Source organism: Diadema antillarum, unplaced genomic scaffold (assembly GCF_040938485.1).
Source record: "Diadema antillarum isolate AM-2024a unplaced genomic scaffold, OU_Dant_1.0 seq00000015_RagTag, whole genome shotgun sequence".
Classification (NCBI taxonomy): Eukaryota; Metazoa; Echinodermata; class Echinoidea; order Diadematoida; family Diadematidae; genus Diadema; species Diadema antillarum.
The window spans coordinates 2255709-2327797 of NW_027271135.1; the positions used below are offsets into that span (position 1 = coordinate 2255709).

The 72089-nt window shown below is 37.7% G+C and overlaps 1 protein-coding gene across 1 annotated transcript; it reads left to right on the plus strand.

Moving 5' to 3' along the window:
- Positions 1 to 19373: 19373 nt before the first annotated feature.
- On the plus strand, positions 19374 to 39494 carry LOC139725126 (scavenger receptor cysteine-rich domain-containing protein DMBT1-like). The gene is made up of 8 exons (XM_071636211.1): positions 19374 to 19539; positions 21336 to 21644; positions 22832 to 23143; positions 27026 to 27349; positions 28477 to 28791; positions 30000 to 30311; positions 35051 to 35222; positions 39413 to 39494. The coding sequence occupies exons 1-8, from the start codon at positions 19374 to 19376 to the stop codon at positions 39492 to 39494; spliced, it is 1992 nt and encodes a 663-aa protein (XP_071492312.1).
- Positions 39495 to 72089: the final 32595 nt, after the last annotated feature.

Genomic DNA, 72089 nt, shown 5'->3' on the forward strand with positions numbered 1-72089 from the left:
GGAATGACCATAATTGTATGCATGAAGAAGATGCTGGTGTCCGATGTGGTAAGACGACAATGTTTAGCACTGCATTTCAGCATGCCATAAAAAAAAAACAACAACAAACACAGGCACCACAGGCAATAAAAAAAAAAACTGCTATCACGAAAGTAAAAACAACAAAATAATCTAAAACTGCCACATTAAAGCTCCATGGTTTGAGTAGTCTTGATTTTCTTTAAGCTTTTTTCTCTTTAAGACTACAATGACATTATTTGTGAAATCATCTGGAGCGTGGACAATATGGACAAAGAGTAAAACCGTAAACGTTATTCAGTATTATGTTTTCTCGGAAAAAAAGAAAAAAAAAACATTATATATATCAGATATATATATATATATATATATATATATATATATATAACATTGAGACGGCTGCATTCCGGGGACAGGGAAGTGCAGGTTAAACGGAAAAAAAAAAACATGTATAGGATTATACTTCTACTCCTTCTCCACCACATATGAATTATCAATGATTTCTTACGTATGATATACAAGTGCACAAACATAGCACACATAGGCCTACATGCGCGTAATATGCACGGATGAAGTTAACACTTATATCTATAAAAAAAAGGTACCATTTCCACTGGGTGTTGTTTAATTATCTTTTTTTTGTTTAATTTACTTTATCGTAAATCTAACTACTTCTGTTTTGATTTTTTTTCTCTACGCAACTCTTTCAGGAGACAACATTGACATCACATGCGAAAGTGAGATACAATCAGTTGGCATGTGTTGGGGAAGCGGGAAAAGTTTGCCACTCCCTGTCACCCAGTCTTACGTCCTCGACGCCGTGAATGCAGTGAAAGACCAGTGCGGTGATCATGAACTCATCTGGTTGGACTGCTCATGTTGCTGGCCGTCGGCTCAGACAACATGGACCGATTCTGACTTCGGCATACAAGGTGACTGGCGATGCGGGAATCCTCTTGACGGCGACAGTGTTCTGTTGAGCAGTCTCAGCCTCTTTGCAGGCCAGAATCTGAGTAAGTGAAGTTGCAATGTAGGACCCTTTTTTCTGGGCAGAATTGAGTTGATCTGGGAGGTAGTTTTGAAACTGATTACTTAATGATATCGTTAAAAAGTTCACCCTCAAATTGTCGTACATTTTACAGATATTTTGCCCCTCACTCCCCTTCCCCGCCAGCGTAAGAGGCAAATTATAAAACTTGCAGTTGATCTACCACCCCCTTTTTAAAGTGTTTAATAAAAGAACAAAATTGTGATGAATGCCCTTTTTAGTAAAGTGGAGTCGTCAGTTTTTATCTTATTTTTGGTTTTTTTGTGTTTTTTTTTTTTGGGGGGGGGGGCGAAAGAGGAATATGGCATTAACATATTTTCAAAGTTAATACAAAGCTCTATTTGCAGACTCCTAGATTTTCTTGAAGACTGTTTTCTTTTTATTATCTAACTTTATTTCGAGTACATAACCAATTCTTTACTTTTTCCGCAATTTCATCCAAAATTCGCTGAAGAGCATAAAATATTAGCAAAGTGTTTGATTGGCAGATTTACTGTGCCAGCTAACAGTGAATCCAGGCATAGAGCGGTAGTGAAGGTGTCATTTTTTACTGAGATCTGCAAAGCTGAACCCTGAAAGTGCATACTGAAAGAGCAGCAGCAGTGGCTATTTAGTGCCCTGAGGTTTCATGGCAAAAAAAAAAATAAAACATCTAAATACTCATATTTATCATGTTAATGCCCCTGATAATCGCTGCTGCTGTTTTAAGTGGATTTACTCGTATGTGTTTGCTTGACTGTTAATGTGGTTGTTGTTTGAATTGTATTACTTTCATAGCAAACACTCATTTTCTAGCACTGCTGTCTTTTTCCCCCATCGTTTAGTAAATTAATATCATAATTCTGTTATTGAAGTTTGCCAGGATAAAGTCTGTTATGATAATTATTTCTCTATTTTGTACCCACTGTGAAGAAATTGTGTGTTCTCATATACCTGATTTTGATGTGACCGGAAGTTCGTCATTGTATTGTCCTCCTGCTGCAACCCACAGACCTGTATTACGACAGTCAAAGTAGCCGAAGATGTCTGGCCGTAAAGAAGGTTGGTGGCGCCCTACAATTTTCTGCTCTCACCTGTAACGACCCAGACTATACTTCCCAATCAGCTCGCAAGGTCTGCATGTGATCTTGGTGCATGTGATCTGCAATGCTCTACATATTGCCTGGAGAAGAGATTTTGCTTGCAATATACAGTATACTGTGCTGTATGTATCCAACAACATCATAATCAAAACGATAAAACAGTATAAGTTTCGTTTTAAATGGTCTAAATCCACTCAAGGAGATAATATAGTTCTGCTTGAGATGATGTTTCAGGTTTCCATTTTTTGTGATAAAATGGGAAACCTCTCATGAAATATGAAAAAAATGCAATACTAAAAGAAATTAAAAGTTCATTTGATTACAATTGGTGTTAAATTGTCTGAGATATTGAAAAAAATGATCCAAATAGGTCGAACCAAATTTTTATTAGGACCGATTTGATTTACTTTTTTTTTTGATATCTCAGTCATTTGAAAATCAATTATCAAATAAGCTTTAAATTCGAAACATCGCGAGCAATAAAGAAAATGCAGTTCAAAAGTTGGATACAACAACGTTATTGACGAAGAAGCTCCGGCTGGAAAGAAGATTCTGCGCAGATTTAGACTGTTTACTTTTCATTTTGCTGGTAAAGAAATGGTAAAGTTTCTCTTATGTCAATTCTTTGATGCCTTTCAAGAAAACTCGGCCCTGCGTTTTTTTTTTTTTTAAAGAATTAATGTAAAGACACGCTATGTTTGTTTTAATTGTACTCGAAGAAATTCGTAGAAAATCGGAATCAGAGAGAATTCTCTCTTAAATGTCTGCTATAGAGCTCAGTCGTTTTGTATGAAAGTATATTTCCTTTCAAAGTAGGCATTTTGCATGGATTCGTAGTGCACAGTATAATTTCTTGTGAAATACTTATAAATCTCGAACATTATAGATATCACATCCTTTCTCAATAACCCTGCACTTGCTACGTTATTTTGACATATTTTTTAATACATTATACAGAATGAAAAATGATAGACTCTGAGAGAGTAATGTAATTGCTCTATTATGTGTTTTGAGTATAAAGAACAGCACATCATAGCGGAAAGAAATATGCCTATCTATATTAAGAAAAATAGTTCTAACTGTTGTTACCGCTTGTATCGTCAGATTTATATGAGCACATATTATGTGACCGTGGATCACATAACCAACAACAACAACAACAAAAAAGTCGCTCGGTATGGGTAAGTTGGGTGCTGAGTTTGAAAGAGCAGACGTGAAGGTTTAGAATGATGTTTACTCTATTAAGATTTTAAAAATCAAAAATTTAGAAAGAAAGCACAGGTTCTGGAAAAGTGTGTGTTGAGAAAACAGACTCTGAAGTCTTTAATCGCTTAATAGTTTAAACCAGTGCTAGCTGTGCAATAAATGGGACAAAGAAAAAAGTGTTAAACAATTTGACAAGAAGACATCTTGAAATTAAGATAAAATTAGGCATGCTTTATTAACACATTTTTATGTATTACTAAAGCCAACTTTTAAATCAGTAGAATCATCTATTCCAACGTTATTAGAGTTAACCTGTTCCGTACGGAAACTTGGTGACCTGCGTATTACGTCTATGGTATTTCAGAATTCAGTATGGAATGGGTTAATATCGAAGGGTGTGTAATGGATTACTAGTAACCAGAAATGCGACGGGGCACCGGATGCATAACTTATCACCCTGTCTTAAACATTAACCCTATAAAGCCCAAGCTATTTTGACCCCTTCCTGGCCCAAGGGGGGGGGGGGGGGGGGGGGGGGGCACAATATTGTGGCCCCTATATAACTTTTTTATATGATGTATCACCGTCATATTTGGCCCATGGATAGAGCAACTCATACTCAACATGACCCAACATTTGAAATTTCTCAAGGTTACCTATTGAGGGCGCTTTATACCAAAATATAAAGAAATACATAGGATATATGCTAAAATCTTATTTTTCCTTTATAGTTCTTTATCCCCAGTATATATGCTTTTATTTTGTATCAATCATTTTCATATTTTGCCACAAAGGAAAAGCAAGTCATCCTTCACTATTTGTTATGGCTGGAATTTCCCAAGGTCAGTATGTGGGGCGCTATTCATAACAATATATAGAAATATATTAAACCTATGATGTATTGCTTGGGATATGTACATATTGTTATTACATTTAATATTTCCATAATATTGGAATTTTGAGTTTGCAGATTGATGATATGATCAACAAATGACATTACAGGCAAAGCTTGTGTGAAAATGACACACAATAATTAGGTAGTCTTTGGAAATGCTGCATTGACGATTATTTCTATTATATCTATTGTTTGATGCCTACGTCAAATAAAAATAAAGAAAATAATAAGAAAACCTTTTCAGTGTAATTCACAACCATTATTACTTCACACTTTGGTTCTTCAGCAAATCACAGCCAAGAAAACCAACATTTCATCCATTATTATATTGTTGATTGAAATTGGAACAGAAAAACATGAAAAATCTGACGAACATGTTTGTCAGTTTACGGTTGCCATGGCAACCAGCAATATCAAACATAGCTAAATTATATACCGAAATCTTTCCATAACGATTTTAGGAAAAGTCACCAAATTTGGTTGAAATCGGGTAAAGGTGTAGGAGTGGCAAAAGCCCCCCCCCCCCCCCTTGGGCTTTATAGGGTTAAACACAAGCAATCAAAATAAATAGCTAGATAAATAGCCAAACCAAACCAACAAACAAGTTTAAAAAAAAAACAACTTTTAAATACTTTTCGCCCTAATTGTTTTATGATCCTACACTTTAGAATAATGTAGCAAAATTGTTCACTCAGAAAGTATGAAAATTCAACATAGACTACAGCTTGACCCGTTCACCTATAAGATACTGAATCCTCGCATAAGATGTGGCCGTGCGACTTTTTGTTGGTTTTATGATGCACTGTGACATATTATGTAAAATTGATTCATCTTCAAGTAGATGTGACTCTCACGAGTTCTTTAAAACATATGAATACGACATAAACTTTGTTGGTATGCTTCATCTTCATTGCTAGATGAGATAAATCTTGAATTGGATGGATGAATTTAGCCTATACAAATTAAACTAAGTGGAAGAGAAAGACAGTTTATTGAAGCAAATTTTGTTTATGTGTATTTGTGTGTGCTACAAAGATTGATAGATAGAATGGAAAATATTCCAATAAATCAGTGGGAACTATCATGTATCATGGATGTCGTTTCCTATGTTGTTAACAAAATATGCGTTTCTACATAATGACAATATCAATATGAGGAGAATTTTGATCCACTGAGCGATGTTCGGTTTTAAAGGGGATGGCTAGTAACTGATCAGTGGGAATCAGTGGGAATGCTGAGGGATGATTGTTCCAATCCTTATGGGATTCATTTAAGAGTACATTATATATCTATTCTTGTGTGAAAATTATTTGCTTCAGAATAGTCTCATATTCAAGTAATGTGCAGTTTAATGTTTCCAAGTAAGCATCCCTGGTCAGTGACGGGGCATTAATCTGCACATTACTTGAATATGAGACCGTTCTGAAGCAAATAATTGTCACACAACAGTAGATATATAATGTACTCTTAAATGAATCCCACAAGGATTGGAACAATCATCCCTCAGCATTCCCACTGATTCCCACTGATCGGTTACTAGCCATCCCCTTTAACAAGTTCTCAGAATGTTATCATCAGAGTCTGCTCATCATCGTATTCATAGGCAATAGTAGTTAAAAGAGCAGTGAAACCAACATAATATTGTCGTTCCAATTTCTGAGAATTCGTAATTCTTGCATCAAGAGCATTTAAAAAGCATTTATTTATCAATTGACTGTGTGGAACAGAACATTAATATGTTTATTGTGGGGGGGGGGGGGGGGAAAGCACCACATTGTACAATGAATTTCGCACTATTGAATTCGAGCTTTTTCACCGAGCCAACTACAGCTGAACTATGTGAAAACATTGTGAACACATTGTATGACACTGTTTTTTTCTTTCTGGATTTTTTTTTTCAGCACGGATTGACACAACCATATTTTCGCAATATCTCTCTCATTATAAAAAACACACCATCCTTCTGATTGGTGAATTAACGACTACAATCTGATCTTTATTAAAAACAAAAATCATCGACGCTAACTTTCTGAAAAAACTGGGAATTTCCACTCGCAAGGACCAGGAGTGAATTACGCGAGTGGCCAAGATGCAAGAAAGGGAAATGCAACAAAATAGGACAAAGCAACAGAATACAGAACAAATCCAAATACAGTGACACAATACATGCATTGCCAGTGACGATTCGGGAAAAGGTTATGCAGAAAACAGGATTAAAAGCAAAAACACATACGTCGCGTCTGATTTGTGGCAGTTTCATGAAATGGCATGAAGAAGACAAAGAAAAAAGCAAGAAACATGCAACAGTGAGCTCAGTAAAACCATATTATGCTGGCGATCTACTGTTGCCGCTGCTTCCTCGTTGAATCAAATACATTGTCCCTTTTTTCCCCTATTTTCAATATCACCACCACCATTACCACCACCACCACCACCATCACCATAGTCATCAGCATCACCACCACCACCTTCACATCCACTACATGAACTGTAGGAACATTAATATTCTTAATAATGGTGAAAGCTTATGCTGAAATGTGAAACTTTGTATTGACAGGCCTGTGTCCATGCCACAGTGAGTTACTGGATAAGTCTACATAATTTGAGGCCACCAAGAGGCAAGAATTTGCCTCCAAACCCGTTTACAGTGGCAGTTTCAAATTATTACAAATTCTTTTGATATAGGTACATTTCTTGTGCTCGTTGAAGCATAACACAGCAAAATATTATCAAAATGAAATTAGACTAATTCCCCATGAATAATTTTGAAGTCTACACAACGCGTGAACTGAATTTAGTCCACTTATAGAGTAAAGGGGTTTGCCTGTCCCACCTGCTCATTGACGCGTGACACCTTGAATGAAAATGCCATTCTACATACACATCAGGCTTAAGCACAATGAACAGAAATGTCATTCAGTTGGTTCAAGTGCACAAAATTAAAGCACTATCTACTGCATACTTTCAATATGATATTTTGTTTGTTTTATAATGTGCTCATTCAACGGTGAATTGACCACATTGTGTGCAGAAATCGTTGTTAGCTTTCCAAAACATAAGTTCCATCTGTTGAAACAAATATACCCATGGGAAACATGTCCAAACTGCAATTTTGGTAATTTCTACCTCGTGATCCCTCAAACGTGAAGTTTTGCCCACGAGTCATATGGTATGATAGGAAGCACATAAATTGTGCGTTACATGCCTAATTCTTATGCTGGAAATTGAAATTTGTTCCAATATCATTGAATCAAAATTACAAAATACGGCTTGTGAACTTCAAAAAGTGACCATTTTGCCTTCAAGTCATGGTCACTGAAGCATGACCCGACGATGTACACTGAATTCCACATGATAGGTAGTTTGGAAGTACAGTTACACTAACTTGTCCCTCTGCTTAGATTTCCTCAGAGGTTCCTAATTCTGAAATTATAGCGATTTTTTTTTTTTTTTGGGGGGGGGATTACGTTTTGTTTAGTGTTTATTTTGGACGAGAATGAGAGTTAAAAAAAAGGATAAAACATTCGAAAAATATAATTCTTAATGATTTACTATTTCACTATTTTAAAGGCAGTTTGAACATGGATGTGGATGTACTCTTTCAGAGTAGCAGAAAATTATAACCTACGTGGGTCAAATATTTGGAAAACATTTTCGTGGAGTGGAGGAGGCTTTTTCAATGTATTTGAATAAAGTGCTCTATTGGGCTGGTGACGAACTTATCAAGGAGTCTTATTTGAAATTTCTTAAATAACTAAGATAACTGCTAGAGATATGACCTAGTGCACAGATTAAGCAATGTTTCCTTTGCAGGAACGGTTGGGATTATTTTGTCGTTTACGAAGGAATGGACAAAATGATTGACACGCCGAGAAGGGAACAAGGGAAATTAATTTGCAGTCAGATGTATCATGTGAAATGTGTTGGGGACGCCGTGGCATTTCGTGGTGGATGCGACACCTGACTCCAAATGGGAGGACCCGGGCTCGAATCCGCTGAGTGCTTACGTCCTTTGGCAGGATGTTTTTACCCACCATGTCCCTCTCGACCCAAGTGTATGAGTAGTTACCTGGCAACGCTATAGGGTAATAATGTTATTGGTGACGGCTCTCTTGCTGAACAGCGGCGACACTGAAGAAAATATCCTGTATAAATTAGACCATACTGTTTTATTGTTATAGTTATTCATTTATTTTGACCTTCAGACCAATATAAATTATTTAGAAGGTAAATTTCATTCATATTACTTTTTTTTTTGCTTCCCCATTTTGTAAATTGGACAAGGGCTTGTGCGCAGGGACAAATTAGAAATCAATTAATAGGATGAGTTTCTGTTTATCCCTCTATCATTTCAACAAGCGCATAAAAAGTGTATGAGCATGGTATGCTGTTTTTTTCGATTTTCATCGCAGGGGAAAATTAAAGGGGAAAATACATGTTTAAAAGCGAGATCAGTTTAAAAAAGGCTGGTAATTTAAAAACAGTGTATGCAATGAACGGGAATCAAGACGAAAGGAAGACAGGATAATTACATGCCAGGATCATGGTAACACGGACCTGGTGTATGGCCGGAGGAGATGGTAATGCAGAGATTGTTGGTACAAACCTTCGCATTAAAACCAAAACATACTTGTGTAAAGCAAGAGCAACAATATGCCAGGCTTTTCGGTTTCTAACCAGAGTCACTAACCATAAGACTTCTATCAAAAAATATGTTTAAAGAAAAAGATGCTTCTCAACGGCCTATAAACCACGTACTATGGTATTCTTGATCTCACGTGTGCTTCGTAAAAATAAATAAATAAATAAATAAGTATATATGCATTCCTTGTGATACTCTTAATACTATTAAATATTGGTATTGGTATTAGTATTAGTATTAGAGGGCAGGCAAATTTGAAGAAAGGTCATGCCTCGTGTCTTCACACCTTTGCTTAATTATTTCCTGCTTTCAAAGGTGTTCTACTGCACAGACTATAACAATGTTTATCGTTTGACGTAAATGTGACCATGCACCTCAAAACAAACAAAAAGTCGCCAAACATGACTTTTTAGTTAAGACCATATTCTGAAAGAGCAGACTTTAAGCTTTAAAATGATGTATAACTCAAATCAAATGGACTCTCATAACTTATCTAAATATTGGAAAGAAAGCACAAACTCAGGAAAAGTGTGAAACTGAGAAAAGAGGCTCTGAAGTACAGTGTCTATTCAAGTGCTTAATCTTTACCAAACCCTACTGGCTGTGTGATGAATGGGACAAAAAACAGGAAGTAAACCACCAGAGTAACAACAATGAAGGGATTATCAGATAAATCTGAAATTAAGCATGCCTCATTAACACATTCTGTCCATAATTAATGCCAACTTTCAAAGCAGTAGCACTATCCTTTCAAAAGTTATTAGAGTTGAAAGTGAGAGTGTGGACAAGGTTTTTCAGAAATGAAAAAGGATTCTAAAGAGTCACTTAGTCACACTATTCTACCAAAAATGTTTGAGATAAAGTGCTAAGAAAACACACTTTCCTGCCCGTTTTATGATACCAAATTTAAGCATAATGTAAAAGAAGACCCGCTCTTTCAGAAAATATGGAAAAGTCAAGTTCGGCTAGGTTAACCCATTTCACTTATTTTTCAGTCCTCACGCAAAATCAGTGTGTGCGACTTTATGTTCGTTTTGAGGTGCACGGTCACAAATGTTGATTTTCATCAACATTTGAATAAATAATGTAGGCTTGTCACAACGGTTTTCCTGCTTTGCATATTTTGAAGAACGTACAGAGCAAATCTTCACTTCATAGAATGAATAACGTCAATATGTCACTTTTTCAAATCTTCTTTCGACAATTCCCCATGTCATTGATTAACGTTCTTTCATTTGCTCACGAACTTGGTACATGTATCTTTTTAAGTTATTACATCACCCAGATCAGTGCAATGAACTAGATACAATTCGGTATAGAAATCAATCATAATAGGGTACTCAAATAGAATGAATCTGCTGGAAGGAAAGTCTGAATCGGGGAATTAACACAAAGTAGAACCTAATTATCTAACTTATAACAAGTTATATAAAAAACATACACACACACACACAATTCAATTTCATGATCCCAAACTTGAAAATTATGAAAAGAAGAATTGTTCTTTCAAAAAATATTAACAACTTATGGATTGATTAGTCTGAATCAATGGTAAGAAAAGCCGTATAAGATTGATAAGAATTGATACATAACACTGTTAGTTCATTTTTCTAAAAGCTGACATTGTGAATAGATCTGAAACACAAAATTGATCAAATAAATCCGACGTTAAAACGGAATCTGATCTTGAAGAACGAAAAAAAAATGTATTACTCAAATTATATTATACCAATTTCCTCCCAGTTCGGGTGGAGCAGTTGTCATTTGTCAATTCAACAAGGACCAACAAAATAAAAAATTCACATAAAATAATTATATGACATATACATAATAATACGCAGATATAGTTATTTACCAATTACATACATTTCCAGAGTTTTCGCAAATGGGCATGTGTAATCGTTGTGTATATGCATGGCTCGACACTAACTTTTTTGTTTGATGGCCCGATGGGGCCACCAAAATCATAAATTTCAAATTGTTGGTGACCCGAGAGAAAAAATTGGTGTCCCTAAAAAGAAAAAAAGCACTATAAAACACATTAAAAGTTCTTCTTTTTAATGAGTCAAATATTTAAGTTTTATGATAGTAAGAATTAGAAGTTGGACATAATTATCTACTCATAAATAAACTTCAACAAACTTGCAACTCTCACTCTCAGGCACTCATTCAGTCCTTTTCATCTATCCTTCAAACAAATCTAACTGTTAATTTCTTCGCAAAAAGTTACGAATTTATTGACATACTTTTCAAAAAATTTTGGTGGCCCGAGGCGGGCCACTAAATTTGTCCTTTTTTTAAATTTGGTGGCCTGACTTTCAGTTTTGGTGGCCCCGGGCCACCGGGCCACCGTTAGTGTCGAGCCCTGACACGGATATGTTATTGTAGATGATTTTAAATGGGCTGTACAGTACTGGTTGAGGTAGGGATTCATGTTTTGAACATTCCTAAGTGAGATAATGAAAAACCTCTTTAGAAATATGAAAGAGCATGTAATTTCAAGAAGGATTCAACGTTTATTTGATGAAAATTGGTTTTCAAATGGCTGAGATATCAAAAAAGTGCTAATAATAAAAGGTGACATGCCACAACTTTATTAGAATCTCTTTGTTTCACCTTGTTTTTAGATATCTCAGCCATTTTAAAACCGATTTTCATCTAATAAACTTTTGATTCCCCTTAGAACTGCATGCTCTTGGACATCTCATAGAGTGGTTTCTGAATATCTCGCAAAACGTTAAAAGCTAAATCTACACCTCAACCAGAACTGTGCACACCCTTTAAACTCCGCGATACACAAATACACTATATTTCGAAAAGACGATTTTGCTACTCTTTGAGCTGACTGTCTATTTTGTCTTATTAAGTGTGAGGCTTGGGTGACATATTCCTCCTTTAGTCCCTTTAATGAACGAATATGTCATAGGGCACTATGGCAAGTTTCATTGTATCACTGTACATGGACGTACCAGGTTGGCTGCCGCAATTCCGGAAGTGGATTAGTGCACTAATGTCAATGTATTGTTGTTCTAATGACAGATTAAGTCTGGGTTTTTAAACTCTGTATACATTACACAGTGACTATTCTCTCTCTCTCTCTCTCTCTTTCTCTCTCTCTCTCTCTCCTTCAACACCCCCCCCCCCCCCACACACACACATGTACACGCCCCATCATTCTCTCTCTTCGTATTATATGTCTATGTATTATAATATCCACAATGATAGTCTAAGGAGTGTGGACTTCGTCCTATTAGTGCCGTTGTAATACAGTTTTAGGGGTGTTATTTTGTGAATGTGTCATCATCATAACCTCTATTGCATTTATCGATAATGTACATTGAGGCACCATTCAGAAAGGAGGAGGTGATTGGCCATAGGAGCACCGCTTCATCAAGCCCTAGAGTTAGATTTATGGTGTGTTTCCAGCTCATTAAAATACTGACTAATGAAATTAAAATGTATGAAATGTTCCTCGTTGCCAGGCCAACTGATAAAATTATCTATTTCAAAACTTCGGTTCCACCATGTTTCATACACCACCCGAGCGTTTGTCAGTCGCACTTTTGCGGAACACGGCAGTTCTGCAGCATTGAAGCGAGTCATCGAAAACGTCTAGCTGAAAGTTTGCTTTAAGAAAATAGTAATAATGGTAAGTCACCACCTTCAATTTCAATAGCTCCTTCACATATCAAGTCAAACCAACATCAGAGTCAAACCGTAAGATTTAAAGATCTAATTTTAGTAATCTTATTTCCTCAATATCCTGCTTTTGAAACTGGCCTGGTCATAAACGTCTTTTACCTAAAGATTGGACGTGTTCAAATAATGCTTTCCAGTACCTACATTTTACTACAATGTCTAGTGTGGATTTTATGTGAAACACCACCATTTTGTTAAATTTTATGTGATTACATTGCACTTTGTATATTATAATCTTTCAGTCATACCATCTCTTCATAAATATTATAGTTTTGATCCCTTTTGAATACGTTGAAAACTCTTTAAGTTTCTGTTTATACAATACTATTGTAATAATTATTATGATTTCAATATTATGATATTGCAATTATAATATCATTACATAATGTACCGACTTTGTTTGTTTTCCCTTCAAGGGGACAATCGTGACATTTCTTCTTCTTTTTGTCCACGGAGTGACATGTAAGTATGGCTAGATGTGCTGTCGATTTTTCCCCGTACTTCCAAAACTATATGACTGATGAGAACCGAGTGTACAAGAGAATTCATAGGTAATCAAATCCATTCGCTGAATACCGAGGTACATACGAAAAACCAAGACTAGCACCAGCTATTGTGCATCGCAGCATACGCTCATTGGAATCGGCTGACTGCCGCTGGAATCCACTTTTGATTCTTAACTTGTTTGCGAGTACTTACATAGAGATCAGCGATAAAGTTGTGTACAATTCTCTACAGGGATTCTCTAGTATGTCCGAAGTGGGTCAGCCTTCCTATACTCCATGAACCCAACAGGGCCTTTAAAGACCCTGCATATACAATTTCATGATATAGATTATGCAAATTAGATTCATTGAAAGTACACCTCATGTCTGGACCACATTTATTTTCATATAAGAGGAATATGTTCTTATGTTTTGTAAATAGAAATATGTGTTTATTGACTACAAGGTACAAATGCTAAATACTCGCATTTTCAAGCGTATGTTTAATAGAAATAAAAATCAAGACAAGAAAAATGAGCGAACATTTTGATACATAAACATAGACATTTTTAGACGTGTAAACAATAAGGAACTATAAAGTGAAAGGACAGGAACTCCTAAATTAGATGAAAGTGTGCATCGAATCCGCACAGTCAATTACCTGTGCCTGTAGGAAAACGTCAGCCTTTATAGCACGTTGAAGACGAGTTTGTTGCTGTAAAGAAATTTAGTGTTGATGGTACGTTAAAAACAATGTGGTTTTTTTTTCGTATGCTTCTGCTACTCTGATTATGTTGTTTATATAAATAATAATAAGTTCCCATTCATGTCTTCTTCCATTGTTTGTACAGGTCAAAAAATCCAAGGTATTAATACCTTCTGCGTCACATCTTTCATATCAATACACGAAGATGCGTTATCTTTCCTTACTTCAACTTTTTAGACCTTCGTTTATTTTTCTTCAAATGGTATTAAAAGAAACATTATCTGTTGCCGGTTGTCTCATGACCAGAAACAACAACAGAAAATTGAACATGGTTTCTCTAAACAAGAGCTTAATATGATAGCTTTTTCTTACACATTGTAGGTATTTTTTTCAATGATTCACTTCCTGCCTACAATGCATCAAAACTGTACTATGTCTTAAGATATAGTTGTGAGACTTCTATTGTATGAAAAGTTAAAACAAACAAATAAAACGTCAAGGGAGTATGAGACCCCGTTTACAGTTCAGGACCGGGCCGAGCCGCGGCCGAGCCCGGCCTCAATTGCGGTACTCGCCCCCCCCCCCCCCCCATTTTTTTTTTTCCTTTTACAGTGCCGGGATCGGCCCGGGCTTTTGATTCAAACCTCTCAATGCTTTGTCGGAGTGGCGCTCTGCTTGCAAACAAATGACTAATACAATGCAATGGGAGCGCGCAGCCGGTCCCAATTTGGTACCGCACTTGGCCCAGTTTACGTTTACAGTGAGAAAAGGCCGGGCTCGGCCGCGGCGCGAGACTCCCTCCAGGGGCCCGCTGCATAAAAGTTACAATTATGGTAACTTTGCCATTCAATGGTAACTTCCATGGAATTCTTGATTTTGATTGGCTGTTGAGTATTGTTGCCATGGTAGTTACCATTGGATGGCAAAGTTACCATAATAGTAACTTTTATGCAACGGGCCCCAGAGCTTGGCCAAATGCGCGGCCGATTTTGGTACCGCATTTGGCCTTTTGCGCGTTTACAGTGCGTTTACAAGCTTTGCTTTTGCGGTTCCATCATATTCAACAAGTTGTAAAGAATTGTCTTATGTACATTATGTATGCTGACACACTTTCTGTTCATGACCCGACTTATACCATATTTTGTATCTTGCTTGGTTTCTATTCTTCTTTTGGATGTATTTTTATGTCAAGTGAAATATGAAAATAAACGTGCTGGAACTGTTCACTGTGTCTCAAGTGCAAGACCAGTGCAGTTTCAGTTATTTAATTCAATTCAAATGAAGGCCGGGCTCGGCCGCGGCAGAGCCCGGTCTTTTCCCTCACTGTAAACGGGGTGTAAGATCCTCGGCATGATTATGAAGGCGCAATCCTTCTGCAAACAAAACATGTCTTTTGAGGGTATTTTAGTATCAGGGATTGTATAGTAACATAAAGCTCTTTATCAAATTTTTGGACTCGTCTAAATCAATGCCTTCCTGTTTCAAATGTCATCTGATCACTATTAATGACATGCAAATTGAAATGAAAATGCATATTCTACGAGGCAGCTCAATATAAATCATTTTCTAATGCGAAAACATCAACCCCGTCTTTGTATTTGCAGCCCACGGTCTGTGCAGGAACAAGTACAACGTCAGTTACATTTACCCGGTTCGTGCAAAATGTGAGATTACAACAATTCAAGGCGCTCGGGTTCAACTCATCCCGAAGTTCACGCCAAGTGCTTTCACCCCAAAGAGTTGCTATGCGACTCGCTCTCAGCCTGGGAAGTGGGATTGTCGCATTCCAGGTAAGGTGTCCGTCATTAGATATGCCTCACTCGTTCTATCTCTTTCTCTCCTCTTTGGAAATTAGGATCATTCCCTATCTACATAATCACTATTTTAAGGATAATTTCATTTTCTGTTTCGCTCGGCCCTGCTTTTGGTGTGGTGAACACGAATCTGCTTGCTACCAAATTTTACGCGTGCACACTCTGCTCTTGCCATGGTAACGACCACCCCCCCCCCCCCCGTTAAAATTTTCCATCCAATTACATGCAGTGATGTGATAAAAAAGTGACTCTACAGTACGCGAAATTAAATCGATTCGCAGCCAATTAAAAGATGGGAACCCAGTACCATGGTTAAACTTTTTTTGGGGGGGGGATAGATGTGCTTGACTTACAAAATCAAAAAATTTGTATTTACTCAACAAAAATGTAGTTAAAGGACAAGTCCGCCTTCATATAAATTTAGATTGAGTGAATGCACTAATGATAGTAGAACTTATCAATGAAAGTTTGGGGGAAAACGGAAAATCCATTCAAAAGTTATGAATTTTTAAAGCATCTGCGCAGTCACTGCTGGATGGGAAGACTACTACAGTGTAAGATGTCATATGCGTACAACAATGTAAAGAAGACAAAAAGAGAATTTCACAAAACTTCACATTTTGAATGAAATGCACATTTCTTCGACTTGTTACTGACATAATGTTATGAGTAATATTTCCCCCTGCCTTCTTGAAGACACTGAGAAGTCAAGTGTTCTTTTGTTATGCGAGAAAAGTGAAGATATGTTGATTTTTTTTTTATTCTTTCTTTTTATCGTTGTTCACATGTGACATCACAAGCAGTAGTAATCTTGTCATCCAGCCTCGAGTAAGCAGAAACGTCAAAAATTCGAAGCTTTTGAACTGATTGTCCAAAAGTTCCTTCTGATGTTTTGTATTCATTTAAGAGTTATGTATATTACTTTGCATTACTTTATATGGAAATAAAATCATTTTGAACTGAATTTGAACTGAATTTTCATCAAAATCTCACTGATGTGCTCTACTTATATTGCTGCATGCACTCAAAACAAACGTTTATGAAGGTGAATTTGTCCTATAAGTGTATCCCATACTATCCGACAAATTATCATCCAGTATTTTTCATCAAAACAATATTACATCGGCTTGCTGTTAAACTGGTGGAAGATGGTTTCTGTTTATGCTAGGTTGCATACACCCTGGATTTATTAGTTAAATTAACCCTGATATGAAGTTTGATTATACACAAAACTCAAAAACAATGGTTTTCTATTATCACAAGTAGCTTCTATACTGATATTTGGTAAATCTGCTTGTAATCTTCCTTTTTTTTCGTGTGAACGTTCAGCAAATATTTAGTTTGAAATGTTATGCAGGGTTTGGTTACTTTGTTTGTTTGTTTGCTTGCTTGCTTGCTTGTTTCCTTTTGACATGACATTTGGAGGTCTACTAGAAATTATGTTCGCTGCATAAAAGCTGAATATCTATGTCATATTTAGAAAATTGGTTGAAACCCATCAAATTGTCAAAGTCACATTCAATTCTTATAGTTAATGTTCTTAATCTAACAAAAAAGTTTCTTCTGCATCTGTATATCAAAAGAAAGCATAATATTACTGAAATTTACATAAGTCATGATTAAGAAAGTTTCTTTGTCATTAATTGTATGAAGGAATACATTTACTCTGTGTTGATATGTGGCAAACTAAGCTATTTCATCTAAAAGATTGTTTTGAAGAGCCTTGCAGAAATGGAATATGTGAGGAAACCAAGACTGGTTTCAAGTGCCATTGTACTGAGGGGTTTACAGGGGACGTCTGTGAATTGGGTAAGAATAAACGAAACTCCCGCTTTCCTTCTTGAACTAGTGGTCGCCTTTGTATTGTATTTTGTCTATCTTTTCATCTCATTTTACTTCTCGATAGGAAACGTATCCCAAGTTCAATTCAGTTTGAATAGATTCAGTTTGAATAGATTGAAGACAGTCTCCTCAGAAGTTCAAAAGACCGCGGATGGGGAGGGGATTTACCCTCACTGTATTGTATAACTACACGTTAAAAATAGTAATATATAGGTCGACTTGTTTCACGTATTTTAAATTCTTACGTACGTTTTCAGGTCATATCTGAGCATTTGAATAGACCCCATACTTTAAGGTCTCTTTACTCAGTACACCATTTTCAACAATTTGTGCTTCTTTCCATTATTTAGGTAGGTTCGATAATACTCTGATTGGTGATAATGTGCACTGTTTAATACACATGTTTGCATTTTTTTTTTCTGCTGCGGGTCACGTATTCACACGACTCCTTGTATTTTCAATGGGCTGGAAAATGACCTACACAGAAGTTAAGTCCGAAAGATAACAGTATTTACAGGATAAGAGTAAAATAATGTGATGGGCTAAGTGCCATAGATGTGTTTCGATGACTCCCTTATCTTATTATTATTTTGTCTTCTTTCTGCGTTTCCTTTTTTTTTTGGGGGGGGGGGGGAGGTCTAACACTCAATTAAATGGTCTACAGTAACGTCAGTATTGCGTGTGAATTTATCTCTTCTTGCCGTTGTTTCTTTTTAATTTTGGCAAATATGCAAGAACGAAATTAGAGAAAAACTGCAGTTCAATTGTTATGACGGAAATTTGAATATTTTCTATATTTAGATATCATTTTAATTTCTAGGATTGAGCCCAATCCCCGATTCTTTTTTTCTGTAATTAAGGCAAGAATGGGAATCCCTACTTTAATAATAATCCTATAACAAATTCACAAGAGAAAATAAAGCAGTATTTGAATAGTTTACAGCGACAGATAATGACGAATTGGAACTTGAAGTGTTATATATATATATATATATTTACATATTATGTCCCCCCCCCCAAAAAAAAAAAAATTACAACGGGGCCCTACGCAATTATATCTTTGTACATATTGCATCAATCTTGATACAAATTCAGGGTATGAAACTTTAACTCATTGCCCACATCTTACAGAAAACCCAAATCCATTTGCTTCAGTTATCAAAGAGTAATGGGGAATTTTGTAGAGGATGTCGGGAATCTCTTTTGTCCAAGTTCTGTATATTGTTCACACACAAAATCATCGAAGTGCTAAACTTGGAAGAATCAGACTCATGACATGCTTTACTGCAATCCCCATTTCTCTGTGACCGCTCAACCAAATCGAATTGGGATTTCTGCAAAATAGAGCTAAGATGTTAAAGTTTAACACCCTGAAGTAGCATTGAAAAAAAATAATCATATTGAATGTTATCAATGCAAAAATCTGATTAAATTTTCGAATTGATAACATCCAAAATGATAAACCTGTCTAAGTGCTACTTCGGGGCCTTAAAATCTAACACCTTAGCTCTATTTTGGAGAAAACCTCATTCAATTTGGTTAAGGGGTAAGAGAAATGTAGATTGTTGTAAAGCACGTCATGAGTCTAATTTTTCAAATTTTAGCAATTCAATGCTCTAGTGCGTGAATAATAGACAGAACTTGGACAAAAGAGATTCCCGACATCCTCTGCAAAATTCCTCATTTTTCTTTGACCACTGAAGCAAATCGAATGGGGTTTTCTGTGAGATGTGGGCAATGAGTTATAGTTTCATTCCCTCAATTTGTATTCAGATTGATTCACTATGTTTAAAGATATCATTGCGGGGGGTCCGGTTGTAATTTTTTAGGGGACATACTGTATAGTTATGTTAATAATGTCTGTGCGTGTGTAGGTAAACCGTCAAACAAATTGAAAGACTCTACGAGCGTTGGATCACTTAGAGTCATAGATAGGATGAGAAACTCATCTTCAACACAAAATCCTGCAACAGAGCAACTTAATGGCTTGTCAACTACGAGAGCGGTGCCTGACAGCACCCTCGAAGAGAGCCAGTCACATACTCACTCCGGATCGACGACGAATGGGATGCCAACGGTTCAAAAACCGATTACCGAGTCGGGTACGTGAGAAAATAGAAAGCGAAGCTGGCGTCAAAATGGCTTGTTTGTCTCAGCAGACTTAAATATAGTTCTCTGAGAAAATTCATTTCCTATTTATCATTCTGAATTCATATACTAGTATTCGTATATAAATATCCAAATTACATCAAAAAGAAATAATCAATTCCATACATCACAAAAAAAAAGATTGTATTCAATCAATCATTTCCTCCACCTTTGTAAACAGAATCACAATTTAAAGGGACACTCTGCCCCCCATTAGCTTTCGTTGAGACCTAATTTCAGGTTTGTAACATTTTCCGGTGACATAATGAGAAACCTCTTATGAAATATGAAAAAGCATGTAATTCTATGAGGAATTCAACATTTGTATGATAAATATATATATATATAGATATATCCAAAAAAGAGTGATTCACACTATATTGCGATCGCTTTGTCTTACTTTGTTTTTAGATGTTTTAATCATTTCAAACCTGATTTTCATAAAATAAACTTTGTATTCCCTTTTGAAATGGTATGTATTATCGTAAAGTGTTTCCTTGGTATCTCGCAAAAAAGTTGAAAGCCTAATTCTCATCTCCTCCAACACTGTACTACCCCTTTAAGCCCAACATAAATTGAGAGAACCCCATCAAAATACATCTACTTTAGCATTCCCTCCATGCTCTCCTCCTTTTTTTCCGGGGGGGGGGGGGGGAGAGACAGGGTTCGAGTTTATCTTTGCTTGTCTGCAGCCGATGATGTTATAAAAATGAGATCAAACTAGGTAATTTTGAAAATCGTATCAGAAAATAGCAGACATTCTTTGTTTGTTTGTCTTTTTAGCCTTCTCCCCCTTTTTTGTGTTGACATGGTGTTTCGCAGTATCTGTTTCTCTTTCAAGTCCCCTCATAAAAGTGGGTGGTAGAAGGCCGATGCACAACGTATTAGTATGGACTCTACTCGCAGGCAGACCCCTTTCGAGGGACACATATGAATTCCCAAGAATGAACAAGTAGTGCACCGTTCAAACCTTCTACCACGTACCACCCAACAATCATTCTTCATTAAGAAACCGGAAAAATCTCACCGCAGTGTTTATCTCTTATAATTATAAACATTGCACGTGTATGTATGAACAATCGCGAAAGTTACATATTCGACTTATTTTCCTCCCCTTATAAAAAAAAAAAATGATGTGTCACGTTCGCACGCCGAATGGCGTGTCAATTCGAATATTCAGCCCAAACCGCACAAACCCACTCAAAATCAAATCACCAAACAATGCAAGTGCGCAATGACAGCACTTCTCGCGATTCCATTCGTATCTCATGCAGCTTGCTTTTTATATGGTAATTGACTATCAAGTTGTGTGTTCTACTGAATTTGGGGGTTTAAAAACTCATACATTCCTGACGCTGTTTTGTTTGCAAAAGTCGTGCCTCTAAAATAATTAACCTACTATGGTCATTTGTTTAAAAAATCAAAGATTTGAAACATATTTATACTTTCATGACAGGAGAGCTTAGCATATACATATCAAGTGTAACAAAAAAAAATCTATAAAAGTGCATAGATTAAAAAAGTAGACTGTTTTTTCAAACCAGGACTACATTGCTGTTTCAGAATAATGTTGGGTGCAGTTGGTTTGCACCGTGCATATAATTAGTTACCTGCAACACAACATTTTTCTTTGAACGTAATGTCATTAGCTCTGTTTGATATTTACAGATAATGTACTCTGTCTCAGATGATTATTTTCTTTGTTTTTCTTCCGTGTACACTCTTTCAAACGCTATTCCCTTTCTAATAGTTCACATTCGCCTTGTTGGAGGAAGCTCATTGAATGAGGGTCGGGTTGAGGTTTATTACGGTGGAATCTGGGGCACGGTGTGCGATAATGGCTGGGATGACTTAGATGCACAGATCGTCTGCAGGCAACTCGGATATTCGTACACCAATGCGGAGGCCCTGACTGGAGGAAATTATGGAGGACAATCGGGACCGATTCTCCTTGACAACGTTAAGTGCAAAGGCTCGGAGTTGAATATAGCTTTCTGCTCTCACAGAGGGTGGTATAACCATAACTGTTCGCACTTCAAAGATGCAGGCGTCCGATGTGGTATGTGGAGATGGGATTTTACTTCATGATGATTTATGTATTATTTAATTTCAATTTCAAACGTCAAACATGTTGTTATGATGTTTCGATCAGTTTGCAGTCATTGTGTTTGCACGGAGTTCTCCGTGTAGATTCAAATCTGTTTCACCGGTTGACTCGATGGTTAAGAAAATAGGGGAAGCTTAATTTGAATAATAACATTTCAAGCAAATGTTGGTGTCACTTAAAACCTTCATAATTATACATGTAATAACTGGGAGGGAAAACAGTGAGTTCGCAAAGTATGCTCTTAAAGTCAAAATGTTCAACATTATCGAAGAATAAAGTATGCGATTTTCAATGACACCATATATATAATATATATATATATATATAAATATGCAATATAACCTTAATAACCTCTGGGGACCGTTTCATGAAACTTTTTGTCAGTGATTTACACTGACAATTGATAAAAGCTACTGAAATCCTTGCGTCTGATTGGTTAATAGCAAAATTGTCGGTGAAAACCTCCGACAAACTCGTTGATGAAACACCCCCCAGCATGCCACTTACATTTCCTGCCCATACATTTTTGTACGACAATAATTTCTGCATATTTGACAAATTTGCATATAAAAGTTTAAGTAAGGAAGATAAAAGTTGTTGAAGGATAAAGAAAAACAGGGTCTGACTGAATTTGGTCTTGCAAACCCCGGTCACGGTAATTACAATATTGCACGCATACATGAGCACTGAGCCTCAAATTGTGTTACTTTTCCTACTTTCTAAATTGGAAAAGACACAGGCACAATGTAAACACTCGCAATTTTGGATGTTTCTTTTCTTTGGAAAAAAAAAACAACAACAACTGCAACGGTGTGTCCAACATTTCTTTCAATTGGTCTCGGGTCATAATACCGCTTCATGTCAAGCCATGTATAAATAATCTTAGAGTGTATTGTTGGATACATTTGTATGTTATATGGTGGTACATATTTGACAAGTGAACGAAGCATTATTTACTGATTAATTCAGGTTATCTTGGAAAATTACATTTTGTGTTTGGTTTTAAAAACACCTCTTCTTCTGATTGAAATCATTTCCTACGAGTCAGATTCACTTTTATCCTTTTCATTTCCGGAGTGTTTCTGTCCATTTATTCTATATCGTGTGAATTGTCACTGTCACTGACACTGCCTTGCCAGAAATCAACATTCGGCTTGTCGGAGGAAGCTCGTTGTACGAGGGTCGGGTTAAGGTTTATTACGGTGGAGTCTGGGGCACGGTGTGCAACGATGGCTGGGATGCCAAAGATGCACAGGTTGTTTGCAGACAACTCGGATATCCTACTACCAATGCGGAGGCTATGTCTACAGGGAATTATGGGCAGGGATCGGTACACATTCTTCTTAACAACGTTGGCTGCAATGGCTGGGAACCGAGTCTTACTAACTGTTCTTTCAACGGTTGGAACAGCCATCCCTGTTGGTATTACGAAGTTGCTGGAGTGCGATGTGGTAAGATTTGGCTGCTAGGATATATTATTATATTAATTTAAGAATTGCTTGTTGAAACAGCAGTGATTAAAAAAAAATCACAACATATGCTGGTTCGGATTTACAAAATCGTCATAATGAAATTATGAAAGTAAAGCCCTTTGTATTTATAAAAGTCCTAGTATGTTTGTTTGTTTGCTTGCTTGTTTGCTTGTTTATTTCTTTCAAAACATGACTTGAACGACAGTGTTTAACAATCCGTCTATAAAGTCGTCACACACCTACTTTACCACTAGTCGACATCCGTTTCCTTTTTCAAATGTATTGCATGTACCCCCTCCGACTGATCAGCTACATTCCCTATACTTGGCTCGCCATATCGAAGTCGTTCGTAAATTCCGAAGACCAGGCTACCACTAGGGCGCGAGCAAGACGCAGACAAGCCCCCGGAAAGCAAATCTGGAATTCCGCACTGGTAACCTGTCCGCACGTTCCTGAAAGTGTCTGCTCACTGTCTTAAGCATGTCCGGGCGTTTCCGCGCCTTTGGGAGAGAGAACAATTTCCGCGTCCAAATTTTGATCGAGGCCAAAATTTTGACGGGGAAATGAACTTCCGGGGAAAATGACACCTTCGGCAACTTGTCCTGACGATGTCCTCAGGAGATCTCGCCTGTCCGGAACCCTTCCGCAACTTCCGCAAACGTTCCTGAAAGAATCCCGCGGTGTGGGGAAGCTGACTGAAAGCGGAAGACACCAGGGATGTTTTACGACAGCGCGGAGCCGATGCGAATCTATATAATGCAAGTGTCCGGTTGAAATATAGGAAAAGGTAAATATCAGTATTTTTCAGTCCCGAATGAAGGAAGCAAAGCAGAAGGCAGTGGATATTTTGCCAACTGTAACTAGGAAAAAGAGGATGCAGCACTCTGCACTACAATTGTACCTTTTTTTTTGCGTTCTTTTAAGAAGTCATTTTCATTTGAGGGATTTTTAATAGTTGTCATTACATCTATACATATATAGTGCATCGTTTAGGTCGCATTAAATGTGACCGCCAAACTCAAACACCACAAAAGTGAACCTGGGTCATTAAATATATATATATATATATATATATATATATATATATATATATATATATGTGTGTGTGTGTGTGTGTGTGTGTGACCGTGCACCTCAAAACGAACATGAAGTCGTACACACTGATTTTGCGTGAGGACTGAAAAGAAGTGAAATGGGTCAACCTAGCCGAACTTGACTTTTTCATATTTTCTGAAAGAGTGGGTCTTCTTTTACACTATGTTAAAATTTGGTAGAATAAAACGGGCAGGAACGTGTGTTTTTTAGCAGTTTATCTCGAACATTTTTGGTAGAATAGTGTGATTAGGTGTGTCTTTAGAGTCCCTTTTTCATTTATGAAAAACCTTGTCCACACTTTTCACTTTCAACTCTAATAACTTTTGAAAGGATAGGGCTACTGCTTTGAAAGTTGGCATTAATTATGGACAGAATGGGTTAATGAGGCATGCCTAATTTCAGTTTAATCTCATAATCTCTTCGTTGTTGTTACTCTGGTGGTTTACTTCCTGTTTTTTGTCCCATTCATCGCACAGCCAGCACGGTTTGGTAAAGATTAAGCGCTTGAATAGACACTGTACTTTAGAGCCTCTTTTCTCAGTTCACACTTTTCCTGAGTTTGTGCTTTCTTTCCAATATTTAGATATGTTAGGAGAGTCCATTTGATTTGAGTTATGCATCATTTTAAAGCTTAAAGTCTGCTCTCTCAGAATATGGTCTTAACTAAAAATTCATGTCTGGCGACTTTTTGTTTATTTTGAGGTGCAGGGTTATGAATTACATCAATGTGACAAATCTATGCCCACATATAACCAAATGAATATATGAATATAAGAACGACCCAAATCCAATTTTTGGCCAAATTCAGTTTGACATGGGAAATATTGTAGCTTATGCATGGACTCATCTTGTGTGTAAATGATAAATCCTATTTACCCCCGGAAGTGCCTGAAATTAATGAGTTAAATCTTATATTAATGTAAGAATGAAGGACTTGGGTCATTCTTACATTCATATAATAGCGCCCTCTCTCATCCTTCCCCCATCTCTATAGCAGAATATCATGTATATGAATCAAAGAACGACCCAAGTCCATATGAATCAAAGAACGACCCAAGTCCACCACACAACATGGCCTCTCCACAATTAAAGGTGCATGGTCCCCGTGTTTTAGTCAAATGCGTACGCGGGCGCACGGCGCAAGTTTCCTATAGAGACCTACGCTATCGACTTCTTTTGGCGCTTACGCTTTGGCCCACTTTCCCGAGTCCGAAGAAGTCCGATTCACTGTAGTCAGTGGTCCGATCACAGTTCGGCTCATGATTCGGCTGAGGGGGATGACAGCTTTAGCAAACTTCTTCTGTGATGTCATAATAACAAGCACATATGCACGCACCCTGGCATTACTACAGACTGCGCGATGCGCAGAGAAGACAACAAAGGCAACGTTACTTAGCAACACCTACGCACTTTACTCTTGATGACAGCTCTACTTCGGTAATCTTCGGCAGTATCATCAACAGCGCCATCTACACTACTGGGACTATGCCCCTTTAATGTAAATGTTAATTGTCATAATAATATATGTTCTAATTTGTATATACAGTGTTGCCTTCCCATCACAGTTAAATAGAATATTATTGGACAAATAAAAAAGATATGAAGTTTTTTTTAAGTTTACTCGAAATGATCTTCCATGGACTTGGGTCGTTCTTATATTCATATACTCAAATGATAAAGGAGCAACACAAACGTTTCTACATTACAATAGTTTGCTTTAGAGGGAAAAGGAGATGTGAGTGAGTGCTGTGCGAGTGCAATAGGTGAGTTGAATGTTTTTGTGTGGGCCATTTTATGATATGATTATTCTTCAGCATAATAATCGGTATAACAATACTAATAAATTCAGAACAAAATCATACCAATTATTATTGAGTTAAAATATACTTCTTTAAACGAGGTTTGAAAGAAAACAAAGTTGTTCGTATTTGTAAGGAGTCGTGGAAAGCATCAGGTCCGTGATGCCTCACTGACCTGTGAGCTGTAAATGCTATCTCAGCGGCATCCCTCACAGCTGGTATTTAAAGCAATAGGACAAAGCGAATTTCGGCTGTGTGACCTCCATGACGGTTAGCACTCAAAATAATGAGGACATTTAAAAGTCAGCGTCAAATACCTTTCCATTTCCGTGGTATTGTCCGCATGTCTAACTTATGTAGTCCGGAAGACATCGTGATTGTCCGCGTTCATTCCTCGTGTAATCCTAGATGTTTCCGCACTGCCCGGCTACGATTACCATATTCCAAGACATTTCGCGCTCTTCCGAAGTGATTCCTAGGACACTCCTAGGAATGACCGCAGTCAGTCCGCGGATAGTCCGCTGACAGTCCTAGGAATTTCCTAGGACAAGCCGATTCGCACATTTCTTTCCCCGTCTGACGCGGACAGGATGTCGAAATGTCAGAATTTGCTTCCGCAACCCTTCCTGGGCTTGTCCGCGCCCTAGTGGAAGTCCGCCCTAAGTAACTTTACGAACAGCTTTATGAAACCGAGCAATGGACTCTTCACAGAATCGGCAGGTGAACTGCTCGGCGCTGTGGTTACCTTGTTCAGACGGCAAATTTAGTCGAAAATTTTGGGAAAAAGGCTACACAACAATGGGATAATCTCTTCTCGACCTTCATAGGTGGAGCTTTCCACTTTAAAGACTGATGCTATGCTTTTTGTTTTGTTTTGTTTTGTTTTTTCAAGCGAATTAATTCACCTAAACCTGATTCGAACCTTACATATTATTTTTTCGGAATCATGATTCTGCTCTCTAACCAGGAGTCAACATTCGTCTTGTTGGGGGAAGCTTATTGCACGAGGGCCGGGTTGAGGTTTACTACGATGGAGCCTGGGGCTCGGTGTGCGATGATGGCTGGAATGACTTAGCTGCACAGGTCGTCTGCAGGCAACTTGGATATCCCACTGGCAATGCGAAGGCCCTTACTGGAGGAACTTTTGGAGAAGGATCTGGACCGATTCTCCTTGACAACGTTTCTTGCCAAGGCTTGGAGTCGAATATTGTTTCCTGTTCTTTCAGCGGCTGGTACAACCATAGCTGTTGGCATTCTAAAGATGCAGGTGTTCAATGTGGTAAGCCTACGAGTTGTCAACGTGCCAACTGTTACGCCGGACAGTAATCCTTAAAAAAGATAGATTAAAAAAAATAGAAGAAGTGGCACTTTAATTGAGTATAGTTTGTATAAAATAATGTGCTGTTTTCTTTTGGTGTGACACTCAAAGACGACAGGATACTTCGCAATATGAATTTCGTTTTAATTTCAAACGGGAGACATGCTATTTTGATGATTTGAGGAGATTCGCTGTTTGTACGATTTTCTTCATTTGATTTCAAAATTTTCTCACAGGTTGTGTTGGTCGCCTTATTTTTTTTTTCAAATACAGATTATAATCATTCATTATTTAAATTGTACATATAACAAATAACAGACATTTTATTTATTACAGTGAGTAAGTTCACTAAAGATGAGAAGTCAATTTTTTGACATAATACTTCAAGCGTGATGTTCAACGGCACCAAAGTATTCATGAAATTATTCAAATCATTTTTTTTTGTTACGAACATTTTGTTTTTTAATACTTTCTTTAGAAAATGTACATAAAATTTGGAGGAAACATGGGTAAAAACAGTTTGACTGAATTTGGTAATAAAAACATTGATCAATGGTAGTTACATATGCATTTTGAAGCACTCAGTAAATCGGAAAAGCAAACAGAAACAATGTAGACTCTCACACATTTTGAGTATGGCTTTTCCTGAACTATGCTGAAAGTCCGACATCTATTTTAGGTGGTCTCAGGCCTTCGGGCTACCGTTTTTTTTTTTTTTTTATTCTTATATACTGATAATAAGGACTGACGAAAGCGGTAGCTCGAAGGCCCGAGGCAACCTGAGGTAGATGTCGGACATACACTTTCAGGACATATCTGACTAGTGCGCAAAGGATTATGGACGACACAATGATAAGAAAATAACAATTCAGATTACCTTTAAAAAAGACCAAATTTTGAGCTCAGCTGCAAAGCCAAACCTTAACGTTTAAGACAGTGTAAGAAGTTTCATTCTTTAAAACACATTTTCCTTTGATTGATGATATTTCTTGGTTATGACTTAAATGTAAAATGCATTAACTTAATCATTCTCATTGACGACATGTTTCTGTCCATTAATTTTATTCCATATCGTGTGAATTATCACACTACCTTGCTAGAAACCAACATTCGGCTTGTCGGAGGAAGCTCGTTGCATGAGGGTCGGGTGGAGGTTTATTACGGTGGAGCCTGGGCCACTGTGTGCGACGATGGCTGGGATTACAACGAAGCCCAGGTTGTTTGCAGACAACTCGGATATCCCACCGTCAATGCGGAGGCTATATCTAGAGGGTATTATGGACGGGGGCGGGGACCCATTCTTCTCGGCAACGTTGACTGCAATGGCTGGGAACCGAGTCTTACTAACTGTTCTTTCGACGGGTGGAACAACCACCATACCTATGGGTATCATGAAGACGCTGGTGTGCGATGTGGTAAGACTTGGCAGGGTATTATATTATTGCAGTATTTCTTGATGAAGCCGCAGATTTTTTTGTTTTTCTTTTTGTTTTTTGCTCAAAACATCAACGCATGCTGGTTCGGATTGAAAATAAATGGCTTCTTCATAATATGAAAATAAATGTTTTTGTATTTCCTCATGCCTTTAATAGTTTTTGCAATATTTGACTTGAAGGAACGACATTGTTTGACAACGTGCAGGTTTCTTTTATTATCATTTTTTCTCGAAAGTAGATTTTGTTCCCGCAAAGACTTTGATTTAACCTTCCCTAATCATGCTCACATAAGGATCTATCTTTGTTAAAGCTTATATAAATTCCATTTCATCCCGTGTGAATCGCCGAACACCTGTTTTACCAATAGTCCATATCCGTTTCCTTTTTTCATATTTATTAACCCCTCCGATAGATCAGCCACAACCCTCTGCCCTCCCATCAAGACGGAATGAAAAGCCCATCTTATAACTTTCGTGATTTAAAAGAGAAGGAACGAGTTCTATGAATACTTTTCGTTAACATCCTGATAGGTACTTATCATCATCGATTTGTATTAATGTATATCCCAGTTAAGGGCCCTGTTTTATAAAGCTGTTCGTTAAGTTATGCCTGACCTTTACAATCGACTGTAGTTACGAAGCGGCAATATTTGTGCCCATTTTTTCCCTTATGTTTTAACAAAGTATAGTGTTTTTCAATATCCCACTTATATCGGGGCAATATTTTCTCTCAAGTAAAATCACGTGTTATTATGTAAGCATATAATCATTATCATCTGCAACTGTTAATTTAAGCTATTGAAATACACAATGATATGAAACCATGAATATTTGGCTTCCCATTTCGAAGTCCTCCGCAAATTCCCAAGTATCGTAACGAACAGCTTTATGAAACAGGGCCCAGGACTTATCACAAAGTTTGCATGTGCATGCACTAGTCGGGGCTGTGATTACCTCGTTCAGACGGCGAGGTAATAGTCGAACTTTTTTGCAAAGTATAGACTACGAAACAATAATATTTAAAAAAATCTCTTCTACAAGTTTATAGATGGAGCTTTCCACTTTAAAGGCTGATTCTCTGTTGTTGTTGTTTTTTTTTTCTCCTTGTAATCACATTGATTCACCAAAACCTTATTCGTACCACATATCATTTCTTGGGAATCATTCACGACAATGCTCTCTTACCAGAGATCAACATTCGCCTTGTCGGAGGAAGCTCGTTGTACGAGGGTCGGGTTGAGGTCTATTATGCTGGAGCCTGGGGCACGGTGTGCGATAATGACTGGGATGACTTAGATGCTCGGGTTGTCTGCAGGCAACTCGGATATTCGGTGATGAATGCGAAAGCCCTGGCTGGAGGAAGTTATGGAGGAGGATCGGGATCGATTCTTCTTGACAACGTTTACTGCAAAGGCTGGGAGTCGAATGTAGCTTCCTGTTCTCACAGAGGGTTGTATAACCATAACTGTTCGCACTCCAAAGATGCAGGCGTCCGATGTGGTATGTGTGGATACATTTTACTTCAAAATATAATATGTACTATTTTTTTTTTTTACTTTCAAACGTCAGACATGTTATTATGAGTAATTATGAGTAATTTGTAATTTTCTCAATGTAAATTAAGAATTTTCTCATCGGTTTTCTCGGTGGATAAAATATAGGGCAAACATTAATTTCAATAATAATTACTATATCAAGCAAAGGTTACTATCGTTTAAACGCTTTATAATTGTACATGCAAAAACTGGCAAGCATTTTATCTTGTACATTGAGTGGATTCAATAGGGATGCTATAAAATCATAATGTCCGACATTGACTTGAGGCATAGATACCATTTTCCATGATGCCATATATTGATGAAATTATTTTAGTCTTGATGTATAATATAATTGTTATTATTATGTATTCGACCCGGTAAAGTCATACGATACAATCATAAACATTAAAAACATGAAACAAAAACAACAACAACATAATGAACATTATACTAAGGAATACACTGTGCCGTAAACGTTACATAACATGAAAATGAAAAAAAAAAATTGAGGCAACATGAGGATCAGGGCACACAAAAGTAAAGACATTACTGCCCGTAGGCATGTCAATTTATCCCAGCCTGATCCCTGAAATTCCTTAACGCCATGGCCCATATCAAACTTCAAAACGTGATGTCAGAAGTTTATGAGAGTGTATATATTGAGGTCAAAACCTTAAATAAAGGTAATATTATAATTGGGGAGATTTATCGACCACCCAGCTCAAACCCTGCTGAATTTTTAGACTTATTCTGCGGCCTTATTTCAAGCAGTTATTTTGATAGTAAGACATGTTTTGTCATGGGTGACTTTAACCTCAATCTTCTTAATTACAACGATAATCTTATGTGCGCAGATTTTCTAAACCTTATGTTGTCGAAATCATTTATTCCCCTTACAAGAAAACCGACTCGAATAACCGATGATGTATCTACTCTTATTGATAACATTTTTGTAAATGACTTATTTTCTGACATCACATCTGGCATAATAGTTTCTGACGTCACTGATCATTTTCCAATCTATGCCCTTGGGTCAAATTTTATGACTGCTAATGTTTCTCACCCGGGTATTCGTGTAATGTCTGAATCTAACCTTAATAAACTTAGGGAGAAATTAAGTTCAGAAGATTGATCCACTGTATACTCTCAAAGCGATACTGATTTAGCATTTGAAAATTTTATGAATATTTTGACCACTAACTATGAATCTAGTGTTCCTCTTCAAAGACCTCACCATTCAAATTACAAAAAAAATGGAAGAGTACGTGGAAGGTGATTAACGAGACACTCAAATACAAAACCAATACTGATCTTCCCAAATATATTTCGGCGGACGGCCGGCAGATTAACGATCCGGTTAGCATGGCGGAATCTTTTAATAATTATTTCGCAAGTCTTGGTCCACATCTTGCCAGTAAAATCCCGAAATCCCCAACTGAATATCATAGATATTTAGGTAATAGGAATCCTCAATCAATATTTTTTGAACCTATTGTTGAAGAAGAAATTGTTGATATCGTCAAGAATCTAAACGATAAAAAAAGTTCAGGATATGATGGAATTACAAATTTTCTTTTAAAAAATGTTTTGAATCAAATCATTTCTCCTTTAACATACATTTTTAGTCAATCTCTAGTTAATGGTAAAGTCCCCAATAAAATGAAAGTTGCAAAAGTTGTCCCTATCTTTAAGAAGGGACAGAAAGATTTGGTGAATAATTACCGACCAATTTCTCTATTGACTTCGATCTCTAAAATCCTTGAAAGGATAATTTACACGCGATTATTGAAATTTCTCACAAATCATAATATTTTATCAGATTCTCAGTTTGGTTTCAGAAAACATTATAATACAACCCATGCTTTACTCACTTTTATAGACAAGGTAGCTCATGCTATAGATAATTTTGAGCGTACAATTGGAGTTTTTCTTGATTTCTCTAAAGCTTTTGATACGATAGATCACGAAATTTTATTTTCTAAACTGTATCATTATGGAATTCGCGGGCCACCTCTCGAATGGTTTAAGAGTTACTTAACTGATAGAAAGCAATTTGTTAACATTAACGGCTATGATTCGCAGTTAAAACTTATTTCATGTGGAGTCCCACAGGGCTCCCTCTTGGGCCCACTTTTATTTATTTTATACATAAATGACCTTCAAAAATCATCGCCAATGTTATCATTTATTTGTTTTGCTGATGACACAAGTTTGTTTTGTTCTCATCGAGACCCTAATACATTAATTGATATGATGAATACTGAGCTTAGGTCTGTGCAATCCTGGATTTATGCCAACAAATTATCCCTGAATATAGAAAAAAACTTATTATATTATGGTATTCAGTAATTCTTTGAATGTTGTCCCACATGAGATCAAAATAAATGATATATGTTTAACGCAGGTCAATAACGCAAAGTTTTTAGGGCTTTGGATTGACCGAGAATTATTCTGGAAAACTCATATTAATTTTGTAAGTAAAATTTTGTCCAGAAATATTGGAATTTTAAACAAGCTTAAACATTTGTTCCCTGTTTATAATTTGCAGAGTATATATTCTTCTTTAATATCTCCACACTTTAATTATGGAATTTTGGCGTGGGGAAATGCAATCAATTTACTATTAGATTCCCTTCTTCGTATTCAAAAGCGTGCAATAAGAATTATAAACCACGCCGGATATTTTGCTCATACCAACTGTTTTTTTCATCAGAACAGAATTCTGAAAATTCCAGACCTATTTCATTATAATCTTGGAATTTTCATGTATAAACTAACAACTAATGAGTTACCATCCGTTTTTATTCACATGATCAAAAGAAATCGCTCTATTCATTGCTACCCCACTCGTCAGAGTGACGCTTATCACCTTCCCCGTACTCGCACTATTTTTGCAAAGAAAACAATTATGTTTACTGGACCCAGATACTGGAATGACCTCCCTCAAGATATTACTTCTTCCTTATCCTTATTCACCTTCAAACGCAAACTAAAACGGCTATTACTTAGTGGATACACACTACCCGGCTCTTAGCAACATTTTTTTTAATACCCCCAGTCTTTTGTCTTTGTCTGCAGCTCCAAGTTATTTGACGATACCGTTATAGCACTTTTGTGTGTGTGTGTGTGTGTAAACACGGCGAAATATGTACAGTCTCGTTTAAGCAATACTAAAGTATTCATGTGATTCGATAGTTCGTTTTTAATACTGATTTTGCACTGGTAAAATTTAAGTTGGTCGAGATAAACATGTCCGTTCTCCGTATAATTTCACGCCTATAAATTCGTGAACCTACAGTTTTTACAAGCATCATTGCTTTTATGTAGGCCCCATCATATTTCTGACATTTATTTGTGATATCCTCAGATGAAAATGACCATTTATATTTGTGTGTAATGTTTGTTTGTCTTTTTTTCTTCAAACATAAGATATGGTTGTATATGTTTTGTACTTTTGTTTTATTGTCAATCATTTTGTAATCCCATCACTGAGAAATGGAAATATGAAATAAAAACTTGAAACTTGAAACTTGAAAACATGACACACAAGACAAAATTCCAAAATAACCATATGACCATTGACGTCTTGTAAAATAAATGTACAATAATACACTAATATTTATATGCATACATTAACTAATTTCAAAAACCTAAATTAAAGAAAAATACAATTTCAACATAAATATATTCAGATTCCTCGAATACCATTCAACCCCCAATCCTAAACTTTTTACCTCGTAAACAACAATCATCACACGCAGCATAGATATCGAAAATGTTACATATGCGTACAAAACAGAACTAAAACTATCACTCAATGCGATTAACACACCAATCCAACACTGAGGGAGCCAACTCAACCAAACAGTTAGTTTGTGTGCTGTGACCATAGGAACACAACTCAAAATATGCTTTAACCATGGCAACACATTGTTCAACATAACGGAAGAATATATTGAATTTACGCACGTTTGTATATACTACAGCGGTCACATAAGACAAATTCGAAGCCAAATGCTCAAAAACTCAGAGAGTTAGCTAGATTCACAATATTTCATACCAATTGTTATTCAAAATATGTTGTTACCATGGAGACACATATTTCAACAATAATGAAGGATTAAGTTAGCATATCTTTGAACTATAACGGTCACATATGCAAAATTTCAAGCTGAATGCTCAAACCTGAGAGAGTAAACTGAATCCACGTAATTTGTGTATTATGCATGGAGAAAAAGAAATCACTAAATTCTGTCGTGAAAACCCTTGTCACGGTAATAATAGTAGGGCATGCATTTATGAAACACTGGGCCCCTAGTGGTTTTTCTTTTCCCACACTCTAGATTGGAATAGCAAACAAAAAGAATGTACGTAATTCTACATTTTTGATGGTTTCTTTTCTTTGAAAAAAAAAAAAAACGGTGTGTGCAACATCCATCTCAGGGTCCCTAGTAATTATATTGCTTTATGTCAAGCCTTGTACATAATCTATTATTTGACCGTGCATCACAAAACAAACAAGAAGTCGCACTTCTTGAATACTGATTTACGTGAGGACTAAAAAAAAAAGTGAAGTGGGTAAACCGAAGTAATTTCTTGTACATGAGTAAAATGTTAATGAATACACTTAATCCTTGTTGTTTCCGCCACGTTTCTGTCCATTTATCTTATATCATGTGAATTGTCACACTGCCTTGCCAGAAATCAAAATTCGGCTTGTCGGAGGAAGCTCGTTGTACGAGGGTCGGGTGGAGGTTTATTACGATGGAGTCTGGGGCACGGTGTGCGACGATGGCTGGGATGACAAAGATGCACAGGTTGTTTGCAGACAACTCGGATATCCCACCACCAATGCAGAGACTATGTCTAGAGGGTATTATGGACAGGGATCGGGACACATTCTTCTTTCCAACGTTGACTGCAATGGCTGGGAACCGAGTCTTAATAACTGTTCTTTCAACGGACGGAACAACCATAGCTGCGGGCATTATAAAGACGTTGGTGTAAAATGTGGTAAGACTTCGCTGGGTATACCATAATACTTAAAAACAGTTAAAGCCGCAGAGATTTTAGGCCCAAACAATCAATTATTTGCTGATTCGGATGAAATAAAAAGACTTCGTCGTAACAACAATAATCCCTCTGTACGTCCATAGGTCTTAGGTTTTCACACACCTCCTTTACTAGTAGTCACCTTTGTTTCATCTTGATTTAATTACAATCCTCTCCTATGGATCAGCCACAACCTATTCCCCTCCCATGATGAGGGATAACAAATCCTATCATAACTTTCGGGTTTCGAGACAGAATGAAAAATATTTCTGTGAATACTTTCAAATAGCACACACGTACTGAGATGAGTGTAATTACCAATTTTGTTTTGTAATAATGAGTAGCCCAGTGCAGGGCCAAGTTTTGTAAAACTGTTAGTGAAGTTAGGAATGACTGACGAAAAAAAAAATGATTTTGAGCTGGGCAAAAGTGTTCATTTCTTTATCAATTCGTTTTAACAAAGTACGACTGTATGTCAATATTCCGCGTACTTTGTTGAAAAAATAAGTAACTGAAATCATACGTGCTAAAAGGTAAATACGACCATTATAATCTGCACATTTATTTTATTTTCTTTTTATTTTATTCAACATATTTTGACAGGATAACAAGATCAGCAAGTGAATGCTGTTTTACATCAAGGTCCTGTCGATCCAACTATATCGATATAAAAATCATGTTACATAAATATAAGCATAAAAACCACTACAAACAAGCAATCAGAGCTGAAAGGAGCAACACGTATAGTTGTAATCAGTAGTAACTAGATCTATGTATGATAAGACGAAACAATATTATAGAAAAGGATATGTTAAAACAGCGAATAAAATGATGCAAGATTATATGTGACCTCAAAACGAACATAAAGTCTGAACTGACTGAAAATAAGTGAAATGGGTCAACCTAGCCGAACTTGACTTTTTCATATTTTTGAAAGAGCGGGTCTTCTTTTTTACATTATGCTAAAATTTGGTATCATAAAACGGGCAGGAAAGTGTGTTTTTTTGAGCAGTTTATCTCGAACATTTTTGGTAGAATAGTGTGATTAGGTGTGTCTTTAGAATCCCTTTTTCATTTCTGAAAAACCTTGTTCACACTCTTCACTTTCAAGTCTAATAACTTTTGAAGGAATAGTGCTACTGCTTTGAAAGTTGGCATTAATTATGAACAGAATGTGTTAATGAGGCATGTTTAATTTCAGTTTAATTTGATAATCCCTTCATTGTTGTTACTCTGGTGGTTTACTTCCTATTTTTTTCTTTTTGTCCCGTTCATCGCACAGCCAGCACGGTTTGGTAAAGATTAAGCGCTTGAATAAATCAAACTATTTGGTGGACAAAAGGAATTTAAAAACTGTGCCAGTAAGGACTTGAATCAACAAGCCCACGATCATAAAAAGTAGATAGAAATTCCCTGTGAAAATCTACACTGAAAAATAGATTACATGCAATCTGGCAGTCCTTCCCATTAAACCTAAACAGTTGAATGCTTGTATACCCATAACACACATTCAAGGACTCACGCACACATACTTTGCACCAGGCAAGACCTTCCCCCCCCCCCTCCCTCCCCCCCCCCCCCCCCCCCCCCAAGGAAAAGCGCAGTATCTGACATTTTTGTCGATTTTCACTTTTTTGCATAAATATTATTATAGTCAGTGGGCAATCCTTGTTCATATGACATATCCAGTTTTTTTGGAAAAAAAAAATGTTTGGAAAGCTCCTTTTCCGTAACTGCCAAACGCAGTATTTACACTTAACTTGCTCTTTTCCCAAGGAAAAACGCAGTATCTACACGATGGATAGTTCCCCAAGGAAAAACGCAGTACCGGTATCTACAAAGCTAGTCTTAATTACCAGACACTGTTATTCATATATGTGAATACTTTGCTGGTTGTTCTGTAATTTGAACGTAAATTTCTTTCTTCAAATATACTTGCTCAATGATAAAACATAATATTAAAAATATCTGTTAAAACGAAACAATAATGATTAGTAAATATCTTGATGAGATCGTTATCCTTATAATTATAAAACACAGTGTGTGATTAAGACTAACCTAGTGTACAGTAAAATAACACAGCACAGCACTGTTAATGACAGCTTGCAGCTGCACTGCACTGAGCATGCAGTCAGCTGCACAGGGCCCAGCTAGTCATCATGTACGGTACAGTGTGTACTTGGATTAAAACAAAATGTTGTCGCGGGGGAAATTACTCGTGAGCCTAGCCCTCAAGAAAAATGTATCTGCAGATAATGAGTAGGTTATTCAAAACTATTTCAATGTTCAAAGAATAAAGCTGATCGATTGTCACACGAAGCGAGGTAAACACAAATGCATACATTTGTGTTTACCTCGCTTCGCATACCACTATAGCCTGAGGCTGTAACTGTTAAGACTAGTGTAGCCTGGTACGTAGCCAGCCTAGAATAAACGGTATATAAAAACTAGTCTAGATCGATCTAGGTCCAGACATCCGATTTAAATTTATTTTGGTCGAGACTCTAGCCTAGACTGTAACATTACAGATCTAGATCTATATGCTAGTTAGCGGCTAGGCCATGTAGCATCACATTACAGCCCTGGCAGGCTTCATATTAAACGCGTACAGCTAGATCGGTCTGGGAATGTTTTACTTTTTAGGTTTGAGCTGCAATCTGAAAAAGTAAAACGTTCCGAGAACGATCTGTTATTAGTTAATGTTATGAAGTCTGCTCTGTAATCAGGGCATAAATGGAAGGATGGAGGATGCATATTTATTTTTAACATACATTTTGAATGTAAATACAGGTATTCTAGCTTGATTAATTAACAATTGTAAAGAATAAAATTAATCCTAGTTATTCCGCTGTAGATACTGCGTTTTTCTTTGAAGAAATCAGTCAATTGCTGGGGGTTTCCCCAAAGTATCTATATTTTCATCAATAACTTAAAAACGAAACAAAAATACAAAATGATATTTTCCAGGAAAACTGGTAGCTAGAAATTGTTCAAAAGAATACATTTTCCAGGGGCTTTGGCAAAAATATCAAATGGTGAATCTCGGTTGTTGAGAAATAGAGCTGAATTCAGATACACTGTACTACGTTTTTCCTGGGGGGGGGGGGCAGAAGTTTGGGTATTAAATACAGTGTGACAAAAAAAATAATACGATACATATAATGTAAGAACAGGACGTTTGATAACATCAGGGAAATACATTTTCTTACATAACAATTTAAAAGCTGACAATTACTTTGATTCTTTAAAACATTTTGGTTCCATTTTGAGTGCCATACATTTCCTCCTGTATATCTAAAGCAGCTTTTAAAACACTCTACATTCGGTTAAGGTGGTACCACATTTAAAGACTCAGCTGCTCTTGTATTAAACCCATGCCTGTCAAAAACCATTTCAATATTATTGCACATTCGGGTGGGGGCAAGTTCATGGATGCATTTATACATGAGCATTGACAAAAAATAATTCCTTCTATTTTCAAATGCTCGTAAACTCAAAACCTTGATAATGTCATTCCCATTTGCAGTTTCGTAATCAAAATTTGATGTGATAATTCGTGCTGCCCTCTTTTGTAACCGATAAAGAATATTTCTATTTTTAACAGAGCAATTTCCCCAAACGGAGCATGGATAATCAATACACGGTTGAATAACTGTAGTGTACAATTCTAACTATTACAATTCTAACCGTTGAACTTAACCATACCTATAGGAAACACACTAAGCTTGTCATATCTAAGTAGTTCGTACGTAACTTTTACGAACAGCTTTATGAAACAATGCCCTGGACTTTTAACAAAGTTTGCATCTGTTGTACTTGTCGGGGTTGTGCTTACCTTGTTCAGATTTATCAAAAAAAAAAAAAAAAACGACTCATGATATTGCTCTCTTACCAGAAGTCAACATCCGCCTTGTCGGAGGAAGCTCGCTGTACGAGGGTCGAGTAGAGGTTTATTACGATAGAGCCTGGGGCACTGTGTGTGATGATGGTTGGGATGTCAACGATGCACAGGTCGTATGCAGACAACTTGGCCATCCCACCACCAATGCTGAGGCTTTACATGGAGCGACATACGGTGAAGGATCGGGATTAATTCTTCTTGACGATGTTGCATGCCATGGCTGGGAGTCGAACCTAACTAGCTGTTCCTCCAGAGGGTGGAATGAACATAACTGTGTGCATAATGAAGATGCTGGTGTGCGATGTGGTAAGACAAAAAGTTCTGTATTTATGCATGCCATTACAAAATCACAGGCAGCACAAGCAATTAAAGAATAATCAAAAATAAGACGTGCTAACACGAAACTAAAATCAACAATATTTACAAATGGAAGCTTAAAGTTCCGTAGTTGTAGACTTCTTTTTTTCTAAGGGATTTTTATGCCTCAACCACGAAGTGTCGCCGGTACGGGAGGCTTTATGTTTTCGGGTTGTCCGTCCGTTCATTCTTCCTATTAAAGCAATGCATGCAGGCTTTTCTTGAAACTAAATACAGTGTACTGACATGTAAAATATGAATTACCCAAAACAAATTGTATCATCTTGGAAGTTTCTTCGCAAAAGGTCAACGGGAAGTGGTCAAGTGAAAGTGCTTAATTTCACTTGCTCTTCCAAGTATCATCATGAAACTGAGTACATATATTAATGCATGTGCTACACTTTTATCTGGCAGTGATTCTCATGGGAATTTTAGGGGCACATTGTCAAGGGCGGGATTAAAATGCTAAGATTTTTTTTTTTAATTTAATAATGAAATTATACTCTTTCTTCACACTTTGAAAATGTGTCAGTGCCAACAAAGATACATACCTGCACTCTAAGACAATGCAGCCTTTCATCCAATTAAACCTACATGCAGTTCATATATGGCGGGGCATACCAGCAGCCACAGCGCCATTTTTTAAGTCTGTTTGTTTTTGTGTTTGTTTTGTTTTTTCGTTTGTTTTTAAGATGTGAAGTGTCTATGCAATCATATCTACAGTGTGAACAAAATGAGTATAATGTTGAACGTAAATCAACGTATTGCAGCAGTGCGCACGTGTATGTGTATATACCCTTAATTTTGAAAATAATATAATGTATGTTATGTTAGTTCACTATATGTGACCCTGCACCTCAAAACAAACAAAAAGTCGCCAGATATGAATTTTTAGTTAAGACCATATTCTGAAAGAGCAGACTTTGAGGTTTAAAATGATGTAAAACTCAAATCAAATGGACTCTCCTAACCTATCTAAATGTTGGAAAGAAAGCACAAAATCAGGAAAAGTGTGAACTGAGAAAAGAGGCTCTGAAGTACAGTGTCTATTCAAGCGCTTAATCTTTACCAAACCGTGCTGGCTGTGCGATGAATGGGACAAAAAGCAGGAAGTAAACCATCAGAGTAACAACAATGAAGGGATTATTAGATTGAACTGAAATTAAGCATGCCTCATTAACACATTCTGTCCATAATTAATGCCAACTTTCAAAGCAGTAGCACTATCCTTTCAAAAGTTATTAGAGTTGAAAGTGAAGAGTGTGGACAAGGTTTTTCAGAAATGAAAAAGGGATTCTAAAGACACACCTAATCACACTATTGTACCAAAAATGTTCGAGATAAACTGCTAAAAAAACACACTTCCCTGCCCGTTTTATGATACCAAATTTTAGCATAATGTAAAAGAAGACCCGCTCTTTCAGAAAATATGTGACCCTGCACCTCAAAACAAACAAAAAGTCGCCAGATATGAATTTTTAGTTAAGACCATATTCTGAAAGAGCAGACTTTAAGATTTAAAATGATGTATAACTCAAATCAAATGGACTCCCCTAACCTATCTAAATATTTGAAAGAAAGCACAAACTCAGGAAAAGTGTGAACTGAGAAAAGAGGCTCTGAAGTACAGTGTCTATTCAAGCGCTTAATCTTTACCAAACCGTGCTGGCTGTGCGATGAATGGGACAAAAAACAGGAAGTAAACCATCAGAGTAACAACAATGAAGGGATTATCAAATTAAACTGAAATTAAACATGCCTTATTATTACATTCTGTCCATAATCAATGCCAATTTTCAAAGCAGTAGCACTATTCTTTCAAAAGTTATTAGAGTTGAAAGTGAAGAGTGTGGACAAGGTTTTTCAGAAATGAAAAGGGGATTCTAAAGACACACCTAATCACACTATTCTACCAAAAATGTTCGAGATAAACTGCTAAAAAAACACACTTTCCTGCCCTTTTTACGATACCAAATTTTAATTTAAAAAGATTTAAAGATTTAAAAAATAAGTATTTGAAAAGTGTAATCCATGCTTTATATGGTGTGGTTTTATTGATGAAAGTATGTTATCTTTATGTCATTTTACTATGTATGTAAAATTATCGCAATCAGCTACTACGCTGCGAAGATGATTGAATAAACCATGAATTGAATTGAATTGCATTGAATTGAATTGAAAATTGAAAAGGTATTCTTTCTTGAAAGGCATTCTCTACATTGAGGCAGCTGCCAAAGCATCTCGGAGACAGGGAAATGCGGAGAAAACGAAAAAAAAAAATGATAGCATGATTTTGTTATTGCTACCCCGTATATTATTAGCTATAAGGATTGTTTTTTTTTTTCTTTTATAATTCATGTGCACAATTGAAATAACACGCCTACTTTATATGTACCTAATTGTGACCCGCCACAACAAAAGAATCCGAAAGTCGCTGACGATTGAGTTTGAAATCAGATCGCTAAAATCGGTCAAAACCATTGAATTTCTATTGTTAGCAGAATGGTGTAGGATAATGTTTTGTCTATCATCTCCCGAAATTTCGAAGTTAAATGAACCAAGCAAAAGCAAGAAATAAACTTTTTCTCTAGGTCATGATTTTCCGACTTTCAACGGAACAGAAACGTGTCCGAAGAATTGGATCTATCACCGCAGATAGAACCCGCCCCGAGAAATGAGGGACTGATCTTATTGGTCAGTTAGAGGCATCCTAGTAACTGATTGGGCATGTGTAGACCGCTGGCGCTAAGCTTGAATAAACAATAGCTGAGGTTGTAATGGGCGGACCTTTTATTGTCAAGAGGAGAAAAAACTGTTTTACCTCCCCTTGATCATGATTGGGTGGGAAAGAAAACTTTGAAGGCGATTTGTCTCCACAATATCACCACAACCGAGTGTTTTATGAGTCATGTTATATGTAAAATGAAAGCGGAACAGTAATGGTAAGATGTCACGTCCCTTTTCAGAAAATCGATCCCTTTGTCTTGGCGAGTTAAAATTATTCATACATAAAGTTCATGTAAGGATTATGTTCAGATTATTTTCTGATGAAACACGTATTAATTAAAAATATTTACGACATTTCGACTATATATATATATATATATATATATATATATATTTACATTTAATCTAGCTATCTATATTTGATTTTTTTTTCCCCTACTCGTTCTGCAGACGTCGTTGAAATCACATGCGAAAATGAGACCCGATCCCCTGAGATGTGTGGGCAAAGCGGGAAAAGTTTGCCACTCCCTATCAACCAGTCTTTCATCCTCGACATAGTGAATGCTGTTAGAGACCAGTGTGGTGATAATGACCTCATCTGGTTGTACTGCTCATGTTGCTGGTCATTTTGGTACGGGTACTGGAGGAACTTCGGCAAACAAGGTGACTGGCGATGCGGGTATCCTCCACACGGCAACAGTTTACTGTTAAGCAGTCTTAATCTTTTTGCAGACCAGCCTCTGAGTAAGTGAAATTTTAATGTATAGAACCAATATTTCTTAGCAGAACCGACTTGATCTGGGAGGTAGATTTGAAAATGAATACTTAATGATATAAAGTTAAAAACTTCACCCTCAATTAATTGTCATATACATTTACAGATATTTTGACCTTCACTCCACTCTCCCGCCCACATAAGAGGCAATGAAATAAAACTGGCTTTTGATCAACCCCTTTAATGTTTTACATAACGGAAAAATTTTGATGAATGCCCTTTTCAGTAAAATGGAGTCGTCAGTTTCTATTTTTCGTTTGTCTGTTTCTTTTTTTGTTTAATTTTGTGGGAGTGTTTTGCTTGGGGGAGCGAAAGATGAATGGTATCAACGTATTTTTAAAGTTTACACAAGGTTCGAATTACAGACTCCTAGATTCCCTTTAAGTTGGTTTTCCTTTTATTATCCTATTTTATTTCGAGTACGTAACCAGTTTTTTTTTTTTACTTTTTCCACGATTCCATCCGAAATTCGGTGAACAGCATAGACTATTAACAAAGCGCTTTATAGGGAGATTCACTGTGCCAGCTATCAGTTAATCTAGTTGTAGAGCAGTTAGTGAAAGTATCATTATTGAGATCTGCACAGTTGAACCCTAAAAAGTGCATTAGTGAAAGAGCCGCAGCATGCAGTGGCTATTGTACCCTGTGTGCAGAAAATAGTCCTCTAAGATTTCATTGTACAAAACATCAAAATACTCATGTGTGCCCTTGACATGCTTGATAATCACTGCTGCTGTTGTAAGTGTATTTATCCGTGTGTGTTTGCTTGGATGTTATTGTTGTTGATGTTTGAATTGCAGTACAACTGTACTTCGCAAACACTCATTTTCTAGCACTGCTGTCTTTTTCCCCGTTGTTTATCAAATTAATATCATAATTCTGTGATAGAAGTTTGTCATAATAAAGTCAGTTACATTATTTCTCTATTTTGTTTTCACTGTCAGGAAATTGCCCGTTATCACATAATCACATCCACATGAAAGGAACCTCTTCTTTTTATTGTTCTCCTGCTACAACAGGCCTGCATTACGACAGTCAAAGTAGCCGAAGATGTCTGGCAGTAAAGAAGGATGGTGGCGTCCTACAATTTTCTGCTCTAACCTGTAACGACCCGCCATATGCTTCTCAATCAGCTCGCAAAGTTTGCTTGTGATCTTGGTTTCACCGGAATGCTCAACATATATGAGTCTGCAGAAGACATAAAGCCTTGTTTGCAAAATACCTGGTAAATTATGTTGTTTGTATTCCACAGCATCATAATTATACCGATAAAACCGATTATACGTTCTCCTTTAAAAGGGTCTTAACCCACTTTCATCTCATTCCTGGTAATCAAAGTTTTGCTTCTTTTGGCCATTTGCTTCTTTTGGCCATATCTTCAAAAATGTACCTTTATATGAAGTGACCAATATACAATTTAAAAGATATTATTTTGCACTTTATGACAGAGAACGTACTTCAACATTTTCAAAAATGGACTTATCGGTTTTTGCGAACAAACTCTTCATATAGCCTTCATTTTATGTGGTGGCTGACTATCAAGCGGTGTTCCTTTCCAGATTTGCTTGAAAATTCTTGGTTTATGTCACTGTTTTGTGTGCAAAAGTCATGCCTTTATTGTAATGTAGCTATTGGTCATTTCAGAGAAGAAACAATCATCGATATGTCACAGGACAAACAATGGAAACATCGCACCCGATAAAAATACTTTTTTTTTTAAGTATTATCATTGAGGAAAAAAACTCCGACTGTCTTTAAGATTATGCGTAGAGGCCGCCTATTAACTTATTAGTTTACTGGTATCAATGCAAAAAAAATAAAATGTCGTTGTTGTAGCTTTTTAGGTCCTATTATATGCCTTTCAGGAAAACTCGATAAAGCGTTCTTGTTCTTTTCTCTTTTGATAATGTGAAGACAAGTTATGTTTCCTATTTTACTCGATGAAGTTATGTTTGAAGAAAAATCTTCTTCATTGGCAATTTTTCACCTCAATGTGTGCTGTGTAAGAAGTCGGCAATTTGTATGAAAATATCCGTTCTTTTAAAGAGTGTACTTTATGAATGTGTTGTGCAGAGTAATTTCTTGTAAAATACATTAAAATCTAACAGAAATGGAGTATCAAATGTTCTTTCTCAATAACATGCACTTGCTATTAAAGTTATTTTGACACTCTTAAACATTAAATAGACTCCGGAGGAGTATCGTGATAATTTCATTATGTGTTATAAAGTATATGATAGAAGAGCACATCAAAGCAACAGAAATATGCCTACAAAATAATTGTTAGTAGTTTGAGCTGTTGTTACCGCTTGTATTGTCAGATTTATTTGAGCACATAAAGACCGTACATCATATTACCAACAAAGAGGTAGGGACTCAACAAATGAGGTGTGGAATTTTCAAAAAGAAGACGTAAAGGCTTAGAATGATGTTTACTCCTTTCAAATTTAATATATATATATATATATATATATATATATATATATATATATATAATTTTAGGGAAAAAACACGCACTCTAAAAAATGTGAATTTTGAAAACAAACTCCGAAGTATAGGATGTATTCAAGCGCTTAATTTTTCGAAGCAGTGCTGGCTGTGCATGAACATAAAAAAAGATACAAAACGAATAAGCAACAACAATGAAGAGATCATCCGACTAAGCTGAAAATGGGCATGCTCTATCATAAAATTTTGCATATGCATACCTTATTATGCTGCCCTAAAAACAAACAAACAACCCGACCCCAAAAAGAAAAACTTAAAATTCCTGTTCCCCATTTGTTTGTTATCCTAAGATTCAAAAAAAAAATGGAAAAGAAGAATTATTCATACAGAAAGTAAGAAAATTCAAGATGGACTACAGATTCACCCATTCCACGTTTATCTAAACCCCACATTGAATGTGGGCGCAGTGGCGTATCTAGGGAAAACGGCGCCCGGGGCAAGCGCGAAAATTGCGCCCCTAATTTCTGAAAAAGACTAGTGTTCAACCCCAACCCCATCCCGGTAGGGACTTTAAGCAAAGTCCACATGCCCTTGAAGGGGGTCTTTTGAGGGTGATTTAAATAAAATGAATTTTGATAAATTTTGGCGAGCGAGCGCAGCGAGCGAGCCGAAAATTTGTGTATTTCAGCTGACAAAACATGGAATTCTTGTCATTTTTTGCTTATCAAATCTTACAATTCTAATCAAGATAGTGACTGTCTTATAGATAACGATTTATCTATACCAACAAACTGAGTACTTTAAAAAAATATTCTAAATCAGGGGGCATTTCATGAAGCATTTTGTCCGACAACTTGTCGGACAAAATTTGCTTTCAGCCAATCAGAAGCAAGGATTTCAGTAGCTTTTAACAGTTTGTCAGACGAAATATCCGACAAATTGTTTCATGAAATGCCCCCCCCCCCCCCCCATGTACGCGCGAGTGAGCCGAAATTTGTATATTTCCGCGTCATCATCACGTTTTGTTCTTATCTCCTTTTTGTTTTGATAAATTTTGGCGAGCGAGCGCAGCGAGCGAGCCGAAAATTTTTGTATTTCAGCTTACAAAACATGGAACTCTTGTCATTTTTTGCTTATCAAATCTTACAATTCTAATCAAGATATAGTGACGGCCTTATAGATAACGATTTTTACCAACAAACTGAGTTCTTGAAGAAATACTCTAAATTAGTACGAGCGAGTGAGCCGAAATTTGTATATTTCCACGTCATCATTACGTTCTATTCTTATCTTGTTTGATTTTTTTGGCCCCCCCCCCCCGTATGTTCGAAACCGTTGGCGCCTTCTTTTGATCCAATTGGCGATCGCTTTCAGAACGAAAGAAATTGCAGCCGCTGCTCCGTGAAAACATTTTTGCCTGCTAAATATAGAATGACATGTGTGAACACAATAGACATTGTCATTTTTGTCCGCGTCATCACATTTTTGTTTCTTACCTTCTTCTTCTATATACAATTTAGAGAGCGAGCGCAGCGAGCGAGCCGAAAAATTGTTGTACAATATTTCAGCTTACATAACATGGAATTCTCGTGTGAAACACAATAAACATTGTCATTTTTGTCCGAGTCATTGCTATGTTTTTGTTTTTTAGCTTTTTTTGACTTGGTTTTCTGCCCCCCCCCCCCCCCACCATTCTCCCCCCCCCCCCCTTTCCGGTGAGTTTTCTTCTTCTTCTTCTTCTTCTCCCTTTCTTTTTTTCTTCGTTTTGTTTTTTTTGCGCCCCCAAGAAGTGGCGCCCGGGGCACGTGCCCCCCTTGCCCCCCCTCCCTAGATACGCCACTGTGTGGGCGTGTAACTATTTTGCTGGTTTTATGATGCACTGTGACATATTTGTAAAATTGATTCATTTTGTAATAGATCCGTTTCTCACGAGTTGCTTGAAACATGTTTTCAACAGAAACTTGGTATTTGAACTTTGTATGTTTGAACTTCATTACTAGACGAGATTGATCTTGAATTGAATTGATGTGTAGTTTATACAATTTGAACTCAGTGGAAAAGACATTGTACACTAAAGAAAAATATAACGTGTTTGTGTGTGTGTGCTATTAATTTAATATTAACGAATAAAATGACATACAAATCAGTGAAATGTATATGTTTTGGATGTTGTTTCTTATGCTGTCACCACCATATGCGTTTTTATATGAAAATATTAATATGCGACAATTTTGATCCCTGTTTGAGCCATGTCTGGTTTTTAACATGTTTTCAGAATGTCTTTGCAGAGTCTGTTCATTCCCATAATTATTCTCAAACAAGTGTGGGAGAGGAGTGAACCAACAAATTGTCATTTCAATTTCTCAGAATCTCAATGTGACATACTTTATGCAGTAAAAGCATTTATATGCATTTATAAGCATTTATTTATCAATTCACAGTGTAACACAGTGTAAAAAAAAACACACACTCAATACTTCAATCGGTTTCACGCTATTGAATTCGAGCATTTTCATCTAGCCGTCATGTGTACATATTGTGAACACATTGTATGACACTGTTTGGGGTTTGTTTGTTTGATTTTTTTTTTTTCAGCAGGGATTGACGCAACCATGTCTTTGCATTATCTCTCTCATTGTAACAGTATTTCATACTTTGGGTTGGTGAATTAACCACTTATACAGTCTTTGCCCCATTGGAATTCCTCGACGCTGGCTTTCTGCAAAGAATTGCTGTGAAAGAATTTCTGCAAAGAAAAAAAAAATAGTCTACAAGATGTATACACTACCAGTCGCGATTCGGGAGAGGGTTAATCAGATAAGCAAATATAGAAATGACATTAAGAACTCATGGAAAACATTAAAAACTGCTATGAATACACCTAATAATTCATCTGATATTTCTGAAGTTCGATGAGGCAATGCCTCCAGCCACACTCCCGCTGGCATGGCTGAAATTTTCAATGACTTCTTCTCTTCGATGGGGAAAAAAGAATCTTTCTCAAAATATTCCTCTTTCTAGTAAATCTTTTAGTGATTTTTTTTAGATACACCTATTAAACTCCAAAACTATATTTTTTGACTCAACATATAAAGAAGAAAAAGCAAAGATCGTTGCCAATTTGAAAGAAGGAAAAAGTTCTGGCCACGACGGAATTGACAGCCACTTGATAAAAAACATAATTCCCGAAATAGTGGATCCCTTAGTACACATTATCAGCTCATCGCTTACAACTGGCATTGTGTCAATTAGTATGAAAATTGCAAAAGTAATTCCCCTTTCTTATAAATGGGAATTACTTTCGCAATTTTCATACTATTTGAAGGATGATGTCAATAACTATAGACTCATCTCTTTATTATCTTATATTTCTAAGATTCTCGAAAAAACAATAGTTTATATCAGGACAGCACGTTTTCTTAAAACCTGCGACATATTTTCAAATTTTCAATTTGGATTTAGGGAAGACCACAGCACAACACACCCACTACTCTCCTTCATCGACAAAGTCACACACGCACTGGAAACATTTTCACACACAATACGTATCTTCTTGGACTTCTCCACGGCCTTTGACACGATTAATCATGGAATACTTCTCGCCAAATTATCTCATTATGGCATACGAGGAAAGGTCTTGGGCACGTCAACGGCTTTGACTCTCAAAATAAAACAATTGCATGTGGAGTTCCACAAGGGAGATTACTAGGCCCACAGTTATTCATTATTTACATCGATGATTTTCATAGATCCTCGGAGAAACTATCACTCATATTATTAGCAGATGACTCTAACCTTTTCCTTTCCCACCCTGACCCAAATGTCTTAACAAGAACAGCATTAAATGAAGAATTGAAAAAGGTCATATAATGGATATACGCAAATAGATTTTCACTAAACATTAAAAAAAAAACCACAAAATTTATGCTTTTTAGTGATTCTGTAGACAGCCTCCCAGGCAATATAACATTTGATACTACTCCCCTAAAAGAAGTTTCTTCCTTTAAATTTCTTCGTGTTTGTGTTGATAACAAGCTTTCATGGAGGAATCATATTGATAACGTATGTAAAATTATTTCACGCAATATTGGCGTAATGAACAGATTAAAATATTATCTTCCTTCATCTGCATTATCAAAGGGTATGTACAGTTCTGGTCGAGGTGTAGATTTAGCTTTTAACATTTTGCGAGATATTCAGAAACCACTCAATGAGATGTAAGGGGGAATGCAGTTCTAAGGGGCATCAAAAGTTTATTCGATGAAATTTGTTTTTGAAATGGCTGAGATATCCAAGAACAAAGTGAAACAAAGAGCTCCTAATAAAGTTGCGGCATGTCGCCTTTTATTATTAGCACTTTTCTGGATATCTCAGCCATCTGAAAACCAATTTTCATCAAATAAACCTTGAATCCTTCTTAGAATTACATGCTCTTTCATATTTCATAAGAGGCTTTTCATTATCTCACTTAGGAATTTTCAAAACATGAATCCCTACCTCAACCAGTACTGTACAGCACCTTTAACTCTTTATTTTAGTTCGATACTACCTTATTTAAACTACGGGATTCTTGCTTTGGGTAATACATATCAGATATTACTTGATAAACTTTTTTATTGCAAAAGAAAGCGCTCAGAATTGTTTTTAATCTACATACCCGAGAACATACAGACGATTTGTTTTTTTTTTTAACCTTAAAATGCTAAAAATAACAGATGTGTATGTGTTCCAACTTGGCCAGTTTATGTTTAGTTATAACAGCAATTTCTTACCTAAAATATTTCACGACATCATTTCATCGAAACAATCATGTACATAACTATCCCACGCGACAATCCAACGAATTTCATCTTCCATTAATGAGAACCGCACATGCCCAAAGTACATTTCTTTATACCGGACCCAGACTTTGGAATGATCTAGATAATAGTTTAAAAGATTCCCCCAAATTCGTCACATTTAGATACAAATTTAGAAAACACCTACTCTCTACTTATAATTCTAAATAATTCAAATTGCTTTATTTCATGCTTGAGCTTTCACCTGTCGTGATGTCGCAGCACTTGGCGTGTTCTGTATGCAGACCTCTCTTCTTTCTTCTCTCCTCTTCCTTTCCTGTCTTTTGTTCTTCGTAGACTTGTATTGTTTTACCGTCTTCTCTCCTCTCGGTACTGTCTCGCGTCTATTATGTGTGTGGGTAATGTGTGTACGAGTGTGTTGCCCTTGTCATATTTTTCCACACGTGGTTCAGTCAACAGTGTCCGGGCATTAGCATTGATATTCTATGTTTTTCCCGACCTGCGTATCTCAATATAACTACATGTATATCTTTACAAATGACTTAAATAATCTATATCAAATGCAATAGTTATAAAAAAAAACCCCTCGAATAGTACAATATTATTTACTCATTATCTATCTAGCGATCCACGTCCAACGAGCTTTGCTTTTTAGTGGATCACTATTTTCCATAATCGAATCTATTTTCAGCACGCCCACGAAGTATATATGTATTGTTCCTCCTAATTACTGTATATATATATATATATATATATATATATATATATGTGACCGTGCACCTCAAAACGAACATAAAGTCGCACACACTGATTTTGCGTGAGGACTGAAAATCAGTGAAATGGGTCAACCTAGCCGAACTTGACTTTTTCATATTTTCTGAAAGAGCGGGTCTTCTTTTACATTATGCTAAAATTTGGTATCATAAAACGGGAGGGAAAGTGTGTTTTTTTAGCAGTTTATCTCGAACATTTTTGGTAGAATAGTGTGATTAGGTGTGTCTTTGGGATCCCATTTTCATTTCTGAGAAACCTTGTCCACACTCTTCACTTTCAACTCTAATAACTTTTGAAAGGATAGTGCTAATGCTTTGAAAGTTGGCGTTAATTATGGACAGAATGTGTTAATGAGGCATACCTAATTTCAGTTTAATCTGATAATCCCTTCATTGTTATTACTCTGGTGGTTTACTTCCTGTTTTTTGTCCCATTCATCGCACAGCCAGCACGGTTTGGTAGAGATTAAGCGCTTGAATAGACACTGTACTTCAGAGCCTCTTTTCTCAGTTCACACTTTTCCTGAGTTTGCGCTTTATATATATAATGTGACCGTGCACCTCAAAACGAACATAAAGTCGCACACACTGATTTTGCGTGAGGACTGAAAAGAAGTGAAATGGGTCAACCTAGCCGAACTTGACTTTTTCATATTTTCTGAAAGAGCCGGTTTCCTTTTACATTATGCTAAAATTTGGTATCATAAAACGGGCAGGAAAGTGTGTTTTTTAAGCAGTTTATCTCGAACATTTTTGGTAGAATAGTGTGATTAGGTGTGTCTTTAGAATCCTTTTTTCATTTCTGAAAAACCTTGTCCACACTCTTCACTTTTAACTCTAATAACTTTTGAAAGGATAGTGCTACTGCTTTGAAAGTTGGCATTAATTATGGACCGAATGTGTTAACGAGGCATGCTCAATTTCAGTTTAATCTGATAATTCCTTCATTGTTGTTACTCTGATGGTTTACTTCCTGTTTTTTGTCCCATTCATCGCACAGCCAGCACGGTTTGGTAAAGATGAAGCGCTTGAATAGACACTGTACTTCAGAGCCTCTTTTCTCAGTTCACACTTTTCCTGAGTTTGTGCTTTCTTTCCAATATTTAGATAGGTTAGAAGAGTCCATTTGATTTGAATTATACATCATTTTAAAGCTTAGAGTCTGCTCTTTCAGAATATGGTCTTAACTAAAAATTCATGTCTGGCGACTTTTTGTTTGTTTTGAGGTGCAGAGTCATATATATATATATATATATGTTGTTATATAATTTATGTCGGATAATACATGAATCTTTTGCAAATGTTTGAACAACATGATTTCATGACATGTATACTTTGTGCTACGTTTTATTATTCGTTGATTGGAAATAAACTATGATTGAATTGAATTGAATTGAAAACAAAAACAAAAGCACAAAAAAACGTCGCGTTCGATTCGCGACAGATTCATGTTATACTGAAAAAGACAAGAACAAAGAAGAAAACATGCAACAATCATCCCAGTGAAATCACATTATGCTGATGATCTACTACCGCAGCAACTACCTTGTTGAATTAGATACACTGTCTCTTTTTTATAGAAATATAAAATCATTAGTGTTTATAATGATTACGCTGTAGTTTTACTTTGCGATTACATTTTCTTTTGCACAATTGTACCTCCTTTACATTATTTTTTCTACAAGGATGTGATTTGATCTATTTTGAACGTAAATAGCAGAATGACGTTAAAACAAACCAACAGACAAATAAATGAACAAAAACACAATAAAACAAAACAAACTTTGCACGATTATTGGAAGCAAATATACCTCACACTAAGTCACCGTGTTTAATGTGAATGTACTTTTTCAGATTAGATAAAGATAACTTACGCGATTCAAATGTTTGGAAGACATTTTCGTGGAAGAGTCTTCTTCATGGTTTTTTGAAGAAAGTGCTCGATTGGATTGGTGAGGAACCTAGCAAGGTGGCGCATTTGAAAATCATTAAATAACAGTTTTGTTGTGTGAAATAGTTTATTTTTGTTTTTCGTTAAGTAAGTCGATAGTTAGTTGAAGCTGTTTCTTTATTTCTTTGTGCATCAGGCTCCAATATTAAGCCCGGCTTTAATACTGGGAATTCTCCTGTATGGTACCTTGACTCCTTTTTTTTTTTATTAAGATTGTCTTCGTTCTCTGTCACAATGATTTCCTTACCTTTCAAGTGCAAAATCAGCTATGAATTATTCTGAACCATGTTTATATTTTTAAAAGTGATTATAGTTGATTATAATATTGGAGGAGGCTGCGGACGAGGCAGTGGCAATGAGAAAGTGGAAGGAGATGCAGGATGCTGTGCAGGTGGGTCGAAAAGGGGTCGGGTTTCATCAGGGTGTGAGGTGGCACAGCAAGCAAGGCAGGAAGGGTAGGAGGGAGTTAGTGGTGGAGGCGGTAGAGGAGAAGGAGGAGGAATATTGCTTTGCCGAGGCTGTACAGCAGGGAGTGCAGGGAGCATGGACTCGATGGGAAGGGGTGGAGCAGAGGAAGGTGTCATGGAATGACCTTTGGTCAATGTCCTCTGGAGCTGTGCGCTTCATGATCAGTTCCACCTTTGATGTTTTGCCGTCTCCAGTAAATCTTCAGAGATGGGGCATTGCGGAGGATGGTGGATGCAGGGTTTGCAACAAGGCGAAGGGCTCACTAGAGCACATTTTGTCAGCATGTGGAGGTCTATTACAGGCCTATACATGGAGGCACAACCAGGTGTTGAAGGAGATGGCGGAGGTGGCGAGCGTGGCAGTGGAGGCAAGGAAGAAGAGTGGGCCTCCTAGGGTGAGGGGAATCCGGTTTGTGAAGGAGGGGGTGAGATGCACTGTGAGAATGAAGGGTCAGAGGGATGGTGGTGGGGGTGGGGATCTTAGCAGCGGGAGACGATTGGGAGATGCGGGTGGACGAGGGGAACCGTACAGTGCCAGAGGAGGTGGTAGTAACTGCCCTTCGGCCGGACATGGTGCTGGTGGCAAGGTCTGTGCACAGGTTAGCAATGGTGGAGCTAACTGTGCCATGGGAGACAAGATGGATGAGGCAAGGGAAAGGAAATTGGATTGGTATGCTGAATTGAGAGAGGAGTGTGAGAAAAGGGGGTGGAGAGCAGAGGTGCACACTGTGGAGGTGGGGTGCAGGGGATTTGATGGACGATCGGTAAGGAGGTGGGTCAGAGGGATGGGAATAGGTGGTAGGGACGGGGAAAGGTGGATCAGGAGAATTTGTGGGGCAGCAGAGACAGGATCTGCATGGATAGTTGGGAAGGCTTGGGGGCTGGTGGGAACGGGGGGGGGGGGGGGTATAGAGAGAGTGTTTGTGGAGTGAGGAGAGGTGATTGAGGCCAAGCGTTTTCCTTTTTTCTCTCTCTCTCTCTCTCTCTTTGTCTTGTTTTGCGTTGTTTTGCTTTGTTTTGTCTTGTTTTGTCTTTGCAATGCCATGGGGGTGCTGTCAAGGGGATCCCAGCGCAGCACCGGCCAGCCAGGGGGAGGTGTACAGCACTTTGAAAATGGCCGAAACACTGATGATCCCTGGTGTGCTGCTGACGACCCATGGCATTTGCGGAGTTAACATCTTTCCGTCAATTATCTTACAGAAACAATTAAATGAAATGAAAATGAAACAAAAATAAATGCATGCGGTATGACCTAATGCATGCTCACAGAGATTAAGCCATGTTTGCTTTGCAGGAACGGTTGCGATAGTCCATGGGCCAAGACCCGAAAAATGGGTTATTGGTACCACCTGAGGTGGCAAAACCTTTTTGGTGTCATTTTGTTTGTCGGACATAGATATGCTTATCAAGCTATGATAGCATATGCAAATGAGTAGCTTAGTCATAATAAATGAATTCTTAACCAATTTGGTCTCGTTTTTATATCCCTATACTTCTGAATCGAAACTCACCGCTATACAAAGAAGAGCACTGTCTTCGGTATGTCCACAGGTGTTCTGTTGTTGTTGTTGTTGTTGTTGTTGTTTTGTGTTTAGTGGCGTTTTCCATTCTCTTTAGAATATTTACGCCAAAGACTTATCTATTTCTTTTCTTTTTATCATTTTTTTTTTCCAAAAAAGAATATTGTAATGAGTATCCTTGGTCAGCTGTCGGTACGTCTATTTGCCTGGTTAAAATATCATATCATATCTTCTGGCCAATCCGGCTCATTGTATCGAGCAGACTTCTCAGCCGTTAAAACGGCCTAGGCCCCTCCGATATGCAGGCAGTAGAGTCCGATGCTTACCAGCACAGGAACCTGAATTGGTCCAATACAGAGCCAAACCAAAAAAAAAAAAACAAGCAATATTGATAAATTACAAATATATATAATAATCACATATACATTCTTTAATAAAGTAAGCAATCTCTGGGCTGTGGTGCGCATGAAAAGCCTCTTCAGGGTACCTCGAGGCAGAGTTAGTGCAAACTATGTACACTCATAACGTGTATGACAGTTTATCTATCAGAAAAATCGTTGTGATCTTTTAACATATAACACAAGAGCTTTTTGGTATACTGGGTTAGTTGAAATTAGTAAGCTTTGAATGCTGTTCTCATGAATTTTTGTTTCAACTAACATCATAGCTCTGGGTATAATATATCTGGGGCAGAACATAAGAAAATGATCAACTGTTTCTGGGACGTTACAATATTCACACATACCCGACACATGTTGCGCCATCCTGAGGCGATGTAGGATTGTCTCAGCTCTTCTGTCATTCAAAGTGTATAGATAGGTCTGAGAAACATTTCGTTGAACATATTTCAGGGGGGAGTTTGTCTCCTCCCATTTAATTTGCCATTTTGTCATATAACACCTTTTCAGTTTTTTATTAAATTCATATTTATTCAACTTGTTATTCACTTGTATGGAAACATTTTGTAAAGCCTTTTTTGCTGCTTTATCTGCCACTTCATTTCCTGTTATTCCACAGTGTCCAGGAATCCATTCCAAACTCACTAATATTCCCTTAACTCTTTATGTGCCACGTTCGCACATCCAACTCAGTCGATAGTCCATGGGCCAAGAGCCGAAAAATGGGTTGTTGGTACCACCCGAGGTGGCAAAACCTTTTTGGTGTCATTTTGTTTGTCGGACATAGATACGCTTATCAAGCTATGATAGCATTTCCAAATGAGTAGCTTAGTCATAATAAATGAATTTTTAACCAATTTGGTCTCGTTTTTATATCCCTATACTTCTGAATCGAAACTAACCGCTATACAAAACGAGCACTGCCTTCTGTATGTCCACAGGTGTTCTCTTGTAAACGCGGTGCGCTTAGTCTTTATTCAAGGCAGCGAAGGGAATATCCAAAGGATTATGATGTCCACAACTGTCACGCGGTGCGCTTAGTCTCTATCTAGAACAATGTACCGTTATCATATCTAAAGTTCCTAATAAAAGGGATTATCTATACTGTTTTTATACCACCCTCTCAACAAATACATCAGTTTTAAACAAAAATCACTCTGTTCATTTACAACATTATTAATTATAATGTATTGTAGTGTACCGGTACATTGTTTTTGCATAATCTTTCATTGTTGGATGGAAATAAAGCGACATTGGCGTGGTATTAGAGTTTTCAACGTAGCGTTTTCACCGGAAAATGACAAATAATTGAAAAAGACGCTAAAATTCACGAGAAATTGCTTTGTTGTTGTTGTTGTTTTTAGATAAAGGGATATACACTGTATCATAAGCTTTGGATATTCCCTTCGCCGTCTTGAATATTAGACTAAGCGCTGTGGACATCATAACCCTTGGATATTCCCTCCGCTGCCTTGAATAAAGACTAAGCGCACCGCGTTTACAACAGAACACCTGTGAACATACAGAAGACAGTGCTCTTCTTTGTATAGCGGTTGGTCTCCATTCAGAAGTACAGGGATATAACAACGAACCAAATTGGTTTAAAATTCATTTACTATGACTAAGCTACTCATTTGGAAATGCTATCATAGCTTGATAAGCATATCTATGCCCGACAAACAAAATGACACCAAAAAGGTATTGCCACCTCAGATGGTACCAATATCTGGCCTGGCCCATGGACTACGACGGCGTGCCAACTTCGCATATTCTGCTCAACAAACAAAGCCGCCAAAACCGATCGATAAATCGCTAATCCCACGGTACAATCAGAGCGTTTCTCGCGCTTTTGTTCCTCTCACATACGGCTTGCATTCTATGTGGTGATTGACTATCAAGCGGTGTTCCCAACTAGATTTTGCATGTATACTCTTAGTTTCTGTCACTATTTTATGTGCAGAAGTCACGCCTTTACAGTAATGTAGCAACTTGTAATTCAAAAGAAAAATTGAAAATAGAATTGTCATGCATTGTATATGGAAGCAAAGTTTGGCATTCCTCTTTAACTTTGCTCACTATTATGTCCAGCTTAACAGGAATTTGTAGAAGTTATACAGATTGCAAAAAAAAAAAGAATTCTTTCTCTAAGCATGACTATCTTCGTGTCTCAGAATAACGTGGCACACAGGGGGTTTTCACCATGGCGCATAAAGAGTTAAAGTATAAATTAGTACAGAAACTTTAGAATTTCTGTAACAAAACTTTCTTCTCTTTGAGATCGAATGGCTTCAAGGGCACTGAGTGAGTCACTAAAAATAATTACTCCTGTTTGAAGTGGTGGTAGTTGATCAATCCAATACAAAGCTAACGTGATAGCCGCCAATTCGGCTCTATAAACAGATGTTTGGTTCTGCATTCTTTTACTCTGAACACATTTACACACTGGCACATAAAATGAAGAGGCTACCTTGCCTTCAAGTGATTTGGAGCCATCTGTATATACATGTAAATAGTTTTGCCATTTGTTATACATCACTTCTAAGGAGGCCTGTTTTTGGAAGGCTGTGTTGTCAGTCTTTGACACACACTCTTTTAATTGTGTCGATACACACGGAGGCTTCCACATCCAGAAAGGCACCCACATCCAGAAAGGCACGTTGGGAGGTTTTACACACAATTCAACATGAAGTGGATCTAAAAATTCAAATGAGTTTTGAGTCCTTTGTCCGAAAGGTTCTTTTGAAGCAGTGTTTTTACAAAATTCAAATTGCCAACAATTCTTAAGCCCTTCTTTCAAAGGATGATTGGGAGTATTCTCAATACGTGCTTTCAGTCTAGCCGAGAGCATCTCTCGACGTAACTCTAGGGGCATTTCTCCGAATTCCACTTGGAGGGTTCTTAGGGCTGTCCCTTTTTTTTGCGTTTGCACAAATAGTTAAAGCCTGATATTGTATGGAGTTTAAAACATTCTTGACACTCATAGTAGCAGAATCATAAGCCTCACAAGCATAATCTATTGTGGAGCGTATTAAAGATCTGTATACGCCTAACAATTCTTGTATGCTTTGACAAAAATTTGTATGAGCTAAAACTTTCAGTATATTCAACCTTTTCTTACATCGAAGAACTACGTCTTGCAAGTGTGGTCTCCAAGTCATCTTCTTATCAAATATCACTCCTAAATATCTATACTGAGGAGCAAATTTCAGCTCATTTTTCTCCAACAATAGATGAACGCGCTCATCTTTGTTTCCACGAGAGAAAAGAACAGAAGTGGTCTTCAACGGTGATATTTTCAGTCCCCGTGAAGTGAACCATTCATTCAAAACGTCTAAGTATGTTTGAATTTGAACAGTCATTTCTCTAATACCATTCCCTGATGTCCAGATAACGCAATCATCTGCATATAACAAATTATACACATTATTCGTTCTGTTTACAGGTACATCAGAAATCATTAGATTAAACAATATAGGGCTCAAAATACTGCCCTGCGGGAGACCGTTTTCCATAATTATGAAAAATATCAGATTTCTCGTTTCCTATTTTGACCTGGCAAGTGCGATATAATAGAAAGTTCCTTATAAACTGTAAAATATTTCCTCCTAAACCCAAATGACTGAGTTTTACTATGAGTCCTTTTGTCCAGAGCGTATCATACGCCTTCTCCAGGTCAATGAACACTGCTAGAGACTTCACACCAGTTTCTAAATTCTTCATTATTTCATTTTCCAAATGTACGATATTATCAAGAGTGCAACGGCCTTTTCTAAAGCCATGTTGAAAATTTGCGAGCAGATCGTGTTTTTCTACAAAATATTGCAATCTGTTTTTCACCAGCGTTTCCATTATTTTCATGAAACATGATGTCAACGCTATTAGGCGGTAAGAGCACAAATGGTGCGGGTCCTTACCCTGCTTGAGGAGAGGAATCAAAATCGAGTGTTTGCATGCTTCTGGAATATCTCCAGTATCCCATATTTGGTTGTACAATTTGAGTAATATCTCCTTTTTTGACTCTAGTAAATGTTTATACACTTCATATCCTATCTTATCTTCTCCCGGTGCTGAAGCCTTTTTATCTTGCAGAACTCTTTCCAATTCACTCATCACGAAAGGCTCGTTTAAGGCCAGTTGTAAGCCTTCCTTCTCCTGAACCTGGATCACATCAAATTCTTCCTCTATCTCTTTATAAATTTCACTTTCTGTATTCCCTTTCCCTGTATGCTTCAAATATCTTACAAATTCATTTGCTTTGTCTTTATCATCAACAATAATACGTTCACCTACATATAACACAGACATGCTACGGGTTTTATTCCGAGGAATACCGTTCATACTCTTAATGAATTTCCACAACGCCGAAACAGACGTGGATCGATTCAGACTTGCACAAAAGGCTTGCCAAAATCTGGTTCTTGCCTGCCGTATCGTTCGCTGCGTTTCTGCTTTCTTCTTTTTGTACCTGTACAAATTTTCCTCAGACCAACACCTAGAGAGTCTATTTTTCAATCTATTCCTTTCTTTAATTTTCAGAGAACATTCTTTTGTCCACCAAGGCTGTGACTTTTGGTGTCTATTTTTTCTTCTTTTAACTCCAACTGTATCTTCAAGTACCTGTGTAATGTGTGACATAAACATCTCATAAAACATTTTAGTATCCACGTTAATATTATCTATATTCATAACATTTTCACACAATTGAGCAAATTTTTGCCAATCCATATTTTTTAGATTCCAACCATTGCTTTCATTACTCATTTTTCGGAGGAGAGACATTCCTCCCACACACAACTCAATACAAACGGGAAAATGATCGCTGCCTAGTTTGTCTGGCTTAACATTCCAAGTGCACTTACTTGCTAACTGAGATGAAATCAGAGACAGATCCAAACAAGATATTTTTCCTGAATGGGGGTCAAGTCTCGTGCCAGATCCGTCATTTAATACGACTAGATCATTTTGTAAAACAAATTCCTCAATCAATTCACCATTTCTATCCAGTTTATCACTACCCCAAAGGGGGTTATGAGAATTAAAATCACCTACAATCAATAATTTTGCAGGATCTTTAGCTTTACTTATAAATAAATCTACAGCCTCACAGCGTATCTCTCTGCAAGGGTTGTAATAATTAACTACTGTGAGGAAAAACTTACCCCGAAAAAATATCAATCACTTGCAATTCAACTTCAGACTCGCCGCCTTTAAAATCGTAATATACAGAGTCATGTACATAGAAACAACACCCTCCTCTACTTTGTGTTGTTCTATTTTTAAACAAACAAGTATAATTTGGAATCTGCAAAACATAATCACTGTTAAACCATGTCTCCTGTACACATATCAAATGTACAATATCAGATTTATTTGTACTTAAAAATTGTATCAATTCTTGTCCGTGTCCACTCATTCCCTGAGCATTCCATTGGAGAACGAGGAAGACCGACATATATAAACTAGCAAGTTTCCCCAACATCAGCTGTCTTGTCCAAGAAGTTTACCGGCTGCTGCATTTATCAGGAGGCGAATTTCATCGTCTGATTTGTCTTTCATGAAGTTGATGAGCTCATTGTCTGTAGGCTGAGCTACAAAGTTTCCACCTAACCTGTTTTTGGCAGGTCCCTCTCTTTCTTGGGGTAACTTTTGCATGTTTTGCTGGGGCTGAGCTTGGTTTTTGCTTTGGTTGGGAATCAACGAAAAGGACCGTGTAGCTTTTGATGGGGGGTTGTTCACTTCAGCTGAATGTGGTGTGTTGCGACACGGATTGTCGCCCCTACACGGATTGTCGCCTCCTGCTCGGGGCGACAATCCGTGATGGGCGTTGGCGGCACGGATTGTCGCCCCCTACACGGATTGTCGCCCGCCCTCGAAGCACATTTTGCTGGGTAATATCGTTCTGGACATAATCATTGAAATACTAACACATAACTTACATGGCTACATCCATGCAAACATGTCATGTAAAAAGTCATGGTGAGGTTTCAAGGAAGTGCGTATGTGCGCGTGCACATGATAATTTAGTGTCCGTTTGTGCGTATGCGTGTGTGTGTGTGTGTGTGTGTCTGTGTGTGTGTGTGTGTGTGTGTGGGATGGAAGAATGTGTTTATTATGTCAGTTTTTTGCGTATGTGTTTTTTAGCTGCGCGTGGGAAGGGATACCTAGTAAGCTGTTGCTGGCATTAACATTGATATTGATTTTATCAGCAGCTTTGAATTTGATGAGTTTGTTTGGCAGATTTGTGTATGAATTCGGAGAGGAGCTTGCGTGCGGGCGGATGCTGCTTTTCTGCATACGGTCCATTATGTCTTATTTATCAACATTGGGAAGTCGTTTCATAAGGAAGGATGTGGTATCGGTTCGGGTGTGCGTCGGTATGTTGGAAGGGGGTTACATTTCGTTATTGCAAAAGTTTGTTATTCTGAAGGCTCATTCGTCCGAAGGCTCATTCGTCCGAAGGGTCATTATTCCGAAGGTTCGTTATTCCGAATTTCATTTTTGGATCAACGAACCACAAGGTATAGGGAATTGTGTGTTTCGGATAAATGAAGCCTCGGAAAAAACGAAACTTCGGAATAACGAACCTTCGTGTGTGTGTGTGTGTGTGTGTGTTGTGTGTATGTATGTATGTATTTGGGTCGGTGAATGTGGGTGTGGGATGATTTAGGTTTTGTTTAATCAGGGGTTGGTGGGTTGGGGATTGGATTTGAAGAAGGATAGTTATAAATGGTATGACGGATGTTGGTAGGATCTAATATTTAGGATAGATGTAGGCCCTAGATTTGTTTCGGTTTGGGAGGGGAGGGGGTGGTGGGGTTTTTTATGACTGATTTCATTCTAGATTTGTGTAATATATTTGTGTGTTTTTTTATGTATATGCCCTTTTAAGTAAGAAGGTGTTACATGATCCGAACCAATATATTCAAGGAATATAGGTTTGGTAGGGCCCTATACATGTCAAAACTTTCTCGTGAAGAAATTATTAGTAGGGTTGGTCTATAATCGAGTTATCTATGTTGAAGTGAGATTATTTGTAATATAAATTGACAAGTGGATTTGCTTTTGTTTCGAATTGCCATTTGTAACTTTTTTTGTTCATGTTGCACCCAGAATGGGTCGATTTATGAATGATTTGAATGAAATCAATAAATATCAAGGAAAAAAGTGTTGAGTTGGTTTGTTTGCATTATGAGGTTTGTTTGAGTGTTTGTTGGTGTTTGTTAGTATTACGTATGTATTAGCGGTGTGCAATGGCAGTTCGTTTGTGCTAAAATCAAGTAACGATTGACACATTTTTTACGGCGTGTGGAAATTATTCGCTCACGCATAAAGCATGCCAAACCTATTCTGGGACAAAGAATAGTGGTATGGACGTTCTAGTGTATAAGACTGATGGAGGAAAATGACTGCAGGGAAAAATGAACAAAGACAAATAACATTTGGGGAGGGTACCTCCCTTGTATGTATTTTCTCTCGGTCTCTCTCTCGCCTAGCCCGCCTCACCGCTGATAATTGGTTGACACACCCATACTATTTTTAGATCAACGCTGGTGTGAATTCTTTAAACACGTGCTCATACACTCTGAAGGCGTTTGTATTGCCACAGTAGCGCCACTATATTCCACATACACACGTAAACATACAGGCACACGTATACACACGACAAACAAACCACTACCACTATGTAACCACCACACATGCACAGTTTCTACATATTGTATTATTATACTCCAAACACACACACAAACACACACACACACACACACACACACAACAAATCATACACATCACATATCATGCAGCTCACAATACACACACACACACACACACACACACACACACACACATACGCATAACTTAACAGTCATCCCTCGGATAGGACATAAAATGGAGGTCCCGTGTATGAGAGAGTCACAGCTCATGCACGTAAAAGATCCCGCTTCATTCATTCATCGCAAAGAGCAGGGTGTCTAACCCGGTGAAGTGGTCCTACCCCACATCCAACTGGACCCCATGGAAGACCAGCTTAGTGTAGCTGAATATGGGCTATCCAGCCATCTTCACAGATGGAAAATGAACAACAACAACAATACCCATCCCACCAAAGCTTAACACCGGAGGAACCACCCCGAGCCCGGGGCGACAATCCGTGACGGGGCGACAGTCCGTGTCGCAACAAATTTTTTGCCAACACGGATTGTCGCCTTCGAGGTCAAAAACTGGGAACTGCACAAGCGTCACGGATTGTCGCCAGGCGACAATCCGTGCCGCCAGCGCCCGTCACGGATTGTCGCCCCGAGCAGGAGGCGACAATCCGTGTAGGGGCGACAATCCGTGTCGCAACATGGGGTATGACTCACGGGTTGGCTTGCCCGAGGGGTACCATGCTTCATTTCTTCAGGGCTCTCTTTAGTTTCTTTCACTGCAGGCTGAGGTATGGGTCGTGTCTCTACTGCAACATTCGGCCTTTGCTCATGTTCCTGCCATTTGCGAGTGGCCTGTGCGTAGGTTAAGTTGTTCATTACTTTCAATGTTTGTATCTCTTTAGTCTTTTTCACCTCTCGGCATCCGCTGTATGCAGCCGAGTGGTTTTCTCCGCAATTAATGCATTTTGGAGTGTCTTTCTGTGGACATTCCTCAAAGGTATGCGGGTCGCCGCATCTCACACATCTTTGTTTTGCCTTACAATTTGCAACTGCATGGCAAATGCCCAAACCTTTGACAATGGAAGCACCTGAGTACAGGGGGTATGTATTGTTTGACCTGGAATTTCTGGAAGTACAAATCAATGTCTTGGGGTAATGTGGTTGCTTAAAAAAATAGTATGACACTGCGTGTCGGGGTGAGCTTCATTTGCTCGTTTCCTGAGTTGTTTTGATTTTTCTTTTGTTCCTTTCTCATTATTCTTTTCACATGAGACACCTTTTGCTTTTTCAATTCCATCTGAATTTCTGTCTCAGACATTTCCGTGGGGATCCCAGATATTACTCCTTTAATGGTGTACATCTGATCTTGCACCTTTACTGGCATTGTACCAATAGATTGAAGTTCCATCAGTTTTCTGTACTGTTTCTCGTTTCTACATTTCACCATAATGCCATTTCGCGTAGACTTAACAAACTCTGGTGGGGATCCACAGCAAGTATGGATGGCTTTGGCTACCGTAGCCAAGCTTGTATTTTTTAGGGACCTTTTCTTCTCTATTGGACATATGTACAATCTCAGATCAGGTGGTTTAGATCGGGGGGTACCAAACTTTTCATTACCATTCATAGATCTATGATGGTCATCCTCCGAAGAGGAGTCTACTCTTGTCGCAAGATCCTCAACATCAACACTTCCTTCGCGTATTTTCCTCTTTTTCCGCCGGACTTATCTATCAGACACAACAGTTTGAAATTCGTCATCAGGTGTCGCAGTACCCACTTCCGAATCCATAAATGAATCCGGGGGGTTTGCGGCGGCCATATTGGCGCTACTCAATAGAAAGGGTGGGAGATTCAAAATCTATGTGTAAATCTATACTAGCTCTAATAGGTCTATACTAGAATCGTTAGTTGTGCAAAATGGGGTGCAAATGAAGCCCAGAATGATTGCTTACCTCTGAGTGATTCTATCCACAGTCATGAATCCATTTAGTCGGGTACCTAAGGGGGGGGGGGGGTCACCGTGCATCCCCCCAGGACTCCTCGAAACTTACATTTTCAGGATCCTCATGACATACCAAAACATAATCAAGATGTTAACAGGAACGAAAAGTGGCTGTTCTAGGTGAAATTCAATGTATTCTATTGTTTTTCATAATTTCGTATGTATTTCTTTGTTTTTCAACTTTTTCAACTTTTGTTTTTTCTTTGTTTTTCTATCAGAAATTGTCACTGACCACTTTTCTTCCATAATTAGCACAAAACTAATCAATGAAAGTGATTAATTGTAAAAATAATCAGGTTTTCATGACCTTCATGACAGAGCACCTGTTTTCCATAGGAAATGTACACAAAATCACAAAATTGTGCCCGTTTTGGGGGGACATTCCGTTACAATAATGGGCGTGACTTCGCAAAAGTATACGCGGATGTTGCAAATTTGGTCTCAAAAGTTGTGCGAGACTTGAACAAACAAAGTCAAGAAGCCTCGCGACAGATTTATAGCGCGAAACTCTGAGGGGGGGGGGGGGGGGGCGGATCCCCCCCCCCCCGTCCTTAAAGGGTTAATGTTGCATGAAAAAAAAAATCAATTTTCACATAATCTCATTTTTAAGAAGGTGGTATGCTTTACTAAGTATTTATCCATATCTTTCTTTTTGACAAACCGACAGTCACTTAACTTCGCGGGTGCGTTTGACATAAATGTATTTCTTCTGTTTCCACGACAACAGGGTGTGCTACATATTATAATATGTATGTATGTGCTTACATGATAGGGCCTACATAGTAGGGTACCTAAGGGGAGGGGGGTCACTGTGCACCCCCCCCCCCGACTTCTCGAAAATTACTTGAATTTGTCTTGTTCAAGTCTCGCACAACTTTCGAGACCAAATTTGCAACTTCCCCGCGTACTTGTGCGAAGTCACGCCCATTTTTGCAGCGGAATGTCGTCCCAAAACGGGCACAATTTTGTGTTTTTGTGTACATTTTCTATAGAAAACAGTGCTCTGTCATGAAAGTCATGAAAACCTGATTATTTTTACAATTAATCACTTTCATTGATTAGTTTTGTGCTAATTATGGTATAGAAAAGTGCGGCCGTAATCTGGCAGAACTGCGTATCTCCTTTAACACATTACGCCAGAAATTGGGTTTAAAGATTCAATGTTACACCTTTCTAAACTGAGATACGATGAGTTGCATTTTTCCTCTTTTCTCGGTCATAATTGGTCTAAAGAATTTATTTCCAGCAAAAAAAATGACAATCTGACCTTTTTAAGTAGTAAAAATTACCAATTTAAAAAACTTACGCAGTTCTGCCAGATTAATCGTCGCCAAATTTTTGCGATCGTAATCTGGCAGAACTGCGTATCTCTGGTCACGTGCCCGGGTTGATCAGCCAGAACTGCGTAAGTTTTTGGCCATGCGGGGGGTTTTTCAGGCAGAACTGCGTATCTCTAGGAGATACGCAGTTCTGCCTGATAAGCACGTGTTTCATCAGGCAGAACTACGTATCTCTTTTTGTCGTCAACCACGTGCTTATCAGCCAGAACTGCGTATCTCCTAGAGATACGCAGTTCTGGCTGATAAACACGTGGTTTATCAACCAGAACTACGTATCTCGGTCTATTTTCTGCGGGTTGTCTATCGTATTTTACCATCCACCCTCTTACTATTCAGCGGATGCAGTGTCAAAACAATGAATATTTTAGATCGAGTACAATTTTTTTGAAATATTTGTATTGTATAAAGTCATCATTATTGATTCACATTTAATTTCATTTTATCCATTCATTTGTATATGGAAAATAACTTGCTTTCCCCAAATGTTGTCAGTCTGTGTTCATGTTTCAGTATTATTTAGCGGCACAAGAAGTACTGCTACATCAAAAGCCTGGCTGCTGCTTGGGTTATTGTCGATCTCATGAAGCATTGCATTTGGACTAAGAATAATATTAGACTAGGTTCTAGATGTTAAGCTATATTGTTCATCAAGACTATAGGTACTACACTGTAGACCGTCGTCTATTCAGGCCTAACGATACACTAGACATCTAGAGACTAGTACTAGTAGAGCGGTACGTAGGAATCTGCATACGATAGGCCTACTGATCTCATCATTATCCTAGTATTCCTACTCTATGCCCAAAGTAAGAGTAAGCCTAGACCCTTTTGGCTGAAGGCCTAAACTCTATTTAAACTAAAGAATATTAGGAGCTAGGCCTGACTAAAAGTTTATTTACAGCTTTATTAGAAAATAAAAAAAAAATAGACCCTAGTTCTCGTTTGTGTCGACTCCTAGTCCTACTGTAGGCCTTATTGTCACTACAGTACTAACGTTAGGGTAGTAGTGTTCTAACCGTTACTATCTATTTCTACGCAGGCCTATTAAAAACGTACGAGAACTCTCGAACTCTGTCTACTCGATTGTCTAGGTCTATGTAACATCCAGACGTCTATTTTGGGGCGTCATTATAACAGACTAGTAGATCAATGAAAATTAGTTTCTAGATTTTCTAGTCTAGACTCTAGATCTAACGCTAGACTCTATATCCAGGTAGGGGCTAAATCTAGCGTTACAGCTAGACTGTTTATTGGGGATCTAGGCCTAGAAGGTACTAATGTTGTAGATCTAAGAACAACATAAAGCCTAACATGCCTATCTATAATGACTAACGGTAAGTCTATAGAGTCTATAGCCTATAATGTCTAGTAGTAGGCCCCTAGTACTGGTAGTAATGTATAGAACACAGATCTAAATCTAAGTTTCAGATCTATTTCTAGGGCTAAATGTTTATAATTTAGCGTTTAACCTGTAGATTCTAGATTCTTCATATTACAGACTTCAAGAATGTCTGGCCGAATCAAATCTAGAAAAATAGAAAACTGAGTAAAGACAGAATAACCGGCGATTCAGCCTAAGTTAAGTAACGGTAGGCCCCAGTAGTCTACTAGTAGTAGGCCCCTACTGCACAATTTACTGGGAGTACCGGTACGGTACCGGTATTAAAAAGTAAACTGTAAAAGTGTTAGTATTGGTCAATTTCTGACGTCTGTAGGATTGGATCGAAAATGCCATCGTTATAGACGGTATCCTAGATATTCATTAAACTTCTCGAGATCAATCCCATAGATCCAAGCCCACTAACCGCTTATTACAATGAAAAATAAAATAAGAAGCTATGGTCAATGGATTACAGATATTGTTGTTCGCGTGACCTACGCTACCGCACAGTACATTGATTTCACGTACACTAACAATCATGGACAAGTGCTGCAGCAGTACCAAGTAGGCCTAAAGTTGACTGGAGCGTGATGTCAGACAAGATGAAAACTATAACGTTTGTTAGATCTAGAAATGCTCTAGGCTTAAAAAACACTAGATTGTAGCAAAACTTAATAGTAAGGCATACCGCATATTGACCTGTTTTGAAGCCTGCCAGTCTATGAAGGGAAAGAAAGTGGCAATTTCCCCCAAGAGTAACGAGGGTTATTGCTTTAGCGTGACTGTCGTCGTGTACAATACACGTAGCCGCACGACGTGTCTAGCTAGCTAGCTAGCTAGCTAGGCACTGCTAACCTGAACGCGCAGCGCGTTCGTCACTACCAAGGTCGCGCACGCGCGTGTTAAGATATACCATGTCCGTGCGGGACGCAGGAACACCTTGGTCCAAGCGTTGTCGTAAGTCGACTTACGCAGTTCTGCCTGATTAACATCGGAAAATTCATTTCGAATCTCGACTTACGCAGTTCTGCCAGATTAATCGCCCTCTCTCCTCAGGAATTTTGCCAAAATCACTTTCTAAAAATAACTTTCTGTACCGATTCACAACTTATTTTTTGGCCCACTTGAAAGAGCATGAGAAAAAACACTCAAAACACTCAAAACCTGAAAATCGACCAAAATCGACTTAGGGAGTTCTGCCAGATTACGGCCGAGTGGTCAGTGACAATTTCTGATAGAAAAACAAAGAAAAAGCAAAAGTTGAAAAAGTTGAAAAACAAAGAAATACATAAGAAATTATGACAAACAATAGAATACATTAAATTTCACCTAGAAAAGCCACTTTTCGTTCCTGTTAACATCTTGATTATGTTTTGGTATGTCATGAGGATCCTGAAAATGTAAGTTTCGAGGAGTCCTAGGGGGGGGGGGGGGGATGCACGGTGACCCCCCCTTAGGTACCCGACTAATTTAGCCACAAAAATGGAAAAACAACGAGAGACCAACAACCAGCAACCACCCTGTCCTACGCTGCCTATCGGAGTTTTTACCCGTTGTAAACGCGGTGCGCTTAGTCTTTATTCAAGGCAGCGAAGGGAATATCCAAAGGGTTATGATGTCCACAGCTGTCACGCGGTGCGCTCTAATAGTCTTTATCTAGAACAATGTATACCGTTATCATATCTGAAGTTCCTAATAAAAGGGATTATCTATACTGTTTTTATACTACCCTCTCAACAAACACATAAGTTTTAAACAAAAACTACTCTGTTCATTAACAATGTTATTTATTATAATGTATTGTAGTGTACCGGTGACATTGTTTTTGCATTATCCTTCATTGTTGGATGGAAATAAAGCGACATTGGCGTGGTATTATCGTTTTCACCGTAGCGTTTTCACCGGAAAATGATAAATAATTGCAAATTACGGTAAAATTCACGAGGAATTGCTCTTTTGTTGTTGTTGTTGTTTTTAGATAAAGGGATATACACTATATGATAAGCTTTGAATATTCCCTTCGCCGTCTTGAATAAAGACTAAGCGCTGTGGACAACATAACCTTTGGATATTCCATTCGCTGCCTTGAATAAAGTCTAAGCGCACCGCGTGTACAACAGAACACCTGTTGCGACACGGATTGTCGCCCCTACACGGATTGTCGCCTCCTGCTCGGGGCGACAATCCATGACGGGCGCTGGCGGCACGGATTGTCGCCCCCGTCACGGATTGTCGCCAGGCGACAATCCGTGACGCTTGTGCAGTTCCCAGTTTTTGACCTGGAAGGCGACAATCCGTGTTGGCAAAAAATTAGTTGCGACACGGATTGTCGCCCCGTCACGGATTGTCGCCCCGGGCTCGGGGTGGTTCCTCCGGTGTTAAGCTTTGGTGGGATGGGTATGACTGGTAAGTTATGCGTATGTGTGTGTGTGTGTGTGTGTGTGTGTGTGTGTGTGTATTGTGAGCTGCATGATATGTGATGTGTATGATTTGTTGTGTGTGTGTGTGTGTGTTTGTGTGTGTGTTTGGAGTATAATAATACAATAATATGTAGAAATTGTGCATGTGTGGTGGTTACATAGTGGTAGTGGTTTGTTTGTCTGTGTGTATACGTGTGCCTGTATGCTTACGTGTGTATGTGGAATATAGTGGCGCTACTGTGGCAATACAAACGCCTTCAGAGTGTATGAGCACGTGTTTAAAGAATTCACACCAGCGTTGATCTAAAAATAGTATGGGTGTGTCAACCAAATATCAGCGGTGAGGCGGGCTAGGCGAGAGAGAGACCGAGAGAAAATACATACGAGGGAGGTACCCTCCCCAAATGTTATTTGCCTTTGTTCATTTTTCCCTGCAGTCATTTTCTTCCATCAGTCTTATAAACTGGAACGTCCATACCACTATTCTTTGTCCCAGAATAGGTTTGGCATGCTTTATGCATGAGCGAATAATTTCCACACGCCGTAAAAAATTTGTCAATCGTTACTTGATTTTAGCACAAACGAACTGTCATTGCACACCGCTAATACATACGTAATACAAACAAACACCAACAAACACTCAAACAAACCTCATAATGCAAACAAACCAACTCAACACTTTTTTCCTTGATATCTATTGATTTCATTCAAATCATTCATAAATCGACCCATTCTGGGTGCAACATGAACAAAAAAAGTTACAAATGGCAATTCGAAACAAAAGCAAATCCATTTGTCAATTTATACCACAAATAATCTCACTTCAACATAGATAACTCGATTATAGACCAACCCTACTAATAATTTCTTCACGAGAAAGTTTTGACATGTATAGGGCCCTACCAAACCTATATTCCTTGAATATATTGGTTTGGATCATGTAACACCTTCTTGCTTACAAGGGCATATACATAAAAAAACACACAAATATATTACACAAATCTAGAATGAAATCAGTCATAAAAAACCCCACCACCCCCTCCCCTCCCAAACCGAAACAAATCTAGGGCCTACATCTATCCTAAATATTAAATCCTACCAACATCCGTCATACCATTTATAACTATCCTTCTTCAAATCCAATCCCCAACCCACCAACCCCTGATTAAACAAAACCTAAATCATCCCACACCCACATTCACCGACCCAAATACATACACACACACACACACACACACACACACACACACACCCACACACACACACACACACACACGAAGGTTCGTTATTCCGAAGTTTCGTTTTTTCCGAGGCTTCATTTATCCGAAACACACAATTCCCTATACCTAGTGGTTCGTTGATCCAAAAATGAAATTCGGAATAACGAACCTTCGGAATAATGACCCTTCGGACGAATGAGCCTTCGGACGAATGAGCCTTCAGAATAACAAACTTTTGCAATAACGAAATGTAACCCCCTTCCCACATACCGACGCACACCCGAACCGATACCACATCCTTCCTGATGAAACGATTTCCCAATGTTGATAAATAAGACATAATGGACCGTATGCAGAAAAGCAGCATCCGCCCGCACGCAAGCTCCACTCCGAATTCACATACAAATCTGCCAAACAAACTCATCAAATTCAAAGCTGCTGATAAAATCAATATCAATGTTAATGCCAGCAACAGCTTACTAGGTATCCCTCCCCACGCGCAGCTAAAAAACACATACGCAAAAAACTGACATAATAAACACATTCTTCCATCTCACACA

What these genes read in the sequence shown, in the direction of transcription:
- LOC139725126 (XM_071636211.1), top strand. Translation starts at nt 19,374, where the DNA reads ATGAGAAACTCATCTTCAACACAAAATCCTGCAACAGAGCAACTTAAT. An exon ending in AGATGCAGGCGTCCGATGTG is followed by an intron (nt 30,312 to 35,050) that starts GTATGTGTGGAT and finishes CTGCCTTGCCAG; the next exon opens with AAATCAAAATTCGGCTTGTC. An exon ending in GCAGAGACTATGTCTAGAGG is followed by an intron (nt 35,223 to 39,412) that starts GTATTATGGACA and finishes AACGATGCACAG; the next exon opens with GTCGTATGCAGACAACTTGG.